Source organism: Scylla paramamosain, chromosome 4, assembly GCF_035594125.1.
Source record: "Scylla paramamosain isolate STU-SP2022 chromosome 4, ASM3559412v1, whole genome shotgun sequence".
Classification (NCBI taxonomy): domain Eukaryota; kingdom Metazoa; phylum Arthropoda; class Malacostraca; order Decapoda; family Portunidae; genus Scylla; species Scylla paramamosain.
In genome coordinates, this window is record NC_087154.1 from 13,633,551 (window position 1) to 13,705,639 (window position 72,089).

The following is a 72,089-nucleotide window of genomic DNA, read 5'->3' on the forward strand; positions in this document are numbered from 1 at the left end:
AAAAAAAAAAATAAATAAAAAATAAATAAATAAAAGAAAAATGAAATGTTCAGATCTCCCACTTACAATACCGTCATGCACCAAAACGCTGAAAAGCTTGGAAAACACTCTATATGTGGAAATAAAACAACTTTATAAAAATGTGTATTTTGAGTGTTTTTAAGCTTCTTACGGAGCAAAACAGTAAAACGAGTGAAAAGTATCTTTTACAGAGATACAGAACAACATTGTGGTTTGAGTGTTTTCGAGCTTCTTAGGCAGCAAAACGCCAAAATGCATGCAAAGCACCTGACATGGGAAAACGAAATGATATTAACATAAACGTGTATTATGAGCGTTTTTATTATTATTGCGATTTTACGCGCTCCGATATAAGTATAATCATATTTTTTTCCCTTTTTTCCGATATTTTTCTGTCGTATCCTTTTTCCTTTTGTCTCCTGTAAAAATCTACGTTTCTTTCTTTATATACAACGTGATAATCTGAAATTTTACTTATAACTAATATTTCTTAAATTTATGCATGATAAAGAAAAATATTATTTTTTCTTCATTAAATAATCAATGTTTCTGTATCAGATATCTTTTGTATTAATATTTCATTTATTTTAAACACTGGAACACTTATTCTTACTAGAAATGTGGCGAAATGTAATAAAATTCTTGTTCCTACCACCCTTCCCTCCCGAAGTTAATTTAAGCGTGAAATCATGAATCAATCTTGGCTTATGAACAAAACCAATCAGAATGAGTAAAAGAAACCCTGTCTGTCATTTTCATATATCCCGAAACGTATATGCTGTGAATTTCAAGTCCCCAGCTGCAATAGGTAAATTACATTAACTCATTCAACTTTTTCGCTTTATTTCTCAAAATGGCGGGTATTGCCAAATAAAAATAATCTCCGTTGCTATTCCTCTTACACAAATATGTGCTATTGCAGCTTATGAAAGCATTAGAGATGAACAATTCCTACCCTCGGAATTGTTGTTAGAAATTCATTTTGATTTTTAGGATTTTTTTTTTTCATTTTTTTTTAATCAAAATTAAAAATATATTAAAAAAAAGAAATTCTTACCATCATAAAATTAGTGGGTAGTATTTATTTTCTTATCCTTCCTGATTAAAACGATTTTTGAATGAAAGAAAAATTGTCAATAAATGAGGAAGGAGATACAAGTTGAATACAAGCATGGGACTCGAGACTTTCCAATCACCTCATAATATCCTAAAAAAAAATAAATAATAATAATGATAATAATAATAAATAACAAATAAATAAATAAATAAGTAAATAAATAAAAAATAACGCGTTTCTGGGAATATCGATTTCTTACCCCACAATTAGGTCCTTGCATGCATTTTTTTTTTTCTTTTTTCATACTTAACAAACTGAAAAACACTCATTCGTTATGTTGTTCTGTTTCTCCATAAAGAGTGTTCTACATGTTTTTTTTAGTGTTTTGGTATGTAAGAAGCTCAAAAAGAAAAGATAAGAAAAAGACATATTTTTGGTAATGGTGCTTGCTTTTCCTCTATAGGGTGCTTTGCATCCGTTTTGGCGTTTTGCTACCTAACAAGCTCAAAAATACTCATTATGCACTTTTTTTTTCGTAATGTTATTCTGTTTATTCATATAGAGTGCTTTATATGCATTTTATCATTTTGGTACCTAACATGGGGAAAAAAAAAAAACATATTACACGTTTTTAGTTTTTAGTTTTTTGTTCTGCTTCTCCATACAGAGTCTTATTCACATGAAATGGCGTTATTGTACAAAAGAAGCTGAAAAACACTCATAATACATGTTCCTCTTAATATCGTTTCGTTTCCCCATATCCGGTGATTTGCATGCATTTTGGCGTTTTGCTACCTAACAAGCTCAAAACATTCAAAATACACGTTTTCGACAATGTTCTTCTTTTACTCAATTAAGTGTGTTTTGAGTGCGGTTTTGCGTTTTAGTACATAAGAAGGTGAAAAAAACACTCAAAACACATGATTTTATAATTGCTGTTTGATTTTAACATATAGGGTGCTTCACATGCACTTTAGCGTTTTTTTTTTTTTTTTTTCTCTAACAAACTCAAAAACATTCATAATTCACAATTTTGATAATGTTTTTCCGTTTCTTCTTATAGGGTGCTTCATATGCATTTTGGAGGTTTGGTATCTAATATGGGGAAAAATGTTTTTGATAATGTTGGTGAGTTTCTCCATAAAGAGTGCTATTCACGTGTTTTAGCGTTTTGGTATAAAAGGACGTGAAAAATAGTTATAATAAGCTTTTCTCTTAATGTATTTTCGTTTATCAGTATCAGTTAATTTGCATATATTTTGACGTTTTGGTACCTAACAAGCTCGAAAACACTTAAGACACCATTTTTTGGTAATGTGCTTTTTTAATAAATTGTGTTTTGCATACGTTTTAAGGTTTAATGGAGCTCAAAAACACTCAAAGGACACTTTTTGATAATGTTTTGTTTTCCCATATAGAGTATTTTCCATGTTTGTTTGTTTTTTTTTTTGAGTTTTGGTGCCTAATTTTTTTTTTTTTTTTTTTTAAATGACACGTTTCTGATAATGTTCTGTTGTTACCCAACTGAGAGAGTTTTGGATGCATCTTGTAGTTTTGGTACCTAACAAGTTATAAAACACTTAAAATGCACGTTTTTTACAATGTGTTCTGTTTCTCCATAAATGGTGTTTTCCATGCGTTTTAGCGTTATGGTGCATAGGAAGCTGAAAAACAGTCAAAAGACACCTTTTTTATAATGTTGTTTGCCTTTTCCATATAGGGTTATTTGCCTGCACTTTAGCATTTTGGTGTCTAACAATCTCAAAAACAATCATAAAACAGTTTTTTGTTAATGTTGTTCAGTTTCTTCATATACGTTTTTTTTTTTTTGTATACATTTTGGCTTTTTGAAACTAACATGGGGAAAATCACTCATAATGTTCTTTTTTTGTACATATAAAGTGCTATTAACGTTTTTTAACGATTAGGTACATGAAAAGCTGAAAAACACTCATAATATACGTTTATGTTAATATCGTTTCCTTCCCCAGTACTGGATGATTTGCATGTTTTCATAATTTTGGTAACTATGAACCTCAAAAACACTCAAAACACCCATTTATAATAATGTTGTTCTGCTTCTCCATAAAAGGTGTTTTGCAGACGTTTTAGCGTTTTGGTACGTAAAAAGCTTAAAACATTCAAAAGACACGTTTTTGATAATGTTTTGTTTTCCCATATAGACTGTTTTTCATGGTTTCCTTTTTTTTTTTAGAATTTTTGGTGCATAATATGTTGAAAAAAACTGAAATGATACGTTTCTTGTCCTGTCGTTCCGTTACCCCATAAAGGGTGATTTTGCATACATTTTGGCGTTTTGGTGACTAATAATCTAAAAAAAATTCAAAATATACTTTTTGACAATGTTACTCAGTCTTTTGCACGCGTTTTAGCGTTTTGGTACATAAAAAAAATAAAAAAAAAACTCAGGCACGTTCTTCTTCCCTTATAGTGTTTTCCATGCTTTCTGACGTTTTGGTGAGTATTATGCTTAAATGAAACTCATAATAAGCGTTTTCATAATGTTGCTTTGTTTCTCTATATAGAGTGTTATTCGCGTATTTTAGTGTTTTGGTACCTATGAAATTTAAAATTTCATAGATACCAAAGGCTCATGAACGAGGGTAAGGAACAGTGTGGGAACAACAGAGGAGTTCTGTGTGAGTGGGTCTGCACCAGGGATCTTCTCTGAGCCCATATCTGTTCAACCTACTCATGGATGATAGTCTTCAAAATATAAAGGAGGCACCGTGGACCATGTTGTTCGCGGATGACATCGTCTCAGTGGATGAAAGTAGAGATGGGGTAGAGGGAGAGTTGGAGAGATGGCAAGGAGCACTAGAAGGGAGAGGTTTGAGAATTAGCAGGGAGAAGACGGAGTATCTGAATTTTAATGGTCGACAGGAAAATGAAGTATGGATGCAAGATATGAAGTTAAAGGGTGTCAAGGAATTCGGATACTTGGGCTCTCATATATCAGCGGACGGCAGTCTGGATGGAGAGATCATTCACCATATCCAATCGGGTTGGAAGAATTGGAAAAGAACAACTGGAGTGCTCTGTGACCGAAAAATTAGTGCCAGAGTAAAGGGGAAAGTGTTCAAATCGGTGGTTAGACCCGCATTGTTATATGATGCGGAGACGTGGCCAATAAAGAAAGCACAGGAGAATAAGTTGGAGTTGCTGAGATGAGAATGTTAAGGTGGATGCTTGGGGTGACAAGGAGGGATAAAGTGGGAAACAATTTTATAAGAGAAACAGCCAAAGTAACGGAGGTGACAAAGAAAGTACAAGAAAGGAGAATGCGATGGTTCGGTCGTATCAAAAGGCGAGAAGAAGGGTATATCGGCAGAAGGATATTGGATATGGAAGTGGAGGGAAGAAGACGACGTGGCAGACCAAAGAAAAGGTGGAAGGATCGCATTGGAGAGGACCTGAGGGAGAGAGGATTGAGTGGAGAGGGGGTTGGGGACAGAGACTTGTGGAGAAGACTAGTGAGGAACAGCGACCCCATATGAACATGGGAACAGCTGCAGAAGAAGAAGGTATCTATGAAATTTAAAGACACTCATAATACATGTTTCTGTTGATATCGTTTTGTTTCCACATATCAGGTTCTCTCCATGCATTTTAGCGTTTTGTTACCTAACAAGACCAAAAACACTCTAAACTCACGTTTGCTATATTAAAGTTTGTAAACATATCATATTGTAAACAATATGATATGTGATAACACAAAGCCTTCTTGTGATTGGCTGCCTTGCGTGTGACGTCGAGTCAATGACATATCAGCTCCGGCAGCCAATGAGCTTTTAGCGACACCCACCCTCCAACCCCCACAAGTCTTTGTGGATACCATTTCTCCAGTTAGTGACACCCACCCTTCCAGCCCTCACAAGTCTGTAGATATCGTTTCTCCAGTGTCGCTAAGGTGTTGCTATGAAAGCTGTCGGTTGCAGGGCGCTTTGCAACGAAAGTAGACAAAAGAAATCAGTGGCCAATTATTTCTTTTGTCTACTTTCATTGCATAGATTCAAAAAGTTTCAGGTCACTGTGGTAATCTGTGTTCTATACTGTGTATCCAAATTTCAACATGGCCTGATATGGGATGTGTAGAGTTACCATAAAGACAGGATCACAGCACAGGGTAGATTGGTATTTTTTTTTTCTATTATTATTATTATGTAGGTGGGACACCAACCAAGAGCAACAAAAATCCAATAAAAAAAGATTAAAAAAAAAAGCCAACTGAGATGCTGATCCCCAAATGGGGTCCGAAGCAGTAGTCAAAATCTAAAGGATAAGTGTCTTGAAACCTCCCTCTTGAAGGAATTCAAGTCATAGGAAGGTGGAAATACAGAAGCAGGCAAGAAGTTCTAGAGTTTACCATAGAAACTGGTTAACTCTTGCATTAAAGGTAGACAGAATATGGGTGAGAGAAAGAAGAAAGCCTTGTGCAGCAAGGCCGCAGGAGGAGAGGAGACATGCAGTTAGCAAAATCAGAAGAGCAGTTACCATGAAAATAGTGGTAGAAGATAGCTAGAGAAGAGTCATTGCGGTGATGAGAAAGAGGCTGGAGACAGTCAGTTAGAGGAGAGGAGTTGGTTGAGACCAAAGGCTTTTTATTCCACCTTGTCTAAAAGTGCAGTGTGAGTGGAACCTCCCCAGACATGTGAAGCATACTCGATACATGGCCAAATAAGGCCCTTGTACAAAGTTAGAAGCTGGTGAGGGATAAGAAAAACTGGTGATGTCTCAGAATGCCTAACTTCATAGAAGGTGTTTTAGCTAGAGATGAGATGTGAAGTTTCCAGTTTAGATTATAAGAAAAGGACAGACTGAGGATGTTCAGTGTAGAAAAGAGAGACAGTTGACTGTCACTGAAAAAGAGGGGATAGTTGTTTGGTAGGTTCTGTCAAGTTGATAGATGGAGGAAATGAGTTTTTGAGGCACTGAACAATACCAAGTTTACTCTGCCCCAATCGGAAATTTTAGAAAGATCAGAAGTCAGGCATTCTGTGGCTTCCCTGCATGAACTGTTTATTTCCTGAAGGGATGGACATCTATGAAAAGATGTGGAAAAGTGCAGGGTGGTATCATCAGCGTAGGGGTGGATATGACAAGAAGTCTGGTTTAAAAGATTATTAATGAATAATAGGAAGAGAATTGGTGACAGGACAGAGTCCTGAGGAACACCACTGTTAATAGATTTAGGAGAAGAACAGTGACCATCTACCACACCAGCAACAGAACAGTCAGAAAGGAAACTTTGAGATGAAGTTACAGAGAGAGGATAGAAGCCATAGCAGGGTACTTTGGAAATCAAAGCTTTGTACCACTCTACCAAAAGCTTTTAATATATCTAAGGCAACAGCAGAGGTTTCACCAAAATCTCTAAAAGAGGATGACCAAGACTCAGTAAGGAAAGCCAGATGATCACCAGTAGAGCGGCTTTGATAAAACCCATACAGGTGATCAGATAGAAGGTTGTGAAGTGATAAATGTTTAAGAATCTTCCTGGTGAGGATAGATTCAGAAACTTTAGATAGGCAGGAAATTAAAGCAATAGGATAGTAGTTTGAAGGATTAGAACGATCACCCTTTTTAGGAACAGGCTGAATGTAAGCAAATTTCCAGCAAGAAGGAAAGGTAGATGTTGATAGACAGAGATGAAAGAGTTTGACTAGGCAAGGTGCAAGTACTGAGGCACTGTTCTGGAGAACAATAGGAGGGACCCCATCAGGTCCATAAACTTTCTGAGGGTTTAGGCCAGCGAGGGCATGGAAAACATCATTGCAAAGAATTTTAATAGGTAGCATGAAGTAGTCAGAGGGTGGAGGAGAGGAAGGAACAAACGCTGAATCATCCAACGTAGAGTTTTTAGCAAAGGTTTGAGTGAAGAGTTCAGTTTTAGAAATACATGTGATAGCAGTGGTGCCATCTGGTTGAAACAGAGAAAGAAGAAGAAGCAAAGTTATTGGAGATGTTTTTTGGCTAGATGCCAGAAGTCACAAGGGGGGTTAGATTTTGAAAGATTTTGACACTCTTAATGAAAGAGTTTTTGGCTAGTTGGAGAACAGACTTGGTATGGTTCCAGGTAGATATATAAACTACATAAGATTCTGGTGATGGAAGCCTGAAATACTTTTTGTGGATCACCTCTCTATCATGTATAGCACGAGAACAGTCTGTGTTAAACCAAGGTTTGGAAGGTTTAGGTTGAGAAAAAGAGTGAGGAATGTACACCTCCATGCCAGACACTATCATCTTTCTTATGCGCTCGGCACAGAGAGACGGGTCTCTGACACGGAATCAGTAGTCATTCCAAGAAAAATCAGCAAAATATCTCCTCAGGTCCCCCAACTAGGAGAGGCAAAACATAAGAACATAAGAACATAAGAAATAAGGGAAGCTGCAAGAAGCGACCAGGCTTACACGTGGCAGTCCCTGTATGAAACACTCCTACCTATTTCCATCTGCTATCCCCATCCATAAACTTGTCTAATCTTCTCTTAAAGCTCTCTAGTGTCCTGGCACTAACTACATGATTACTGAGTCCGTTCCACTCATCTACCACTCTATTTGAGAACCAATTTTTTCCTATCTCCTTCCTAAACCTAAATTTTTCAAGCTTGAACCCGTTATTTCTTGTTCTACCCTGGTTGCTGATCCTAAGAATTTTGCTTACATCTCCCTTGTTATAACCCTTATACCACTTAAAGACTTCTATCAGGTCCCCTCTTAACCTACGTCTCTCTAGAGAATGTAAATTTAACCGCTTCAACCTCGCTTCGTAAGGAATACTCCTCATCCCCTGTATCCTTTTAGTCATTCTCCTCTGTACTGATTCTAATAGACCTATATCTTTCCTGTAATGTGGGGACCAGAACTGCACAGCGTAGTCTAGATGAGGTCTGACCAGCGCCAAGTATAACTTTAATATTACTTCCGGCCTTCTACTTTTAACACTCCTAAAAATGAATCCTAGTACCCTATTTGCCTTGTTTCTGGCTTCTATGCATTGTTTCCCTAGACGGAGTTCAGAGCTAACTATAACTCCTAAATCTTTCTCGTACCCTGTACCTACCAGAGTTTGGGTGTTTAATCTGTACCTATTGTGTGGGTTTCCTCTACCTACGCTAAGCACTTTGCATTTATTGATATTAAATTGCATTTGCCATCTATCCGTCCATTCATTCATTCTATCTAAGTCTGTCTGCAAGGCGATGGCATCCGCTTCTGACCTAATTAATCTACCTATCTTTGTGTCATCCGCAAATTTACTAACATCGCTACTAATTCCACTATCCAAGTCATTGATATATATTAGAAATAATAATGGCCCTAATACTGATCCCTGTGGCACCCCACTAATGACATGACCCCACTCGGATTTCGAGCCGTTTATTACCACTCTCTGTCGCCTGTTACCAAGCCATGACCCTATCCAACCTAACACTTTCCCATCTATCCCGTGCGCCCTAACCTTTCTCAGGAGCCTTTGATGGGGCACCTTGTCGAATGCTTTACTAAAGTCCAGATATAAGATATCATAACTATCACCATTATCTACTGCCTCGTACACCTTACTGTAAAAACTTAACAAGTTTGTCAGGCAAGACTTCCCCTTCGTGAAGCCATGCTGTGACTGATTTATCAAGTTATGTTTGTCTAAATGTTCCCTAATGTTCCTGGCTATTATTGACTCTAACATTTTACCTACAACTGAAGTTAAGCTGACAGGTCTATAATTAGACGCTAAAGTTTTATCTCCTTTCTTAAAGATGGGTACTACATTAGCCTGCCTCCACATTACTGGTACCTCACCCGACTCCAGTGATTTCCTAAAGACAGAAACTAACGGCTCACTAATAATCTTTTTACATTCGTTCAGTACTCTGGGATATATTTCATCAGGTCCTGGTGACTTGAACTTTTTTAGCCTATCTATCTCCTGCTCCACTATCTCCCTAGTTATGGAAATATCCGTCAGCTTCTCATACTCATCTGCTCTAAACACCTGTTCACTATCTGGCATATCCTGCATGTTTTCCTGAGTGAAGACAGTTAAAAAATAATCATTCAGAAGTTTACTAATCTCCTCCCCAGAACTAACCAGCTCCCCATCTGCTGCCTTTAATGGACCTACAGTATCCTTATTTTTCGTCCTGTATACCTGATAAAATCCCTTGGGGTCCGTCTTCGCCTGGCTGGCTACCTTTAATTCATAATTGTCCTTAGCTTTCCTCGTTAACTTCCTGACTGTTCTAACTAATTCATTATACTGTGTCCTTAAAACTTCCTCACCTGCCCTTAATCTCTTATATATACTTCTCTTACGCCCTATATAATGCTTTAACCTAGCAGTCATCCATTTAGGGTCATTTTTTTGTGATCTTATTGTTTTATACGGGATATTTGCTAATTGACCTGTATGAACTTTATCTACGAAATATTTATACAATTCATCTACATTTACTTCACCTAAACCCCTCATCTCGTTCCCTACCATCCTCTCCCCTCCCTCATCAACTCGCCTCGACCTTACCTCTCTCATTTCAGCATGACCTGACATTCCAACATACTCACACCTATCTCCCCCCTTCCTCTTTCCTCCTCCCTTCTGGAGCCTCACCTCACCTCCCTCATCCTGCCTTATCTCTCTGAACTCCGTCCCTGACCTGACCTCACCCTGCATCCTTTGCCAGTCCACTCCTTGGAGGTACCTTTTTAATTCTTCAAAATCTGCTCTCCTAAAGTCAGGTATTTTACTAGTGTTTTTATTTCTAACAGTTTCTTCCCATTCTAGATTGTACCTAATTTCCCTATGGTCACTGTTACCTAGCTGTCCTCCAACCTCTACCTGCGTGACTGCTTCCTCCCTGTTAGTAAGAATTAAATCTAGAATATTATTCCCCCTTGTGGGTTCTACGACTACCTGTTTTAAAAAATTATCCTGAATTACCTTAAGGAATTCCTCTGCTTCCTTGTTACCCACAATCAGACTCTAGTCGATATTCCTAAAATTAAAATCTCCTACCACACATACCTGACTGTACCTGCCTGCTCTATTTAATTCCTGCCACAGTGAGGTGTTAATTTCCTCTGTACTGGTCGGTGGTCTGTAAACTACCCCTAGTACTACTGACTGCGATCCTTCCTTAATATCTACCCATATCGACTCTGCTTTGTTATCTGTTTTAATTCTATTGTTCATACAGCACTGTAATGTGTCCCTAACGTATAACGCGACACCTCCTCCTCTCCTGTTTTCTCTATCTTTATAGAACATTGTATACCCATCTGTCTTAACCTCTGGATTAAATACTTTTCCTGATATATCTAACCAAGTTTCAGTTAAAGCAATGATATCAAATTTCTCTACACTCGCTATTCCTCTAAGCAAGTCTATTTTATTCAGAATACTTCTACAATTTGTGTAGTAAACACTTAAGCTATTTCTCACCATCCCTAAGCTAGCTTCCTTTCTAGATTTAACTAATTTGCCCCTTGCCTTCTCCAAAACGCCAGAGGCACTGCCACTTAGGGGAATCCTGAGGAGGGACTGGAATAATAGGACAAGATACAGATATGAGACTGTGATCGGAGGAGCCCAACAAAGAAGAGAGGGTAACAGCATAAAATGAAGGATTAGAGGTTAGGAAAAAGGTCAAGAATGTTGGGCGTATCTCCAAGATAGTCAGGAATACAAGTATGGTGTTGCACCAATTGCTCTAGGTCGTGGAGTATAACAAAGTTGAAAGCTAGTTCACCAGATGGTCACTGAAGGGAAAGAAAAACCGAAGCTGGTGGTGAACAGTGAGGTCTCCAAGAATGGAAATCTCCGCAAAGGGGAAGAGAGTCAGAATGTGCTCCACTTTGGAAGTAAAGTAGCCACAGAATTTTTATAGTCAGAGGAATTAGGTGAGAGGTACATGGCACAGATAAATTTAGTTTGAGAGTGACTCTGTAGTCGTAGCCAGATGGTGAAAAACTCGTAAGATTCAAGAGCGTGGGCACAAGAGCAGGTTAAGTCGTTGTGCACATCAATGAAACATCCCGCTTTGGATTGAAAATGAGGATAGAGAAAGTAGGAGGGAACAGAAAAGAGGCTACTGTCAGTTGCCTCAGACACCTGAGTTTCAGTGAGGAAAGGAAGATCAAAGATATGAAGGGTTAGCCTGTCGTAAAGTGCAAGTTCTGTGTTTTCCTGCTTTTCTTTGTTATTTAGTGGTGTAGGGACTCCCATGCTTATAAGGAAAATAAGGGAAATAAAGGTTATACACATTTTTATTTACATCTAAATCCTCCAGGACCCTCAGACAGATTGACCTGGTGTGGACATGCCACACCCCCATTCTGCATTCCATTCCCTCATGTGGTGCAATTTTCCTGTGAGCTCCATTCTGGATCCCCTTCTCTTTCTCATATACATCAACTGTCTACCTTCATACATATGGCAACTTCTTCGCCAGCCTTGGAGTCCCCATCTGGGGAGGGAACCAAAAAAATTTCCTCATGTCAGACTGCTCTTCTCCTCAAGACACTTGACACCCCCCTCAACTTTTTCTTCATTAAGAAGGAGGCAGTAGACACCTGCCGAAACGATAATTACTCCCAGTGAGGTCTAAAGCACTGTTCAGGGGGTGCTGTCAACTTATCATTAAACCCAGCTGTGACCTCACTGAACGTTTCCCTTTGTGTTTCATAACACAAGGAGGCAGTCACAGCCTGCCCTCTAAAGACAACTCTCTTCCTCCACACAAAACTACAAGCACCTAATCACACACACCCTTCACTCAAAAATTTCAAAATTATCATAGCCTCAGAGTCCCCATCTGGGGAGGGAACCATAAAATTTGAATGTCCCCAGGTCGGACTGCCTATCTGTCAACGACCCTAAGTGTCTTGACACCCCCCTCAACTTTTTCTTCATTAACTTCTGCAACATTCGTGGTCTAAGATCTAATTTTCAATCTGTAGAATACCACCTCTCCTCTTCTAAACCTCATCTTCTTTTCCTCACTGAAACTCAGGTGTCTGAGGCAACTGACAGTAGCCCCTTTTCTGTTCCCTCCTACTTTCTCTATCCTCATTTTCGATCCAAAGCTGGATGTTGCGTTTATGTGCACAGTGACTTAACACTAAATTTAACTGTGCTGTATACCTCTCACTTAACTCCTCTGACTATAAGAAATTCTTTGATTACTTAACTTCCAAAGTGAAGCACATTCTGACCCTCTTCCCTTTTGCAGAGATCTCCATTCTTGGAAACTTCAATGTTCACCACCAGCTTTGGCTTTCCTCTCCCTTCACTGACCATCCTGGTAAACTAGCCTTCAACTTTGCTATCCTCCACGACCTAGAGCAATCGGTGCAAAACCCTACTCGTATTCCTGACCGTCTTGGAGATACACCCAACATTCTTGACCTTTTCCTGACCTCTAATCCTTCTGCTTATGCTATCACCCTTTCTTCTCCATTGGGCTCCTCCGATCACAATCTCATATCTGTATCTTGTCCTATCGCTCCAATCCCTCCTCAGGATTCCCCTAAGCAAAGATGCCTCTGGCGTTTTGCCTCTGCTAGTTGGAGGGACCTGAGGAGGTATTTTGCTGATTTTCCTTAGAATGACTACTGCTTCCGTGTCAGAGACCCATCTTTGTGTGCTGAGCGCATAACACAGGTGATAGTGTCTGGCATGGAGGCGTAAATTCCTCACTCTTTTACTCGACCTAAACCTTCCAAACCTTGGTTTAACACAGCCTGTTCTCCTGCTATACATGATAGAGAGGTGGCCCACAAAAGGCACTTAAGCCTTCCATGACCAGAATCTCATGCACTTTATATTTCTGCCCGGAACCATGCCAAGTCTGTTCTCCAACTAGCCAAAAACTCCTTCATTAACAGAAGGTGTCAAAACCTTTCAAGATCTAACTCCCCTCGTGACTTGTTTAGAGCAGATGAGAATGAGAAGCTGGCAGATATTTCCATAACTAGGGAGATAGTGGAACAGGAGATAGATAGGCTAAAAAAGTTCAAGTCACCAGGACCTGATGAAATATATCCCAGAGTACTTAAGGAATGTAAAGAGATTATTAGTGAGCCGTTAGTTTCTGTCTTTAGGAAATCACTGGAGTCGGGTGAGGTACCAGTAATGTGGAGGCAGGCTAATGTAGTACCCATCTTTAAGAAAGGAGATAAAACTTTAGCGTCTAATTATAGACCTGTCAGCTTAACTTCAGTTGTAGGTAAAATGTTAGAGTCAATAATAGCCAGGAACATTAGGGAACATTTAGACAAACATAACTTGATAAATCAGTCACAGCATGGCTTCACGAAGGGGAAGTCTTGCCTGACAAACTTGTTAAGTTTTTACAGTAAGGTGTACGAGGCAGTAGATAATGGTGATAGTTATGATATCTTATATCTGGACTTTAGTAAAGCATTTGACAAGGTACCCCATCAAAGGCTCCCGAGAAAGGTTAGGGCACACGGGATAGATGGGAAGGTGTTAGGCTGGATAGGGTCATGGCTTGGTAACAGGCGACAGAGAGTGGTAATAAACGGCTTGAAATCCAAGTGGGGTCATGTCATTAGTGGGGTGCCACAGGGATCAGTATTAGGGCCATTGTTATTTCTAATATATATCAATGACTTGGATAGTGGAATTAGTAGTGATGTTAGTAAATTTGTGGATGACACAAAGATAGGTAGATTAATTAGGTCAGAATCGGATGCCATCGTCTTGCAGGCAGACTTAGATAGAATGAATGAATGGACGGATAGATGGCAAATGCAATTTAATATCAATAAATGCAAAGTGCTTAGCGTAGGTAGAGGAAACCCACACAATAGGTACACATTAGACAACCAAACTCTGGTAGGTACAGGGTACGAGAAAGATTTAGGAGTTATAGTTAGCTCTGAACTCCGTCTAGGGAAACAATGCATAGAAGCCAGAACCAAGGCAAATAGGGTACTAGGCTTCATTTTTAGGAGTGTTAAAAGTAGAAGGCCGGAAGTAATATTAAAGTTATACTTGGCGCTGGTCAGACCTCATCTAGACTACGCGGTGCAGTTCTGGTCCCCACATTACAGGAAAGATATAGGTCTATTAGAATCAGTACAGAGGAGAATGACTAAAAAGGATACAGGGGATGAGGAGTATTCCTTACGAGGCGAGGTTGAAGCTGTTAAATTTACATTCTTTAGAGAGACGTAGGTTAAGAGGGGACCTGATAGAAGTCTTTAAGTGGTATAAGGGTTATAACAAGGGAGATGTAAGCAAAATTCTTAGGATCAGCAACCAGGGTAGAACAAGAAATAACGGGTTCAAGCTTGAAAAATTTAGGTTTAGGAAGGAGATAGGAAAAAATTGGTTCTCAAATAGAGTGGTAGATGAGTGGAACGGACTTAGTAATCATGTAGTTAGTGCTAGGACACTAGAGAGCTTTAAGAGAAGATTAGACAAGTTTATGGATGGGGATAGCAGATGGAAATAGGTAGGTGTGTTTCATACAGGGAATGCCACGTGTAAGCCTGGTCGCTTCTTGCAGCTTCCCTTATTTCTTATGTTCTTCTTATGTTCTGGCATCTAGCCAAAAATATCTCCAATAACTTTGCTTTTTCTTCTTTCCCTCCTTTATTTCAACCAGATGGCACCACTGGTATCACATTTATTTCTAAAGCTCAACTCTTCGCTCAAACCTTTGCTAAAAACTCTACCTTGGACGATTCTGGGCTTGTTCCTCCCTCTCTACCCTCTGACTACTTCATGTTACCTATTAAAATTCTTCGCAATGATGTTTTCCATGCCCTTGCTGGCCTAAACCCTCGGAAGGCTTATAGACCTGATGGGGTCCCTCCTATTGTTCTCCGAAACTGTGCCTCCGTGCTTGCACTTTGCCTAGTCAAACTCTTTCAGCTCTGTCTGTCAACATCTACCTTTCCTTCTTGCTGGAAGTTTGCCTCCATTCAACCTGTTTCTAAAAAGGGTGACCGTTCTAATCCCTCAAACTACCGTCCTATTGCTTTAATTTCCTGCCTATCTAAAGTTTTTGAATATCCTCAGCAGGAAGATTCTTAAACATCTATCACTTCACAACCTTCTATCTGATCGCCAGTATGGGTTCCGTCATGGTGATCTTCTGGCTTTCCTTACTGAGTCTTGGTCATCCTCTTTTAGAGATTTGGGTGAAACTTTTGCTGTTGCCTTGGACATATCAAAAGCTTTTGATAGATTCTGGCACAAAGCTTTGATTTCCAAACTACCCTGCTATGGCTTCTATCCTTCTCTCTGTAACTTCATCTCAAGTTTCCTTTCTGACCGTTCTATTGCTGCTGTGGTAGACGGTCACTGTTCTTCTCCTAAATCTATTAACAGTGGTGTTCCTCAGGGTTCTGTCCTGTCACCCACTCTCTTCTTATTATTCATTATGATCTTCTAAACCAAACTTCTTGTCCTATCCACTCCTACACTAATGATACCACCCTGCACTTTTCCACGTCTTTTCATAGACGTCCAACCCTTCAGGAAGTAAACATTTCACGCAGGGAAGCTACAAAATGCCTGACTTCTGATCTCTCTAAAATTTCTGATTGGGGTCAGAGCAAACTTGGTATGGTTCAATGCCACAAAAACTCAATTCCTCCATCTATCAACTCGTCACAACCTTCTAGACAACTATTCCCTCTTCTTAAATGACTCAACTGTTCCCCTCTTCTACACTGAACATCCTAGGTCTGTCCTTTTATTATAATCTAAACTGGAAACTTCACATTTCATCTCTAGCTAAAACAGCTTCTATGAAGTTAGGCATTCTGAAACATCTCCGCCAGTTTTTCTTACCCCCACCCCCCCAGCTGCGAACTCTGTACAAGGGCCTTATCTGTCCATGTATGGAGTATGCTTCATATGTCTAGAGGGGGATTCCACTCATACTGCTCTTTTAGACAAGGTGGAATCAAAAGCTTTTCGTCTCACCAACTCCTCTCCTCTAACTGACTGTCTTCAGCCTCTGTCTCATTGCCACTGTGTTGCATCTCTAGTTACCTTCTACCACTATTTTCATGCTAACTGCTCTTCTGATCTTGCAAACTGCATGCCTCTCCTCTTCTCGCAGCCTCGCTGCACAAGACTTTCTTCTTTCTCTCACCCCTATTCTCTCCACCACTCTAATGCAAGAGTTAACTAGTATTCCCAATCATTCATCCCTTTCTCTGGTAAACTCTGGAACTCCCTGCCTGCTTCTGTATTTCCACCTTCCTGACTTGAATTCATTCAAGAGGTAGGTTTCAAGACACTTATCCTTCAATTTTTGACTACCGCTTCGGACCAGCATTCCAACAGACTTTTTTTTTTATTAGATTTTTGTTGCCCTTGACCAGTGTCCCTCCTACATAAAAAAAAAAAAAAAAAAGGTGTATAACACGCATATTAGGCTAGCTGGTGAGGGGAGGAGGATTGAGTGTGGAAGAGAGGTAATGTGTCTGCTAGTGTTTGAGTATTGTTGTGATAAGTGAGCTTGTATTTGTTTAGAGAATGTATCTATTGTGCTGCTGTCTAAAATGCATTGGGGAACCCTGTTCCAGTCTTTTATGATAGGTGGAAAACATGTGTGTTTGTACACGTCGGTGTTAGTATGATATGTTTGGTATGCTTGGATGTGTGTGTGTGTGAGTGTGTGTGTGTGTGTTATGAGTGTGTTCATTGTTTGTTCTGTGTAGGTATATATGTGAATCAATGTCAATATGATTGTTTATGATTTCGAACATAATCTGTGTGTGTGTCTGCATACATAAAGAGGATCCGTGTTTATTTGTTGTTTTAAGTGTGTTGTAATGCCAGGCATTCGGGTTCAACTGTTAATTATGAACTTAGCTGCCTTCGTGATAGTGTTCTATCTTAATAATAATAATAATAATAATCTTGTCAGTGTTTCTGTGTCTGTATAGGTCCCACACTGAGGAGCAGTATTCAAGTGTTTGTCTGACAAATGTGTTATATACTAAGTGTTTTATGTCTTGTGTACAGCCGTGTAAGTTCCTCCTCAAGAACCTCAGTGTCCCGTGGGGTTTAGAGCAGATGGAATCTATGTGGGTGTTGAATTTAAAATCAGTGGAGGGATGGATACCAAGGTATTTGTGTGTGTGTGATCTAATTCTAGTTGTATATTGTGGAGGGTGCATGTGTGGTGGATGGGACTCTGTGAATGTGTGAACTGTAACAGTTTGTATTTGTCTGGGCAGAAATGCATTTGCCAGGTGCGCTCCCACTGATGAAGGGCGTGCAAGTCCTGTTGAAGTCTGCGGTTGTTAATAAATAGTCTTTACTGCTCTATAAAGAAAACTATCATCAGCTAATAGTCTAGTAGAAGTATTAGATGTTGATAGTGGAAGGTCACTGATATATAGTAAGAAAAGAAGGGAGCCTAGCACAGTGCCTTGAGGGACACTAAAATAAACAGGAACAGTGTCAGATGAAGAAGCGTCAAATAGAACATATTGAGTCCTGTCCATCAAAAATGCAGTGATCCATTGAAGAAGTGATCCTGAAATACCGTAGTATTTTAGTTTACATGTCAGTCTTTTGTGAGGGACTTTGTCAGAGGCTTTGGCAAAATCAAGTACAATAGTATCAATTTGTTTAATATCACGTCGGTCAAGTTCTCCTGTAATGTCGTGAAATGTGGTAATGAGCTGCAACTCACATGAACATCTGGGCTGAAGACTGTGTTGTGTGTCATTAAGGATGTTGTTTGCATCAAGGTGATTTATTATGTGTTTGTGTATTATGTGTTCAAAAATTTTGCATGGAGTCGATGTTAGTGAGATGGGGCGATAGTTTGCAGGGTCAGACCTGTCACCTGTCTTGAGTAAAGGATTAATATTTGCCAAAAGCTAGTCAGATGGTAATGATATAGATGAGATTGTGTGTAGATGGTCTTGAAGAAGGGGCCAAGGATAGAGGCACAGGATTTGAGTATGAAAGCTAGAATGTTGTCAGTCCTTCCAGTAATTTCTGCATACCGTCACTTGTAATGTCAAGAGGAGGTATATTGGGGGAAGGGACTATTTGATATGCTAGGTATTTTATCGCCTTCTTGTGCGTGTACTGAGTGTGTGCTTTGTGTTCAGGAATGATGATTAAAGTGTTATTGTTGTCTTTAAGTGTTGTAATAGTGTCTTGTCTTGTAATAAATAGTCTTGTCTGCGAATCTTAAAGAATTTTAAAAAGTTTGTTGTTATTTCTTACATTGTCTGCGAGATAACCAGCAATATGTTTGCATTCCGTGATTTTTATGTTTTTGGCAAATGTTTTTTGGTGTACCATATACATGGACCAATTTTTCTGGTGTGTTGTTATGTCTGCATGTGTCTGTAAAGTCTCTATTTCTTGCGATGTTGTCTGCGTAATTCCCTGGAGAACCAGGGAAGTGTGTACCCACTAGAAAATATCTTTTGTGGTATATAATGGTTCATAGTAGTGTGTATAGCGTGTTTCAAGTTACTCCAGTTCACGGAGAGAGGTCTCGAATGAGGGTCTGTGGCAAAAATGTTTAAACTAAGCAGTCAAGTCTTGTTTGATCTTGTCTATGTCAGTTCTTGAATAAAGGAAAATTTGTGGGTCGATATTTTTGTCTGGTCAGTCTGAGGTCGGCATCAATGATTAGAATGTCATGGTCACTGAGTCCTGGAACAACCTGAGTGTTTGTTATGTTAAGTATGTTGTTTGTGAGGAAGAAATCCAGTGTGCGATGTGATAAGGTGTTGTACAGGCCCACTGTGGCCAACGGGGCATGTTAGTGTTTGTGTTCACACAGGCTGGAGTACTGTTGGTGAGAGTAAAAATAATATAATGTCAATGAATGTGGTGTGTAGTTGGTGTCTTTGTGTGGAGAATAATGAGGATGGGGGAATCATCATCAGGAGGATCAAATGGGAAAATAATAGTCAATGTCAGGAAAGTTGAAATCACCTGAAATCCAAATGTGTTTGTCTGTATATACGAAAGAGAATGTTGAAGGTTATGTACGCAATTAACATTAGTAGAAGACAGTCTGTAGAAAAGAGCAGGAAGAAGAGATTTACATTTCAAGATTTGTAGTTGGACCCAGGTAATTTCAGTCTGTGTCAAGGTCTGGCCTATGCTTGACACAAAGACCTGCCTTGAGGACAATGAGAACGCCGCCACCTTTGCCAAGGTCTGTCGCACGGTCTTTATGAAAAAACAGTCATGCTAAAGGGAGGCGGGAAGAGTTCATTATTGTCAATGTCAGGGGTCAACTATGTCTCACTCCCTAATAATATGGCAGGATTGTGAGTTTTTTATGAGGTGCTGTAATTGAACTGTATTATTTTTAATACTGCAAAAGTTAATTGTTAATAATCTAAGAAAAGAGAGATTATAATGTGGAACTGGTGATGTAGGGGATGTTGGTGATAGTAAGGAAAAAGAGGAAGAGGGAGGTGATGAAGGAAAAGAAGATGAAAAAGGGGATGAGGACACAAAAGATGAAGTAATACAATGTGAAGAAAATGAAGAAGCATGACTAGGAGACAGTGATGAGCTAAAACCTGTCAGTATTATTACTGGAAATGAAGGGTGAATGATTAGTCAAGTCAGGGGTGAAAAGGATGCACACCAGTCTCTGTATTGATGGGGGCTGGATGAAAATGATGGTGCTTGGTTATAGTTGCTGCGAGGTGTTGAGTCTTTGGGGCTCAAGAGGTGTTGTATACTAGGGTTGTCAGTGTTGTGGTGTCCTAGTGTGTTGAAGGAGTTGTATATCGGTATAGGGTCAGACAAGAAAAATTACCTGGAGAAATTAGGGAAGCCACAACTGACACAGATTCACGAGATGGTACTGCCAACCAAATCCAGTGTAAATCGGCGTGAACAATCCAGTGCAGCTGACATGAAACCAGCCAGCATGCTCGGACTGACCACAACATCAATCACACTGGATGCCCCTCTGCCCCAACCTCACTGCCTTACTGTAAAGCTGGCAAGGGTATTTGGAGCAGTAAGGACCACAGAATTGATCATAGTGTCCCTATCTCCATAGTGTGTCTTGTTATAGGTTCATTTGTGCTGTTGTTGGTATGCTGTTTGAACAAATGAACTACAGTGAATGACAATGATTGTTGTGTATAAGTGCTTGTTTGTGGATGTTGTGGTGGTCATGTTTGTGTTCTTACTTGTGTTTGTGAATGTAATGCTAGAAGTGTAATTAATGTTACAAGAAAGGCACTGTCTGCATTGTTTTGGGCGCACACTTTTCATTTCATACAGCTTTAACATGATAAAAGTAAAAGTTAAAAGCACACAAAATAAAAACACAATGTTAAATATAAAAGAAATATGATTAATATAAAATAAAATAAAATCTTGTGTCAATGTGGATTCACTTAGTTGTAAGATTGAGAGGGGAGGAAAGGAAGAGAAGGAGGGAAAACCATGTCCACACTCAGCAAAAGCCACTAGCCAACCCAATATAATTCAAAATTCAACTTAATATCACATGACAGAGAGAGAGAGAGAGAGAATTATTGTATAATATCACGAGAGAGAGAGAGAGAGAGAGAGAGAGAGAGAGAGAGAGAGTAAGAGAGAGAATAAAGTTTCATATACAGTCAATAAGCAATAAGCAAATACATAATTATTCTGTTTGAGAGCAACCTGAGTCAAGTGATACTATACCGAGAAAAATCAACCTTCAGGCCATCTTTCACCTGATTATATATATATATATATATATATATATATATATATATATATATATATATATATATATATATATATATATATATATATATATATATATATATATATATATATATTAGTTATTACAAGTTACAGTATATATTCATATCAGTTACAAATGAACATTATTGTATTATCATATGAGAGAGAGAGAGAGAGAGAGAGAGAGACTAAGGGATAGTATACCAAGAAAAATCAACCTACAGGCCATCCTTCACCTAATAAACAGGTTTTTTCTTCTCCTTCATCTATATGCACATGTATTTGTATGCACTCTACATGTATATGTATATGTGGACATGATCTTGTCCACCCATATGTCCACTCCAAAGTCAGCTTCTCACCTCTCACCCAAATCCACCCAAGTTAAAAAATGCAGTATTATCTCATTTGTGTGTATGATTTGCCATCTAAATCCTGTTGGCATGGCACAACACCACTATTGCAGTCTTTTTTAATCAGAGATATGGTGGGAGGCCTGGAAGCAACAGCAAAAAACAAGAAATAAGGAGCAGAACACGTGTTTCCCTCAGCTGGTAATGTTTTGGATGTTAAGGGTGTAGGAGTGACAGCAGACTAATACCTCCATGACTGGAATACTCAACAAAAAAGTTATGGACAACACCACATCTGCACACTCACACAGTTGAATTGGATTCATCTCTTCCACATACAACTCAAGATCAGTACTGGTGGCAGAGCCGGACACCAGCAGAGTCTGATTCACACATAAGCAGATGGGAGTGACATCATAGTAGAAATGTAAACTGAATGCATAATACACAAAAACATACTAGTGAGTTCACATCACTAAACATCAAACACATCAAAAACATACTATGGTTCACATCAGCCCATCGCCATCACTCCCATCCCCCATCCCCATCACAAATAGTGAACTAGACGGGAACTGGTGTTGTGCTAAATCACTCCCAGGTCCAAATTTCTCTCGGATAACACCACTGTGCATGCACACCATATCGAGGTGACAGCATCAAAACATCACCTAGATATTTTATATATTTTTACATATTATCAACTACTTTTTTAGGTTTCATTGACAAATTACTATTGCTTCATTGTATGTAGATATGTTAGGATAGGAATGCAGCAAGTAAACAAGAGTAGTGAGTGATAACAAAGCACCAAAATCTTCTCCCTTTGCATATGTGAAGTCCTACCACCATGTTTTATGTTTTAAAATATTCCACAGAAAAATGAAGCTTTAGTAATATGTCAGTAAAATTCCATAGTGATGTTGATAATATATAAAATACATAAATATAAAACATAGTGGAGTTGATGTATGCAAAGGGAAAAGATTTTGGTGCTCTGTTATCTCTCACTACTTTTGTTTACTTGCTACATTCCTATCTTAACAAATCCACATACAATCACCACCAAGGTGACAAAGAGTTCAAATGAAATAGCAGAGATATAAAAAAAGAGATGGTAGTATTGCATATATTGCAAATGCAAACATACAACAGAATTTTTTTTATATGAAAAGCTGGGCTGATTGAGCAAGACTTGACTGCTTTAGCAACACATTTGATACCTTTGTTAGGCTGTGACAGGCTAAGCAAAATAACATTTAAGCAAGTTTCTTGTGGCCTTTTTATGTATATTTATAGATAACTAGCTAAAATCAAGAGTTATTAATAATTGAAATTTACTTTATTATAATTAGCATTAACTGTAGTCTTAAGAAATAGCCATTATTTATTTAAATATTTAAGTGCAAGGCATAGCCATATTTTATGATCTGATTTTGCGATTTTATTCATAATGTGATTTACATGTACCATTATTTAGAATTGTTAAGGCATTATGATATACAACATAATGTGTGATGGCCTTCAAATATTTTGTTGACTTCACTGCAAGAATAACTAATGAACTACCTCTGCTTAGGTTTTAGTTAAGTCATTTAGTGTAGTACACAGACCTGAATAGTGACAAAATATAGTTATTACCACCATCATTATAAAGAGATAATGGTGATGAAAAAAAATAGTTGTTTAAAGATTATGTAGGATAGTGTGTTTTCTTATGTATATTTTTATATACTGAATAAACCAGAAGTGATGTGAACTACAAATTATTTGAAATATTACTATACAGTCACAGACTGATACCTCGAGTTTTTGATGAAGCATAAATCTCCATTACAAGTATCTTAGAATACTTTTTTTCTCCCCTCTCCCATTACCATTGCATTCTGTACCTCTGGCATGCATTCCATGCAGATATCTTACTTATCTAGGGCAAAATAGAGATTGCAGTTTTGTATGATACAAAGAATATATTTTTAGATATATTTTTCTTTGCTGGATAAAACAGAAGTGATGTGAACTACAAATGATTTGAAATATTACTATAGGATCTCACAGACTGTGATACCTCGAGTTTTGGATGAAGCATAAATCTCCATTACAAGTATCCTAGAATACCTTTCTCTCTCTCTCTCTCTCTCTCTCTCTCTCTCTCTCTCTCTCTCTCTCTCTCTCTCTCTCTCTCTCTCTCTCTCTCTCTCTCTCTCTCTCTCTCTCTCTCTCTCTCTCTCTCTCTCTCTCTCTCTCTCTCTCTCTCTCTCTCATTGTATTCTGTTCCTCTGGCATGCATTCCATGCATATGTCTTACTTATCTAGAGCAAACTAAAGATTGTAATTTTGTATAATACAAAGAATACATTTATTGTACAATAAATGTTGTCATTTGATCATACCTTATCATCTTCATCAGTAAATGTTAACTTCTTCAAAAGTAATACTGTGTTTGACTTAGTTTTTGGTTTTCCCCACTTCATAAAGTGTTAGAACAAATAACTTTTTTTTTCATCATAACAATCCTAACTGTTCATCAATACATTGTTATATTTTTATGTAACTAACTGATTAACTGTTATCCAATTTAAGTGTGTTTTCTATATGTAAATATTATGACATACTATGTTTTTCACAGTGAGACAGGTGATACTTGCAAGTAGTATAATAAATTATACTTTTATCTAAGGATTATGCAGTTTTATCATTATAGTACTCTCTTAAGCTTTCTGCCAAACCATACATTTCTAGAAGTATATTATCATCATATTCTTCATGCTCTAATTTTCTTCAGAGATAGCAGTTTCTTCAAATAAATGAGTTGTGTGTACTTCCAGGGTACCTTGCAACACAGTTCATGATTAGGTGTTCACTATCACACACAACCTGACAATGAAGGAAATTTACCATCTTGACATTAATTTACCATTAATGTCAAGATGCACATTTTGGCTTTGTGTTTTTATAGCAATATGTGTACCATTCACAATCATTTTATAAAAACTTGCTTTCCTCACAATTTTTCCCAGTACAGTTGTACATTGTTGTAGTCTACTGGGCATCTTAACCTCTGAGTATTTTCCTGTAGAGAGCTTCAGTGACACCAGCTATTGCTCTTGAAACACGATTGGTGCACACTCGTGGCATCAATAACACTTTGAAAACCACCACTTGCAAGGAATCTCATTGCAATTAACACTTGTGTTGCAACAGGCGGAGCATGGGCCAGGCCATTTGGTGGAGCAACATGTGGATCTAGTTCCTGGGACAACTGCACAATTTCTTCATACAGAGGTCTAGGTAAATTTGCAGTTTCAACTAGTACTCCCTCCCTTGACTTCCTGTAACCTACTGGACCAGCCCCAACAAGGTAAATGAACATAAAATTTTGTAACCTCCTAACCAGGGGAGGACTTTGCCCCCTCCTGCACACCCCCTTATAATAAAATAACCTAACCTAACATTTTGTAACTTAAATGATTAGGCTTTGCCCCCTCTGGACCCTCCTAATCAGGGGGGGCAAAGTCCCCCCCCCATCCCCCGGCCCTGCATAAGGTAAACTTATCATTAATTTCTAGCAAGGTAAAATGGGGCTACAAATGCTCCAAACAGTGAGATATTAGAATGCAAAGGGCTGTAGTCACATACAATGTATTGGTTGAAACTGCAATAAAACCAAAGTGTATAAATGTTCACTGCACTGACATGCAGAACATCCAATGGGTCTGTATACTTTCTCTACCACCTTAGACCATAGTCAAGTCCTTCCATCATGAGGAACTCCATCCTGCCAAAACAGCATGACCGCCAAGGAGCCACCAATTTCCAGCAGAGCCTCCTGTCTGCACTTATTTGGGAGATTCAACGCATTTTGTGTAGAGTTCTATATCTCAAAACAATTCTGCCACCTTCAAGTTACTTTTGGGAATAAATATCAGAAGAAATAATGTTAAACACATCAATCATGCTGATTCACAGGCTAAATAGAGTTCACAACTTTTAGCTTAAGGGTGGTACCAAAGCAACCTTTACTAAAGGGACCTTTGGCACTGATCATAAGGGACCTATACGCTTTGAGCATTGCCCTTGAGCAGTCTAAGGGACCTTTGGCACTTAAGGGGCCCTTAAGACTTTTGAGCATCCAGCCCTAGGGAGAGAGGAGAGGAAGCACTTGCACACACCTGCCTTCCCAAGCCATACAGAGGCCTGGGGAAAGGATTTTTACTGGGTCCCTGTAACCTGCTCATGAGAGAAACATCCTTTCCAACCTGGTGGAGGTGTCTCATGGTAGTCACCAACACACAGGAGCAGAAGGGAGTCTCACAAGACACATGGATTTTATTCAATTCACTGCATAACACGGTCACAGTACCTGACTATCTCTTGCACGCCATAGCAACATCACAAACTCACTGTCCTGGTACACAGTTTCCCAGCTGGGTGAGAAAGGCACACCCAACAACAAGGGGGCAAACAAAGGGAAGGCAAGAAGGGAAGTGACATGCATCTGTTGTTTCTCACTGTCCAACTCTGACTGTTTGCGGTGCATCAGGACACCACCTTGGGCCATGCCACCTTCCCACCAAGGGCCAAATCCACAAAACAGGTTGCTACATAACATTCTGCAATTGGCCAAATGGCAAGCTTCTGCTCCCACTCCCACTCTGTAATCTCCGAGAAACGGCATCCATGAAGAATTGCGGCAGTTGGCGGGTGGAGGATGCTAATCCGCCTAAGCATGCTCATTGGCTGCTGGAACTGTTATGTCACTGACTTGATATCACACACATGGCAGCCAATCACAGGGAGGCTTTGTGTTATCACTGAGGAAGTCATATGGCATTGTTTACAAACCCTGATATAGCATCACGCACTCACAGCCACCACCTACTACAGTCAACTGTCCTCACAATGCTGGTGGCTAGTGAATCCCCTAAGAAAACAAGGAGACAATGATTCACCAACACTGAGACCTTAACCTTGGTGGAGGAGGTGGAGAGTTGGGGTGCAAGGGACAGTAAAACGCCACAAAAGAAGAAAGCTTGGGAAGATGTGGTAGGTGAGTGAAGTTATGACTTATGGTTCCTGGCACACAGTAACATATTTGCTTATTGTTTCATCTTGACCAAATTCCATGGAATTTAGTCAATGTTTTGGACATTGCTTTGAGTAAATTAGAAATTGTTTCTTTTTGCTTACCCTTTACAACATACATTAGTGACTTACATGTAGGTTTGGTATGGACATTATTTTTATTTCTTGACCAAACTGCTGGAGCAGGTTTATGTCTTAAATGTGTGTTTTACATTGTGAAAGGCTTAGGTTAGATTAGGTTGAGTTAAGTTAGCCAGGTTGGGTTAAGTTAGGCTGGTGTTGGCAGTGCTTAAAACCCATCCAGTTATATAACAAAAGTTTGCTCTTATGTACATATGCTAAGTTGATAGTGGTGTTGTTGTAAAGTTTACCAATAATTAATGTAGTGAAGATGGTCAAATGACTGCATGCTACAGTTTATAAAGTTATGATCACAACACCAGGAATATATCAAAGATAAATCCTAGTGTCATAATGTGAGTGCATGATTAATTATTGGGGGTAAGGGAGGGTCCCCAGGCTAGTTAATAACCATACCAAGAATCTGCTAACCATTGCATTACAAATAGGAGTGTGCATAGTATCTGTGGCAGTCAGGTCTAAGACAGTGACCACTGCAGTGCTTAATAACTTTTCAAGATAAGCTCTAATACATTCAGGTATTACAGTAGGTAGATTTAGGTTAACATAGGAGTTTCTAACTGGCTGATGCTATATATATATATATATATATATATATATATATATATATATATATATATATATATATATATATATATGTATATTGCAATTTTAATATCCATGCAGGTTGGGGACTTCAGTTGCAGGGCAACAGATCCACCACTCAGCTTCTCAATTTAGATACACACACACTTGAATATCAAACCAGCAAAACTATGTAATAGACATGAATAAGTTGACTGCTCATTAAAAATAGATATCAATAAAAACAGTCATCACAAAATACTAAATTATTCCCTCCTTGTAATAATGTAAGAACTTTCTTTCAGGAGTGTCTAGCCCTCTGCTGAACAACAGCAGATCCTCACCTGCTGGTGTTGCTGGGTCTGCTGGGTGTTGCTATGGGAGAGTCACCCTCATTACTGACAGTGGATGAGGACCTGACTTTCCAAATCATCCATCATACAGATGATGTCCCCCAATAGTGAATAATTATGCCATTTGTTTCATGTTGACGTGCATTGAGTTTTGTTCTCCAGTATATACCTGTGAACACTGTACATACATTTATCATGTGTTGTATTTTTCAACAGTATGTTTTTATTACAAACCACTAATATGCTATTTAAATATGTTAATAAAAGTCATGTTTTCATCTTAAATTTATTGCAGGCAGAACTTGAGCAGATGCAACAATTTATAGTGAATCTGAAGGAGATGGGAGACTTCCTGCATAGACTAGTGAAGGCACAATGGGAACTGGTGGCAGGCACAGTGAGAAGTGGTGGCAGGCACAACAGGAGTTGGTGGCAGGTACATCGAGAGCTGGTGGCAGGCACAACAAGAGCTGATGGTAGGTAAAATGAGAGCTGATGGCAGGCAAATTGGGAGATGGTGGCAGGCACAACAGGTGTTGGAGTCTCAGCAGCAATCTGCCCAAATACAAAGAGAATTTTTAGATTTATTCAGGCAGTTTATGGCTCATGCCACACAGTGCTTAAAATCAACTCAAAACATTAACATGTTGCTAAAAATGTTTAAATATATATAGTGCTATTTATTTTTTTTACTTTACCTTGTTTATATTAATACATTATCCTACCAAAGCATTTCATCTTTCCTTTGTGCTGTGATTCATGTTAGTGTTAGTTAACTGATATCTACAGTGTCACAGTATTACTTAGAAGTACAAAGTAACTGCCATCTGTGTAGGTAAGCTTGAATTTTTTTGTGGTGACGTGGTGGGAATTTTTGTACATATGTCTATTTACCTAATTGAGCTTCAAAGTAACTGAGTTGTACTCACTTATGTGGATGTGTTTCTTCTTTCACGAGTTGTGCTACCAAAGGCTCTGATACTTGCTAATTATTTTATTTGATAAGTGAATATCTACTATTGCTGTTTTTCTATAATTTTTGTATTATTCATACCTTATACTAGCAAGCTATTTCATTTATAGATGACCTCTCTAATTTAGTATGCATTGACACATTGAAAACCATTAATTCACTCACTATATGATTACTGAGACATGTAAGTGATACCTGTATTTCTTCTTTTATTGCTGGTAGAAGTTTTGGATGATTTCTTGCAGAGCAATTCTGCCCAAAATGTGTTGAGCTATCTGCTGCACTGCAGGTTCAGGCTCCACATGTGGACGCTGAGGTGAAGAGGTGGTAGCTGAAAATAAATGTAAGTTTTATAGACTTTTGTGAGGGGCTGAGAGGTTAGGGTTGTGGGGTTGCTTACTGGGACCATGAGATAGGGATCAAGGGGGTACCCACAACTGCCTGCAATATTATGATCCCAATTTGGAATGTTTATGATTTAGTAATGAAGTTGGGCAGCTTATCATTCTTGAAATAGTATTATGCCAAAGTTTTCTTCTGATGAGAATGTGAAGCAAATTAATAATATGTAACATAACAACCAATATGAATGGTGTATGTAGTCTGTAATAGGTGGTCTGGTCTGGAGCACAGGGCTGAAAATCTGTCAGGCACCTAAGAAATAAGTAACTGAATATAAAAATAGCACTAGATTATATTTTTGATTTTCTAAAGCAAAACAGCCAGAATCTTGAGCTGACATTACTTAACCTAACCTAACTGTGGGAGGCCCTGGAAGGCAGGGGCACTTCTTCCTGACATTTTTTTTCTTTTTCTTGCAGAGACTTTGGTAATTGATAATCTTTTCTTTTTTTTAAATAAATCTGGAGCACTTTTTTGTATCTATTTGTGTTGTTCATATAAAAGTGTACGGTGACTAACCTAACCTTTGGTAACTTATGGGGGCCTTAGCCAATCCCCTGGACCCCCTGAAGGGCAGGGGCACTTCTTCCTCACCTTAAAGTTATGTTTTATGTGTATCTAAAGGTATATGTGAAGAATGTAAGAGAATAGACCAGTAATAAGGACAGGGATAGGGCTCCCTTGACAATTACCAAAACAGCCAGCTCCTGTGCTGAAGCATGCAACACCAATGAGTTTTCAGAACTAGCGGTTGTCACCAGGTGGCAGCACAGACAAAACCTTCTCAATTTTTTTTTTTTTTTTTTTTTAATGTAGGAAGGACACTGGCCAAGGGCAAAAAAAATCTAATAAAAAAATGCCCACTGAAATGCCAGTCCCATAAAAGGGTCAAAGCAGTGGTCACAAATTGATGAATGTGTCTTGAAACCTCCCTCTTGAAGGAATTCAAGTCATAGGAAGGTGGAAATACAGAAGCAGGCAGGGAGTTCCAGAGTTTACCAGAGAAAGGGATGAATGATTGAGAATACTGGTTAACTCTTGCGTTAGAGAGGTGGACAGAATAGGAGTGAGAGAAAGAAGAAAGTCTTGTGCAGCGAGGCCGCGGGAGGAGGGGAGGCATGCAGTTAGCAAGATCAGAAGGGCAGTTAGCATGAAAATAGCGGTAGAAGACAGCTAGATATGCAACATTGCGGCGTTGAGAGAGAGGCTGAAGACAGTCAGTTAGAGGAGAGGAGTTGATGAGACGAAAAGCTTTTGATTCCACCCTGTCTAGAAGAGCAGTATGAGTGGAATCCCCCCAGACATGTGAAGCATACTCCATACATGGACGGATAAGGCCCTTGTACAGAGCAGCTGGGGAGGTGAGAAAAACTGGCGGAGACGTCTCAGAACACCTAACTTCATAGAAGCTGTTTTAGCTAGAGATGAGATGTGAAGTTTCCAGTTCAGATTATAAAAGACAGACCGAGGATGTTCAGTGTAGAAGAGGGGGACAGTTGAGTGTCATTGAAGAAGAGGGGATAGTTGTCTGGAAGGTTGTGTCGAGTTGATAGATGGAGGAATTGAGTTTTTGAGGCATTGAACAATACCAAGTTTGCTCTGCCCCAATCAGAAATTTTAGAAAGATCAGAAGTCAAGCGTTCTGTGGCTTCCCTGCGTGATATGTTTACCTCCTGAAGGGTTGGACGTCTATGAAAAGACGTGAAGTGCAGGGTGGTATCATCAGCGTAGGAGTGGATAGGACAAGAAGTTTGGTTTAGAAGATCATTAATGAATAATAAGAAGAGAGTGGGTGACAGGACAGAACCCTGAGAAACACCACTGTTAATAGATTTAGGAGAAGAACAGTGACCGTCTACCACAGCAGCAATAGAACGGTCAGAAAGGAAACTTGAGATGAAGTTACAGAGAGAAGGATAGAAACCATAGGAGGGTAGTTTGGAAATCAAAGCTTTGTGACAGACGTAGGAGGGTAGTTTGGAAATCAAAGCTTTGTGCCAGACTCTATCAAAAGCTTTTGATATGTCCAAGGCAACAGCAAAAGTTTCACCAAAATCTCTAAAAGAGGATGACCAAGACTCAGTAAGGAAAGCCAGAAGATCACCAGTAGAGCGGCCTTGACGGAACCCATACTGGCTATCAGATAGAAGGTTGTGAAGTAATAGATGTTTAAGAATCTTCCTGTTGAGGATAGATTCAAAAACTTTAGATAGGTAGGAAATTAAAGCAATAGGACGGTAGTTTGAGGGATTAGAACGGTCACCCTTTTAAGGAACAGGTTGAATGTAGGCAAACTTCCAGCAAGAAGGAAAGGTAGATGTTGACAGACAGAGCTGAAAGAGTTTGACTAGGCAAGGTGCAAGCATGGAGGCAGTTTCGCATATATCAGATATACCTAGTGTTATTCTATTTACATGAAGATGCAATGGGCTTATATAATATATTTTTTCTACGTAATCCTTTCTAAGTAGTAACACAAGTAAAATCAAACTCTTTTCATGAATAAATGTATATAAGTTGATTTTCTAGTGAATCGGCATTTAGATTTATTTGGTCATCTTAAGATTTCCAAATGAATACACTCTTGATTGGAAACGTCTTAATCTAGATGACAGTAAACATAAAGGCAACATGTCTGTGACATTCAGGAGTCCAAATTACATAGATCTCCTAGTTTATGGAAAGGGCAATTTTAATAATAAAAAAAAAAAAATTGGCAACTCGAGTGTCCTGGCGATAGTAATGCTGTATCTCTAAAACCCCCATCACACCAGAGCACGTCCTTATTACGTCCTGCAAAAATCGCCAGGACGTGTTGAGGACGGGTATGAACGCGGCAAGGACCGGCTTGGACGCAATGAGGCCCGCGAGGACGGCATGGACGTGGAGGGGTTTTGATACTGCTCAAAATTTACGTAGTGAGAGCGTAGAAAATTGATTACGTGTAATAGACCGTCTGCTGACCTAGTGCGGACCGGGTTGACGTATTAGGGACGCAGCGAGGACTTGGTTGACGCATTACTGACGCAGCGAGGACTTGGTTGACTGAGTGGCGGGAATAGGGAGGAGCTACACCTGCTCATGATAGCATCATCCGATTCAGTGAGTGGAGCATCCGACTCCTGATTTTCCTGAAAACCTTGAGAAGCTTCATCTGGTTCCTGTCTCCACGTTGGATTCTGGTGAGGCTGGCTGGGAGGGCTGGCTAGGTGTGCCTCCCTTGCTACTTACTTTTCCCCGGCACGTAGTCTTGGACAGCATGACGTTGTGTTATGAGGATGACTGTACAGCAGCTGGAGAACCCCTGAGGAGAGAAGAGAGGCGAGACCTGAAGTGACAGGAAGCAGCACATCCTACTAGTGTCACGTGAGCGTACTGCGCACCGGTTGGGCGCATGGTAAAAACTCAGTGAGCATGGCGGAACCTAGTGAGCGTGGCGGGAGCCTGATCACGCGCGTTATGCGCGTAGTTAAACCTGATTGGACCCAGTGATATCGTAGTAAGGTCAAAGGAGGTACGTAGTAAAGGCTTGGTAGATACGTAGCAGTAGAGAGATTTCGCATTTCCACCACGTCTCCACTACGTCCTCAAAATTTTCCTGAACGTGTTGAGAACCTACTGCGCGTAGTAAGGACTGCCTCTGGTGTGATGGGGCCTTAACCAAAACAAACACATGACTCGGCCGCGCTGGGTGAAATTAATAAACACTTTGTTGGACAAGTTGAATGTTGCTGCGGTGCCCATCTCCACTACGCCCTAAGCAAGAGGAGGAGGCAGTAGACACCTGCCGAAACGATAATTACTCCCAGTGAGGTCTAAAGCACTGTTCAGGGGGTGCTGTGAACTTATCATTAAACCCAGCTGTGACCTCACTGAACATTTCCCTTTTGTGTCTCAAAACACAAGGGGGCAGTCACAGCCTGCCCTCTAAAGACAACTCTCTTCCTCCACACAAAACTACAAGCACCTAATAACACACACACCCTTCACTCAAAGATTTTAAAATCATCATGGCGACTCCTACACCAGCCTCGGAGTCCCCATCTGGGGAGGGGACCATAAATCTCCCCAGGTCGGACTGCCTTTCTGTCGACGACCCTAAACGTCTTGACACCGCCCTCAACTTTTTCTTCATTAATTTCTCCAACATTCGCGGTCTAAGATCTAGTTTTCAATCTGTAGAACACCACCTCTCCTCTTCTAAATCTCATCTTCTTTTCCTCACTGAAACTCAGGTGTCTGAGGCAACTGACAGTAGCCCCTTTTCTGTTCCCTCCTACTTTCTCTATCCTCATTTTCGATCCAAAGCTGGATGCTGCGTTTATGTGCGCAATGATTTAACCTGCTCTCGTGCCCACGCTCTTGAATCTTCCGAGTTTTCCACCATCTGGCTACGACTACAGAGTCACTCTCATACTAAATTTATCTGTGCTGTATACCTCTCACCTAACTCCTCTGATTATAAGAAATTCTTTGACTACTTAACTTCCATAGTGGAGCACATTCTGACCCTCTTCCCTTTTGCAGAAATCTCCATTCTTGGAGACTTCAATGTTCACCACCAGCTTTGGCTTTCCTCTCCCTTCACTGACCATCCTGGTGAACTAGCCTATAACTTTGCTATCCTCCATGACCTAGAGCAATTGCTGCAACACCCTACTCGTATTCCTGACCGTCTTGGAGATACGCCCAACATTCTTGACCTTTTCCTGACCTCTAATCCTTCTGCTTATGCTGTCACCCTTTCTTCTCCGTTGGGCTCCTCTGATCACAATCTCATATCTTTATCTTGTCCTATCACTCCAATCCCTCCTCAGGATCCCCCTAAGCGAAGGTGCCTCTGGCGTTTTGCCTCTGCTAGTTGGGGGGACCTGACGAGGTATTTTGCTGATTTTCCTTGGAATGACTACTGCTTCCGTGTCAGAGACCCGTCTTTGTGTGCTGAGCGCATAACAGAGGTGATAGTGTCTGGCATGGAGGCGTACATTCCTCACTCTTTTTCTCGTCCTAAACCTTCTAAAACTTGGTTTAACACAGCTTGTTCTCGTGCTATACATGACAGAGAGGTGGCCCACAAAAGGTACTTAAGCCTTCCATCACCAGAATCTCATGCACTTTATATTTCTGCCCGGAACCATGCCAAGTCTGTTCTCTAACTAGCCAAAAACTCCTTCATTAACAGAAAATATCAAAACCTTTCAAGATCTAACTCCCCTCGTGATTTCTGGCATCTAGCCAAAAATATCTCCAATAACTTTGCTTCTTCTTCTTTCCCTCCTCTATTTCAACCAGATGGCACCACTGCTATTACATCTATTTCTAAAGCTGAACTCTCTGCTCAAACCTTTGCTAAAAACTACCTTGGACAATTCTGGGCTTGTTCCTCCCTCTCCTCCACCCTCTGACTACTTCATGCCATGTATTAAAATTCTTCGCAATGATGTTTTCCATGCCCTCGCTGGCCTAAACCCTCGGAAGGCTTATGGACCTGATGGGGTCCCTCCTATTGTTCTCCGAAACTGTGCCTCCGTCCTTGCACCTTGCCTAGTCAAACTCTTTCAGCTCTGTCTGTCAACATCTACCTTTCCTTCTTGCTGGAAGTTTGTTTACATTCAACCTGTTCCTATAAAGGGTTACCGTTCTAATCCCTGAAACTACCGTCCTATTGCTTTAATTTCCTGCCTATCTAAAGTTTTTTTTTAATCTATCCTCAACAGGAAGATTCTTAAACATCTATCACCATCTATCGCCAGTATGGGTTCCGTCAAGGCCGCTCTACTGGTGATCTTCTGGCTTTCCTTACTGAGTCTTGGTCATTTTCTTTTAGAGATTTTGGTGAAACTTTTGCTGTTGCCTTGGACATATCAAAAGCTTTTGATAGAGTCTGGCACAAAGCTTTGATTTCCAAACTACCCTCTTACGGTTTCTATCCTTCTCTCTGTAACTTCATCTCAAGTTTCCTTTCTGACTGTTCTATTGCTGCTGTGGTAGACGGTCACTGTTCTTCTCCTAAATCTATTAACAGGGGTGTTCCTCAGGGTTCTGTCCTGTCACCCACTCTCTTCTTGTTATTCATTAATGATCTTCTAAACCAAACTTCTTGTCCTATCCACTCCTACGCTGATGATACTACCCTGCACTTCTCCACGTCTTTTCATAGACGTCCAACCCTTCAGGAGGTAAACATATCACGCAGGGAAGCCACAGAATGCTTGACTTCTGATCTTTATAAAATTTCTGATTGGGGCAGAGGAAACTTGGTATTGTTCAATGCCTCAAAAACTCAATGCCTCCATCTATCAACTCGACACAACCTTCCAGACAACTATCCCCTCTTCTTCAATGACACTCAACTGTCCCCCTCTTCTACACTGAACATCCTCGGTCTGTCCTTTACTTATAATCTGAACTGGAAACTTCACATCTCATCTCTAGCTAAATCAGCTTCTATGAAGTTAGGTGTTCTGAGACGTCTCCGCCAGTTTTTCTCACCCCCCCCAGCTGCTAACTCTGTACAAGGGCCTTATCCGTCCATGTATGGAGTATGCTTCACATGTCTGGGGGGGATCCACTCATACTGTTCTTCTAGACAGGGTGGAATCAAAAGCTTTTCGTCTCATCAACTCCTCTCCTCTAACTGACTGTCTTCAGTCTCTCTCTCACCGCCGCAATGTTGCATATCTAGCTGTCTTCTACCGCCATTTTCATGCTAACTGCTCTTCTGATCTTGCTAACATGCCTCCCCTCCTTCCGCGGTCTCGCTGCACAAGACTTTCTTCTTTCTCTCACCCCTATTCTGTCCACCTCTCTAACGCAAGAGTTAACCAGTATTCTCAATCATTCATCCCTTTCTCTGGTAAACTCTGGAACTCCCTGCCTGTTTCTGTATTTCCACCTTCCTATGACTTGAATTCCTTCAAGAGGGAGGTTTCAAGTCACTTTTCATCAATTTTTGACCACTGCTTTGACCCTTTTGTGGGACTAGCATTTCAGTGGGCATTTTTTTTTTTTTTTATTGGATTTTTGTTGCCCTTGGCCAGTGTCCTTCCTACATAAAAAAAATAATATGGATTACGGCAACTGGACACAACAGCAGCAGCAGGATCGCCTGAGAGATGTTTGTTTTGGTTCTCGATTACTTTGCCTTTTCGCTCGCTTCGTGAGAGGGATGCTAAAATTCCCACAAAAAAAAAAAAAAAAAAACTAGAGCCATATATCACGATGTTAGTGAGTAGGTTGTGTCACTATATAGTACAGTGTGATTTTTTTATTTTTCATTGTCCAAATCAATAGTTTTTATAGTTGTAATATGCTTTATTTAAGATAATGCTAGCAGTCTACTCGATAATCACACACACAAAAAAAATAATAATAATAATTTGACCACATTCTCTCAATATTATCCATGCCGGATATTGAAAAGTCGATACATCATTTCAATAGTATCATGATGATCATTGTTCTATGCATCTTTACACACCTGGGATTTACTACAATAATATTTTAGCTCTCTTTCCTACAATTAGATGAGCAGCAACGGCATCTAGCGGTTTAGTTCCGAAAACTCCTCAGATCATCTTACCTGCAGTGTCTCCAATGACATTTTGGAAGGACCCACTGGCAAACAATCTCAGGGACAGCAAAACCTGGGCGTGAGTTGGCAATGCCTGGCTATGCCTTGTCCTCTCCAGCTGAGGCTGTATCTCCTCAAACAAGAGGATTAGCTCCTGCGGAGGGAAGCGATATTTGAGTATGAGTTCATTATCATTCAATGCCAAGAGATCAAGGTGATCCCGAAAGCGCCTTTCTCGCCTCAAGAAACGAACGTGGAAGTATGCAAAGATAATTTCCACTATATGCAGAAGCAACAAAAATAATACTTAACAGAATACACACTTCTTGCTGTGAGGCAGAATGGGGAGCGCTCACGTGTGGCAAACTTGCCTCCTTTTCCTTCTTTATTTTCGGTGTTCCATGCAAGATTTCACTTTATGTACACAAAACCATGCTTTCTTAGTGGTAAATGTTGTAACCAATAAAAAAAAAAAAGTTTATTTTGTGCACAAATATTTATATTTTTCGCTGAGGTGATGTTAACTTAGACCATCTTGGGAGGTGGTGTAAGTTAACCTTGCTACCATGGCAACAACAACCTACTCATTCATGGATACCATTTGGCAGCTGGAGGCTACTAATGGGCGCTGATCGCAGTTTGTTAAGTAGCAACCATTTTGTTTGGTCTGGCCCCAACTCTGCTGTGCCCTCGCTCACCCACACCCAGGCACAATCATACAGACACACGCGCATACATATAGAGGCACATACGCAACATTGCCCTCCCCGTTACAAACTACAGCCGACCCGGGCTATCACACATGCTTAACACCCTGCAAAAGATAACATGCAAATTACAAATCACATTACATAAGAAAATACACAATGCATAAACATATGAAATAGAGTGGACCCCTGCTCAGCACTCGATGAATCATTGCGGCCCCATTATATATATATATATATATATATATATATATATATATATATATATATATATATATATATATATATATATATATATATATATATATATATATATATATATATATATATATATATATATATATATATATATATATATATATATATATATATATATATATATATATATATATATATATATATATATATATATATATATATATATATATGATTAGCGTTTTTTTTTTTTTTTCTTTTTGCTCCAAGCACCAATCACACTCCCTTCTGTGCTCCATCACTTCTGGCAACCCTGCACTATCATGTCAGACATCAGACTCACATACTGCACTAATGGCTCACTGCCTCATTCCAGCCACAGCCACTATCTTGTGTACAGGTAAAGTAAGAAGTAAAATAACCAGATAATAGGTGCTGTAAGCTGTGAAGCAACTTAAAAAGATTTTGCCTCAGCGGCTGGGAAGTCCCAATTTTTAGATGCGCCCCAGACCGGCTCATAAAAAACCTGCCATTCTTTTTGTTGTTGGTTAGAGAGGCTGGGTTATTACAAAAAAAGATTGCCTTAGTCCTCTTTAAAGCCTAATTTAGTTAGGGAGGCTGGGTTAAGTTACAGAAAAAAAGGATTGCCTTAGTTTTCTTTAAAGCCTAATTTGGTTGGAGAGGCTGGGTTGTTACAAAAAGGATTGCTTTAGTCCTCTTTAAAACCTAATTTAATTAAAGAGGCTGTCTTATATTGGTTATATTAGTAAATTAAAAAAATGAATAAAAACCTACAAAAAAATTGTACAGTGAAAATATATAACTTTTCAGAAAAGCAAAGGTGTTTCATCTAATGGAGGCTATTCTAATACACTTCTCAAAATGCATAAATTAATTAATAAATAAGATTGCTAATGAATTAATGAATGTGAAGTGATTTTTGGAGTGATATTGTATTCACACATGGTGACCCTAGTTGTAGTTTTGGGTGTTCACTAGGTAATTTGGTCAACAGTCCAGAATCCCTAAAGACGCATCAGCTTATTTTATCTTAGGCATTTTTATTAATGTTAATGCTTTTATATGTTATGCTTTTTTTATTAATCTTAACTTTTCTACAGAACTATGAGTCCTAAATTATGCTGCCTCCGAGGGAGCTGAGGGCTCTACACCAAAGCGTCAGAAGAAAATCCTGACCTCGGATAAGGTTAACCTGCTGGACTGTCTTCAGAAGGGCACAAACTTTATCACAGTTGGAAAGAAGTACAGATTAAATAAGAACATGGTGTGGTACATTAAGAAAAGGGAAGAAACCATCAGGGAGTCTTTTATAGCCTCTGCACCTGTCTAGGACAAGAATGTGTCAGAGACGAGACAAAGCTATGGTAAAAATGGAGAATGCTCTTTCATTGTGGTTCCAGAATCAACATCGAAAGGGTGTGGGAGACAAGAGAGGGCTTTCATAACAATATCAATGAGAGAGAGAGAGAGAGAGAGAGAGAGAGAGAGAGAGAGAGAGAGAGAGAGAGAGAGAGAATTTCATATAAAGTCAATAAGCAATATGCAAATATATAATTATTGTATTTGAGATCAATCTAGGTTAAGGGACAGTATAACAAGGAAAATCAACCCTCGGGTCATCTTTCATTTGATATACAGTTTATTTCTTCTCCATCTATACACATACACATGTACGTACATGTGGACATGATCTCATTCACCCAGATGTCCAACCCAAAGACAGTCTCCCACCTCTCATACAAGTCCACCCAAGTTGAAAAACACTGTATGATCTGATTTGTATGTATGATTTGCCATCTAAATCCTGGTGGCATGGCACAACACTGGTTTTGCAGTTTTTTGTGGTCACAAATATGTTGAGCGGCCTAGAAGCAACAACAGAAAACAGGAAATGAGGAGTGGTACAGTAGCATTTCTTTATATTTTCAATGTTCAGCTGGTAATGTCTATGGGGGACAGGGGCGACAGCGATCAATAGCACGTTGGCTTCACATTTGTGATGTCAAGCCAACTCCTCCCATTATACCTCCATGAGTCAAAAATGTTGGAACCATCTTGCTGTGCCCAAGCATGTTTTCTGATGTGCTGTAAGCAAAGTTATGCCATATATTAATCAAGTAGTGAAGAAAAAGTTACATTCCTTATATTAAAATTTAATGAATGATTTGTTTTCTTTGTTGTTGGTTCATTTGTATGTTCTAATTATGACTAAATTGATATTTGATCGAAATGTGTTGTTTTCTGGAAACAGGTGGTACATGGTGATGGTACAGGACCTCCAAGTGGTACTCAGTCAGAAAAAGTTTCGGAACCACTGTTGTTCGGGATTCAGTTGAATCCCGAACCTACCTTTCCTTCTTGCTGGAAGTTTGTTTACATTCAACCTGTTCCTAAAAAGGGTGACCATTCTAATCCCTGAAACTACCGTCCTATTGCTTTAATTTCCTGCCTATCTAAAGTTTTTTTTTAATCTATCCTCAACAGGAAGATTCTTAAACATCTATCACCATCTATCGCCAGTATGGGTTCCGTCAAGGCCGCTCTACTAGTGATCTTCTGGCTTTCCTTACTGAGTCTTGGTCATTTTCTTTTAGAGATTTTGGTGAAACTTTTGCTGTTGCCTTGGACATATCAAAAGCTTTTGATAGAGTCTGGCACAAAGCTTTGATTTCCAAACTACCCTCTTACGGTTTCTATCCTTCTCTCTGTAACTTCATCTCAAGTTTCATTTCTGACCGTTCTATTGCTGCTGTGGTAGACGGTCACTGTTCTTCTCCTAAATCTATTAACAGTGGTGTTCCTCAGGGTTCTGTCCTGTCACCCACTCTCTTCTTGTTATTCATTAATGATCTTCTAAACCAAACTTCTTGTCCTATCCACTCCTACGCTGATGATACTACCATGCACTTCTCCACGTCTTTTCATAGACGTCCAACCCTTCAGGAGGTAAACATATCACGCAGGGAAGCCACAGAATGCTTGACTTTTGATCTTTATAAAATTTCTGATTGGGGCAGAGGAAACTTGGTATTGTTCAATGCCTCAAAAACTCAATTCCTCCATCTATCAACTCGACACAACCTTCCAGACAACTATCCCCTCTTCTTCAATGACACTCAACTGTCCCCCTCTTCTACACTGAACATCCTCGGTCTGTCCTTTACTTATAATCTGAACTGGAAACTTCACATCTCATCTCTAGCTAAAACAGCTTCTATGAAGTTAGGTGTTCTGAGACGTCTCCGCTAGTTTTTCTCACCCCCCCCCCCCAGCTGCTAACTCTGTACAAGGGCCTTATCCGTCCATGTATGGAGTATGCTTCACATGTCTGAGGGTTCCACTCATGCTGCTCTTCTAGACAGGGTGGAATCAAAAGCTTTTCATCTCATCAACTCCTCTCCTCTAACTGACTGTCTTCAGCCTCTCTCTCACTGCCGCAATGTTGCATCTCTATCTGTCTTCTACTGCTATTTTCATGCTAACTGCATGCCTCCCCTCCTCCCACGGCTTCGCTGCACAAGACTTTCTTCTTTCTCTCACCCCTATTCTGTCCACCTCTCTAATGCAAGAGTTAACCAGTATTCTCAATCATTCATCCCTTTCTCTGGTAAACTCTGGAACTCCTTGCCTGCTTCTGTATTTCCACCTTCCTATGACTTGAATTCCTTCAAGAGGGAGGTTTCAAGACACATTCATCAATTTGTGACCACTGCTTTGACCCTTTTATGGGACTGGCATTTCAGTGGGCATTTTTTTATTAGATTTTTTTTGCCCTTGGCCAGTGTCCTTCCTACATTAAAAAAAAAAAAAAAAAAAATTGAGAAGGGTTTGTCTGTGCTGCCACCTGGTGACAACCACTAGTTCTGAAAACTCATTGGTGTTGCATGCTTCAGCACAGGAGCTGGCTGTTTTGGTAATTGTCAAGGGAGCCCTATCCCTGTCCTTATTACTGGTCTATTCTCTTACATTCTTCACATATACCTTTAGATACACTTAAAACATAACTTTAAGGTGAGGAAGAAGTGCCCCTGCCCTTCAGGGGGTCCAGGGGATTGGCTAAGGCCCCCATAAGTTACCAAAGGTTAGGTTAGTCACCGTACACTTATATATGAACAACACAAATAGATACAAAAAAGTGCTCCAGATTTATTTAAAAAAAGAAAAGATTATCAATTACCAAAGTCTCTGCAAGAAAAAGAAAAAAATAAGGTCAGGAAGAAGTGCCCCTGCCTTCCAGGGCCTCCCACAGTTAGGTTAGGTTAAGTAATGTCAGCACAAGATTCTGGCTGTTTTGCTTTAGAAAATCAAAAATAAAATTTAGTGCTATTTTTATATTCAGTTACTTATTTCTTAGGTGCCTGACAGATTTTCAGCCCTGTGCTCCAGACCAGACCACCTATTACAGACTACATACACCATTCATATTGGTTGTTATGTTACATATTATTAATTTGCTTCACATTCTCATCAGAAGAAAACTTTGGCATAATACTCATCCTGGTGAACTAGCCTACAACTTTTTTTTTTTTTTTATGTAGGAAAGACACTGGCCAAGGGCAACAAAAATCTAATAAGAAAAATGCCCACTGAAATGCCAGTCTCATAAAAGGGTCAAAGCAGTGGTCAAAAATTGATGGATAAGTGTCTTGAAACCTCCCTCTTGAAGGAATTTAAGTCATAGGAAGGTGGAAATACAGAAGCAGGCAGGGAGTTCCAGAGTTTACCAGAGAAAGGGATGAGTGATTGAGAATACTGGTTAACTCTTGCGTTAGAGAGGTGGACAGAACAGGGGTGAGAGAAAGAAGAAAGTCTTGTGCAGCGAGACCGCGGAAGGAGGGGAGGTATGCAGTTAGCAAGATCAGAAGAGCAGTTAGCATGAAAATAGCATCAGAAGACAGCTAGATATGCAACATTGCGGCGGTGAGAGAGAGGCTGAAGACAGTCAGTTAGAGGAGAGGAGTTGATGAGACGAAAAGCTTTTGATTCCACCCTGTCTAGAAGAGCAGTATGAGTGGAATCCCCCCAGACATGTGAAGCATACTCCATACATGGACGGATAAGGCCCTTGTACAGAGTTAGCAGCTGGGGGGGGGGGTGAGAAAAACTGGCGGAGACGTCTCAGAACACCTAACTTCATAGAAGCTGTTTTAGCTAGAGATGAGATGTGAAGTTTCCAGTTCAGATTATAAGTAAAGGACAGACCGAGGATGTTCAGTGTAAAAGAGGGGGACAGTTGAGTGTCATTGAAGAAGAGGGGATAGTTGTCTGGAAGGTTGTGTCGAATTAATAGATGGAGGAATTGAGTTTTTGAGGCATTGAACAATACCAAGTTTGCTCTGCCCCAATCAGAAATTTTAGAAAGATCAGAAGTCAGGTGTTCTGTGGCTTCCCTGCGTGATATGTTTACCTCCTGAAGGGTTGGACGTCTATGAAAAGACGTGGAAAAGTGCAGGGTGGTATCATCACCGTAGGAGTGGACAGGACAAGAAGTTTGATTTAGAAGATCATTAATGAATAATAAGAAGAGAGTGGGTGACAGGACAGAACCCTGAGGAACACCACTGTTAATAGATTTAGGAGAAGAACAGTGACCGTCTACCACAGCAGCAATAGAACGGTCAGAAAGGAAACTTGAGATGAAGTTACAGAGAGAAGGATAGAAGCCGTAGGAGGGTAGTTTGGAAATCAAAGCTTTGTGCCAGACTCTATCAAAAGCTTTTGATATGTCCAAGGCAACAGCAAAAGTTTCACCAAAATCTCTAAAAGAGGATGACCAAGACTCAGTAAGGAAAGCCAGAAGAGCGGCCTTGACGGAACCCATACTGGCGATCAGATAGAAGGTTGTGAAGTGATAGATGTTTAAGAATCTTCCTGGTGAGGATAGATTCAAAAACTTTAGATAGGCAGGAAATTAAAGCAATAGGACGGTAGTTTGAGGGATTAGAACGGTCACCCTTTTTAGGAACAGGTTGAATGTAGGCAAATTTCCAGCAAGAAGGAAAGGTAGATGTTGACAGACAGAGCTGAAAGAGTTTGACTAGGCAAGGTGCAAGCACGGAGGCACAGTTTCGGAGAACAATAGGAGGGACCCCATCAGGTCCATAAGCCTTCCGAGGGTTTAGGCCAGCGAGGGCATGGAAAATATCATTGCGAAGAATTTTAATAGGTGGCATGAAGTAGTCAGAGGGTGGAGGAGAGGGAGGAACAAGCCCAGAATCGTCCAAGGTAGAGTTTTTAGCAAAGGTTTGAGCAGAGAGTTCGGCTTTAGAAATAGATGTGATAGCAGTGGTGCCATCTGGTTGAAATAGAGGAGGGAAAGAAGAAGAAGCAAAGTTATTGGAGATATTTTTTTACTAGATGCCAGAAATCACGAGGGGAGTTACATCTTGAAAGGTTTTGACATTTTCTGTTAATGAAGAAGTTTTTGGCTAGTTGGAGAACAGACTTGGCATGGTTCCGGGCAGAAATATAAAGTGCATGAGATTCTGGTGATGGAAGGCTTAAGTACCTTTTGTGAGCCACCTCTCCATCATGTATAGCACGAGAACAAGCTGTGTTAAGCCAAGGTTTAGAAGGTTTAGGACGAGAAAAAGAGTGAGGAATGTATGCCTCCATGCCAGACACTATCACCCCTATTATGCGCTCAGCACACAAAGACGGGTCTCTGACACGGAAGCAGTAGTCATTCCAAGGAAAATCAGCAAAATACCTCCTCAGGTCCCCCCAACTAGCAGAGGCAAAACGCCAGAGGCACCTTCGCTTAGGGGGATCCTGAGGAGGGATTGGAGTGATAGGACAAGATAAAGATATGAGATTGTGATCAGAGGAGCCCAACGGAGAAGAAAGGGTGACAGCATGAGCAGAAGGATTAGAGGTCAGGAAAAGGTCAAGAATGTTGGCGTATCTCCAAGACGGTCAGGAATACGAGTAGGGTGTTGCACCAATTGCTCTAGGTCATGGAGGATAGCAAAGTTGTAGGCTAGTTCACCAGGATGGTCAGTAAAGGGAGAGGAAAGCCAAAGCTGGTGGTGAACATTGAAGTCTCCAAGAATGGAGATTTCTGCAAAAGGGAAGAGGGTCAGAATGTGCTCCACTTTGGAAGTTAAGTAGTCAAAGAATTTCTTATAGTCAGAGGAGTTAGGTGAGAGGTATACAGCACAGATAAATTTAGTATGAGAGTGACTCTGTAGTCGTAGCCAGATGGTGGAAAACTCAGAAGATTCAAGAGCGTGGGCACGAGAGCAGGTTAAGTCATTGTGCACATAAACGCAGCATCCAGCTTTGGATCGAAAATGAGGATAGAGAAAGTAGGAGGGAACAGAAAAGGGGCTACTGTCAGTTGCCTCAGACACCTGAGTTTCAGTGAGGAAAAGAAGATGAGGTTTAGAAGAGGAGAGGTGGTGTTCTACAGATTGAAAATTAGATCTTAGACCGCGAATGTTGCAGAAGTTAATGAAGAAAAAGTTGAGGGGGGTGTCAAGACACTTAGGGTCGTCGACAGAAAGGCAGTCCGACCTGGGGACATTTATGGTCCCCTCCCCAGATGGGGACTCTGAGGCTGGTGTAGGAGTCGCCATGATGATTTTAAAATTTTTGAGTGAAGGATGTGTGTGTTATTAGGTGCTTGTAGTTTTGTGTGGAGGAAGAGAGTTGTCTTTAGAGGGCAGGCTGTGACTGCCCCCTTGTGTTGTGAGACACAAAGGGAAACGTTGAGTGAGGTCACAGCTGGGTTTAATGATAAGTTCACAGCACCCCCTGAACAGTGCTTTAGACCTCACTGAGAGTAATTATCGTTTCGGCAGGTGTCTACTGCCTCCTCCACGACCTAGAGCAATGGGTGCAACATCGTACTCGTATTCCTGACCGTCTTGGAGATACACCCAACATTCTTGACCTTTTCTTGACCTTTAATCCTTCTGCTTATGCTGTCACCCTTTCTTCTCTGTTGGGCTCGTCCGATCACAATCTAACATCTGTATCTTATCCTATCACTCCAATCCCTCTTCAGGATCCCCCTAAGCAAAGGTGCCTCTGGCGTTTTGCCTCTGCTAGTTAGGGGGACCTGAGAAGGTATTTTACTAATTTTCCTTGGAATGACTACTGCTTCCGTGTCAGAGACCTTTCTTTGTTTGATGATCTCATAACAGAGGTGATACTGTCTGTCATGGAGGCGTACATTCCTCACTCTTTTTTTCGACCTAAACCTTCCAAACCTTGGTTTAACACAGCTTGTTCTCCTGCTATTCATGATAGAGAGGTGGGCCACAAAAGGTCCTTAAGCCTTCCATCACCAGAATCTCATGCACTTTATATTTCTGCCCGGAACCATGCCAAGTCTGTTCTCCAACTAGCAAAAAACTCCTTCATTAACAGAAAGTGTCAAAACCTTTCAAGATCTAACTCCCCTCGTGACTTCTGGCATCTAGCCAAAAATATCTCTAATAACTTTGCTTCTTCTTCCTTCCCTCCTTTATTTCAACCAGAACAACTATCACATGTATTTCTAAAACTGAACTCTTCGCTCAAACCTTTGCTAAAAACGCTACCTTGGACGATTCTGGGCTTGTTCCTCCCTCTCCTTCATCCTCTGACTACTTCATGCTACCTATTAAAATTCTTCGCAATGATGTTTTCCATACCTTTGCTGGCCTAAACCCTCGGAAGGCTTATGGACCTGATGGGGTCCCTCCTATTGTTCTCCGAAACTGTGCCTCCATCCTTGCACCTTGCCTAGTCAAATTTTTTTATCTCTGTCTGTCAACATCTACCTTTCCTTCTTGCTGGAAGTTTGTCTACATTCAGCTTGTTCCTAAAAAGGGTGACCGTCCTAATCCCTCAAACTACCGTCCTATTGCTTTAATTTCCTGCCTATCTAAAGTTTTTGAATCTATCCTCAACAGGAAGATTCTTAAACATCTATCACTTCACAACCTTCTATCTTATTGCCAGTATGGGTTCTGTCAAGGCCGCTCTACTGGTGATCTTCTGGCTTTCCTTACTGAGTCTTGGTCATTTTCTTTTAGAGATTTTGGTGAAACTTTTGCTGTTGCCTTTGACATATCAAAAACTTTTGATAGAGTCTGGCACAAAGCTTTGATTTCCAAACTACCCTCCTACGGCTTCTATCCTTCTCTGTGTAACTTCATTTCAAGTTTTCTTTCTGACCATTCTATTGCTGCTGTGGTAGACGGTCACTGTTCTTCTCCTAAATCTATTAACAGTGGTGTTCCTCAGGGTTCTGTCCTGTCACCCACTCTCTTCTTATTATTCATTAATGATCTTCAAAACCAAACTTCTTGTCCTATCCACTCCTACGCTGATGATACCACCCTGCACTTATCCACGTCTTTTCATAGACGTCCAACCCTTCAGGAGGTAAACATTTCAAGCAGGGAAGCCACAGAACGCCTGACTTCTGATCTTTCTAAAATTTCTGATTGGGGCAGAGCAAACTTGGTATTGTTCAATGCCTCAAAAACTCAATTCCTCCATCTATCAATTCGACACAACCTTCCAGACAACTATCCCCTCTTCTTCAATGACACTCAACTGCCCCCCTCTTTTACACTGAACATCCTCGGTCTGTCCTTTACTTATAATCTGAACTGGAAACTTCACATCTCATTTCTAGCTAAAACAACTTCTATGAAGTTAGGTGTTCTGAGACGTCTCCGCCAGTTTTTCTCACCCCCCCCCCAGGTGGTAACTCTGTACAAGGGCCTTATCCGTCCATGTATGGAGTATGCTTCACATGTCTGGGGGGGTTCCACTCATACTGCTCTTCTAGACAGGGTGGAATCAAAAGCTTTTCGTCTCATCAACTCCTCTCCTCTAACTGACTGTCTTCAGCCTCTCTCTCACCGCCGCAATGTTGCATATCTAGCTGTCTTCTACCGCTATTTTCATGCTAACTGCTCTTCTGATCTTGCTAATTGCATACCTCCCCTCCTTCCGCGGTCTCGCTGCACAAGACTTTCTTCTTTCTCTCACCCCTGTTCTGTCCACCTCTCTAACGCAAGAGTTAACCAGTATTCTCAATCACTCATCCCTTTCTCTGGTAAACTCTGGAACTCCCTGCCTGCTTCTGTATTTCCACCTTCCTATGACTTAAATTCCTTCAAGAGGGAGGTTTCAAGACACTTATCCATCAATTTTTGACCACTGCTTTGACCCTTTTATGGGACTGGCATTTCAGTGGGCATTTTTCTTATTAGATTTTTGTTGCCCTTGGCCAGTGTCTTTCCTACATAAAAAAAAAAAAAAAAGTTGTAGGCTAGTTCACCAGGATGGTCAGTGAAGGAAGAGGAAACCCAAAACTGGTGGTGAACATTGAAGTCTCCAAGAATGGAGATCTCTGCAAAAGGGAAGAGGGAGTTAAGTAGTTAAGTAGTCAAAGAATTTCTTATAGTCAGAGGAGTTAGGTGAGAGGTATACAGTACAGATAGATTTTAGTGTGAGAGTGACTCTGTAGTCATAGCCAGATGGTGGAAAACTTGAAAGATTCAAGAGCGTGGGCACGAGAGCAGGTTAAGACATTGCGCACATAAACGCAACATCCAGCTTTGGATCGAAAATGAGGATAGAGAAATTAGGAGGGTAAAGAAAAGGGTCTACTGTCAGTTGCCTCAGACACCTGAGTTTTAGTGAGGAAAAGAAGATGAGGCTTAGAAGAGGAGAGGTGGTGTTCTACAGATTGAAAATTAGATCTTAGACCACAAATGTTGCAGAAGTTAATGAAGAAAAAGTTGAGGGGGGTGTCAAGACACTTAGGGTTGTCGACAGAAAGGCAGTCTGACCTGGGGACATTTATGATCCCCTCCCAAGATGGGGACTCCGAGGCTGGTGTAGGAGTCGCAAATTGCTTGCCACTTTGAAATTGTTCCTCAATTATGGCTTCTCGAAGAATTCTGAGATTTCCATAATGAACACTGATATCTCTATTCTTGATGTGTTCCACAAACTGTAGCAGTGTCCATACAGCTATGCACTTCTGATAGTTTTGGCATTGTCACCAGCATTTCTTCCTCATCACTGCTCTTACTCTCCTGGATATTGACCACCTCCCACAACAATCTCTTTATCTGAATGTATCTCTGGTATCCCGGATCACTCTCATCCTTTACTCTCGCCAGCCAATCTTGGAACATCCTCCAATGTTATATCTTTCTCGCCTGCACACTGCATCCCACGGTGAAAGTCAGTGGCTTCAAAACTCTCGAAGTTGTAATTAGAATTAGCATCAGTTAGAAGTTTCTTCCAGCTGTTTGCTAAGATAGATATTTTCAGATTTTTTCATGAATTAGCAAAGTTAAATATGGCAGACTTATGATGTAATTATGTATGTTTTGAAGTGTGCGTAGTCCCATGGTGTTGTTTTCTGTATCCTGTTCATTCTCGATAACCACCATAACCTCAATCAGTAGCGTCATTGGTATCTTCTCTTAAGTGCCTGTCACACTTTGACGATTTAGAGAACATATGGCTAGCGTATGGAAAACGGTGGCGTACGTCCAGCATGAGCTGAATAAGTTGTGGGTATGCTGTTCCATCATTAGGAGCACACTGAAGTACGGTGCTGTACGTTGTCGTACAGGGAGAGCCAGAAATTTTTGAGCATGCACAAAATTCTCGACATGCGCCAGCGTATGGCCAGTACAATATGCATACGCTTGGGATAAGTTGGAGGCTTGTTAGGCGATCGTTATCATTCGTTCTCTGATCGTTCTTCACGCGTTGTATTCGTTAATTTGATGACCAATGTACCAAGAATGCATAGCTGTCATGTTTGAAATGGCCACTGGACGTGTAGCGAATGTATGGACACTACATGCAACGTACACTAACAGGTTGGACGTGATGGCAACGAATGTAAAATTTACATAACATGTTGCAAACGTACTCATTGCGTGAATACCGTGTTTGGAGTGTTTTAGAGGGATTGGTCTATAAAAAGGCCTCTTTTTCAGAGGAAACCTTCACTTTGCAGGTAGCATCCTGTGAAGAGATTGAGTGTCCGGAAGTGCTGAGAAGAAACTACCAGCTTGCTGTCCTGCAACATTAGAATGACCTCACAGATTTGATTTGCAAAGAACTAGAAGAAATGCAGGTGTTATTACAACATATATGTATTTTGTATGTATTGTTGGCAAATGAAGCTATGTACTGGAGAAAAGCCCTCTGAATGAATTATTATTACTATTTTTATTATTATGTCGACAGAGAAACTGGATGAGGTCTTGGATAGGGAGACACCAACAGTTTGGCTTGTATGACCAGCTGATGGTGGAACTGAGGGCTGAGGACCCAGCATCATTCACCAACTTCATGCAGATGGTTCCAGCAATGTTTGATGAGCTGCTAGGAGGACTTGCCCCAAGGATAACTAAGCAGCACACTTTCTATAGTGAACCACTTCCGCCTGGACTGAAGCTGGTCCTGACTTTGTGTCACCTTGCCTCAGGCAATATGTATGTCTCAATGAAGTTTGCATGGAGGGTCCCTCCATGTAGAGAAGTGTGTCAAGCCATCATTGATGAGTATGCCAATGAGGTGATGGTTTGTCCAAGTACTTCTGAAGGTTGGAGAGCCATAGCCGACAAGTTCTTGCAAAGATGGAACTTTCCCCATACATGTGGGTCACTTGATGGGAAGCATGTGGCCATCCGAAGGCCACCTAACAGTGGAACTATGTACTTTAATTACAAAGGATTTTACTTCATTATTCTAATGGCACTTGTAGATGCTGACAATAAATTTATCTGGGAAGATGTTTGTGGTGCTGGACCAGCATCAGATGCAGATATATAATACATCTGAACTGAAAGAATGTGTTGAGGATGGTACTCTGGGCTTCCCTGACCTTGTGCCTCTTTCCAATGACAACCAGGATGTGCCCTACTTCTTCATTGGTGATGATGCCTTCGCCCTAAGAGAGACCATGATGAAGCCATAAAATCTTCGGGGACTGATAAATGAAGAACACATCTTTAACTACAGGCTTTCTCGAGGTAGGAGGGTAGTGGAAAATGCCTTTGGCATCCTGGCTAACAGGATCCAGGTTTTGCTCACTACAATGCAACAGGACCCCTCCACTGTAAAGCTGTTTGGGAAAGAATGTTTGATTCTTCATAACATTATGAGGACCAGGTACCCAGGACTTCAGAACAAGCTGCTGCATAGGCTTGAGAATGAGAACCGTGACTTTGTTCCAGGAACATGGTGAAAGGGACATCACATGGAGGACACCCATACAACTAGTGGCCCCAACACTTCCTCCAAGAAGGGAAAGATACAAAGGAATCTCCTGAAGCACTGGATTAACTTGCCAGCTGGTGCAGTTCCTTGACAAGACAGAATGATATAGATTATGGACATTCACCTTTTGTAGACTATTCGGATAACCATTTTTATCACTGCAATCATGAAGTTTCTTGTTATATAATAAATGTAAAAAAATAAAGCACTTGTAAAGTTCAAACATTTTATTGTCTATTAAAGTTTCAAACTAACAAACTATATCTATTAAAGTCTGAACTGACAAACTGGCACAGTAAATTTATTAGTGAAAAGGCCACATAGTATTACATCAGACCACATGACAACTACAAATATACGAAATAAAAATTGCAACGTTTACAACTGATGACATGACAAATACGAGTACACTGTCTTTGGCACAAAACTGTCTCTAGTTCTCTGATGAGTGTTAAGGGATACTGATTTCGACACTGGGGCGCTCACTGGGGCTGCTTCTACCATCAAGGCCAGATAAGTTAAGCACCACAGACAGCCCTGAAATGTTACCAAAAACTCTGGCTACTAGTGGCCATTCCGCTGGGGCTTTGTTGGGTCTCCTGAGACAGCTGCTGCTGAAACTGAGAGGCTGCCGGAGATACTGATGGACATAATCACCCGTCTGTGACCCCAAGACCGATGTAGCAGGAGACTGACACGTCCACACGTGTGGAGGGGGCTAATAGACCTCTGATGGTGTTTTGTAACTTGTGGAAGTTGTGGATGGAGCTGAAGAATGCTGCACAGCACAAGGAGCAGCCACAGCAATCGTGGGGACTGTGCACACTTCCTTGTCACTGTCTTCATTCATTATTTGGGTCAAAAATGGTGTTGATCCGTGTGCGAGCTTTCTTGAACTTCCGCTTTGACATAGCCATGAGGTTGTCCCTGACAGAATTAGCAAATGCTACAGTTTCTGTTATGGGTTCCCTGGGGTTTGCAAGAACCTTCAGGACCTCCCCAACTAATTTACCCTCTTTTGAAGGGAGAGGAGAATGTCGTCCTCCTTCTGGCCACACCTGCCGTTCCGCGGGGAAGAGGATTAGGAAACTGGGGAGGGTGGTCCGTTTTCTGCAGCAAGGTTGGGGCAGGCATTCTCGGCTGCTTCCAGGTTGCTTCAATGGGCCAGAATTCCTGCCTTGACATACAAATATAACAATTGTTATTATAGAAAAACAGCAGATCCAATCACACTGAAATTGATGTGCAGTTTCTTTTGCACTTACACTCTTAACTGGCTCTAGTCAATGTCTGAGAATTGCCCTTAAGAACTCAAAACTTTGCAATTCTATTGCTTTCTCTCTGTGAAGTCTGGCGTTCCATCGCCACTCTTCTTCTTGTGAAGACGTGTGTGGGTATCCCTCAGGGAGCGAAACCACCCCTGGAGATGATCCACTGTTTTCCCCATAATCTTTGCCTGATCTTTCCTTAGCTTAGTTTTCTTGTCTACACATCTGTAGTCATTCTTCTTTACATCCCACAATATGTTATTTTCTCTCACAAAGTCGCACATTATCTGCTCTTCTTCAGGATCCAAACAAAACTGAGTCTTTTTGGCTCTCTTTTTCACCCCAAGTGATTGTCGAGCAGAGATCAATGCAGCAGAGGATGCGGTGGAGCCTGCAAGGGAGACATCTCTTGGCAGTGGCGGAGATGGGTCATGCCCATCTTCAGCACCTGAACCGTCCGAGACTGGAAGTGAAGGTGATGGTGTGGGTGACTTGCAGCTACGGCTGTGGCCCTGTGTTGGTTTCCTGGTCTCTAGCCCATGATTGGAATACTCGCAGATGTGACACGAAATGTCCTTGCAGCAACCTTTTTATACAGTTGACATGCGTCACGTGATCGATGGACGTATGTTACTCGATCATTACATGTATGTTACTCGATCGTTACCCATTCGCTCCTTACACGTTCCTCACGCGCTCAGTACGTTCCTCATTCGATGCCACACGTTACACAATCGTCTCATATCAGTTCACAATACGTTATGGACACGTTCAGTTTGCTACTCGTACGCTACCCATACGATAGTCATACGCTCTGCATACGTCGAAAACGGGCCGAAAAACGAAGTTCAGCATACAACAACGTTTCACATACGCTAGGCATTCGTTGTCTTAATCGCCAAGGTGTGACAAGCACTTTACAGGCACTGATGACGCCTTGGTCCATTGGCTGGATCGTGACATGATGTTTGCTGGCAAATACATGGCACATATTCTGCCATCAACACTTAAAAGTTTGTCAGCACTGGGAAGGGCAGGTGCATTATCTAAAAGGAGAAGACCTTTTACACCATCATGGTGAAACTTCAACATGTCCTCCTGGTACCTTCATACTTCTGTTACAAAATGCTTATAAAACCAGTCAAAAGAATGAAAGGATTAAACCAAGCTTTCTTGAAATGGTAATAATGAACTGGCAAGGTGCGCATGTAATCTTTCAGTGCATAGGGATACTGTTGGTGCATACCGTCATCATTAGCACAACGTAGTGCTGAAATCTTTTCCTTACACATTTTCTTCCCTCTTATTACTTCTTCATCCTTACATGCCTGAGTATTATTATAGGCATAGAGCGCCAAAATAAGCCAGTTTTATCTGCTTTGTATACCTGGGACACAAGAAGACTTTCTTAATCAGCTCATTGAGCTTAACCCGGTAAACCTCAACACCTGCCGTATCTGCACTGCCTGCCTCACCCCTCACCTGCGTATCACGCAGAAAACATACGTTACGGAAACGTCACAGCCAACCATCACTGAATACCTAAATGCTTACTGAGTTGCTCACATCCATTTCGTATAATTCCAGAGATTACTTTAGTACAACAAGCCTTTTACTGCACATACCACTTTATACACAGCTTTGTCTAACTCCTGATTACCAACCTTCATATTCTTGCGGGTCGCTACAGAACCAGACTTACTTGCATATCCATCAACAGAATATTTCACAGCATTTTCGATAAGTTTAGGTTTTGCCTTACGAATATCTGAAACTGTTTATTTTTTTACACTATATTCCTCACTTACCCACTTCACAGACGCACCACTTTCTATTTTTTTTTTTTTTTTTTTTTTATCAACTCAAGCTTGTGGTACTGTTAAATTCACACTTTTCCTCCAGATGGCATGGTTGTAGAAAATTATGATAATTCAAACAACACATAAAAAAGCCAAAAACCACGGAACAGTGAGCTACACGTGTTGTACTGATGTAAACATACTGACCAGCTGGTGTCCAATTTGCCACAATTCCATCAGTAGCGCGCGGTACTTTCAAATTGATTCGGCTGCTCCAGATTTTGTCCGCTGCTTCCGAAATCCGTTAAAGCAAGCTCCGTAGTACCGAGGCATGAGTGCATTGTCGGATAAATCTAACTTTTGGATAAACTGTCAGCCACTTCGCCCCATATAGTTTTGTTTATGGAGGTTTCATTGCACTAGTGTAATCAATTGCATCTGAGGCCATACTGTTGAAATGAAAAGTAACCGAACATAAACCAACAAACTACGCACACATACACATGTAACAAATTATTTCCAGCTTGGGGCAGAAATTGTGAAAAGATCTCATTATTCATTAGCTATAACCTAATCTCTGAAATAATGCTGACCAGGCTACAAAACACCGAGTTCTAATAAAAGCAATAAACACAATTCAGTTAAAAAAGAAAAAAAAAACTACTATGTTGTTGCATATTTTATAATATAAGTCAACACAGTGCAACATTAGTTTTTTTTTTTTTAATTACCTTGCAACAGCTGGGAGAATGAGTGACGGCTGGCTGGCTCATGCACACGTTGGTGTTGAGAGATACGACTCATGGAGGTTTAAATAATAAATAATTATACGTCCGTGGGTGGTATACATACATCATTTTTCGCCCTGGTTGTTGTTTTAAATTGAACTTCATATTTTTTCAAATCATTTTTTTATTTTATTTATTTATCTTTTTTTTTTTTTTACTTATTTAAATAAAGTATTTTTATTTGATTTTTTTTTTTACTAAAATTCACTTATTTCAATATTTGAACTTCAGATGCTTTAATATGCTTTAAATTTGAACTTAATTTTTTTTTTTTTACTTGACTTTTTTTTTTTTTTTTTTTTACTCTTAAAAGGTGTAATTTCCAAGCCACTTTTTACTGCCATCTTAACACATTTCTTCCCCAACTTGCCGTTCCTAACATTCCATAGAAACACCTTTCTCGCTAGTCTTACACCATTCATTTGCTCTAATTTAGCTTTGCACCTCAAGGTTGCCTTTACATGTCTTTCTCTCCAAAAGTACTCTATCCCATGTCTCCTCTCAAAGTCACTATCGTTGCATACCTTGGTACATTCAGAGCAATTCTTGCTACTCTATTCTGTCCTACTTCTAATTTCTCTAATTTATTATCATTCCACGTTATCCCACGCCATACCATACACAATGTTTGGAACAGCCACGCTCTTCCAGACTTCTCGCAGCACGTCATACTCGCTCTCTTCCTCGTTGCACTTCCTAGTCAACCTACTGGTTCACCACGCTTATCTTTTCATTCTTCGCCTTTACACAACCATTTGGATTCATTCACATCCCTAGGTACTTGTATTCATCTGTCTGTTGTAACTCATTCTCTCCTAATCTCCACATTGAATTTCTCTCATCCTTTGATCTATTCACTGTTATTGCGCCCACCCCTCACTCCGGGCGGGCGTGTTATCCACACGGGCACGGGTCGAGAAACTAGAGCAGCGGAGCCTCAAATAAGTCACACTCTGAACGCCGGGACAAGGCACACACACACACACACAAGGCCGGGACACAAGGGAAAACAAGGGCACTATTTCCTAGGTTTATTGACAAATCCTCCGCAAGTACACTGCTTTACAAGTTCACAAGGGCACCACAAGTCTCCCAGGGCATGACAGGCACTCAACAGGGTACTCATCAGGCAGGGAAACACTTCCAAAGCAGGCAGGCACACGCTCGCTTCCTCTCCGGCCACGCGTCTTTGCTCTCTTTCTCTCTCTCTCTCTCTTTCTCTCTCTCTCTGCCTTCCCGCCTCTCCCAGTGCTGCCACCTCCAACAGAGCTGCCACCCCCACCCATACCCCTAGTGTAACACTATCATCAGCTTACTTTTCTCACTACTAAATCTCACTCCAAAATCCCTTCCATACTCATCTACATCAAACAAAGTTTGGAGCTCATCTGCCGATTCACTCATAACCTCTACATCATCTATATAGAAAGCACACATATCTTATTATTCTGCACATTTACTTTCTCATTCATTCTTCTTATTCTGGCTACTAACTCCTTTGCATACAAGCTAAAAGGGTTGGTAATAAAAAGCATCCTAGCCTAACTCCTCTCTCACTCTTCACCCAGTCTGTTTCTATAATTATCTCCTAGTCTGTATTTAGCTCCTGTGTCTACATACATACTTCCCACTATATTAACTATCTTTTCACTCAATACAATCTTTTCTAAGATCCTACCTAGCATTTCTCTATTCATTTTATTCTATTCAGCTTTCTCTATAACTAGAAAACCTAAGTACAATTTACTTCTATCCCTCTTTCTCTCAATCATTTCATTCGCTACAGATATTTTATCTTCTGTTCTCCTGTTCACACGAAATCCATTCTGTTCTTCACCAAACACTACAGCTCTCTCAATCCGTTTACACAATCTCATTCAACATCGCACTGAAAATTTTACCTACTATGTTCACTAACGCAATAGGCCTGTAGTTTTCAATTTATTCTTTCTCTTGTATCCTCCTTTATGCAACAGAGGCACCCTGCACCCATTTCACATTCTTGTCACTCTCTCCTCTTCTCACACCTGGTTAAACAGCTCAACCATCCTATCAATCACAACTTTCCCTCCATTTTTATACATTTCATAGAGTATTTCATCTGACTTTGCTGCCTTCCCATTCTTCTGCTTCTTCACACATTATTTCATCCATCTCCTCCCTGATGATTCTTTCATTCAACTCATCCACATCCTTTCGCTCCAGTGTCACACATCTTTCTTTCATATCAAGTACCTGGCCTACACGACCAATCTTTTCCTAAAACTCTTTTATCGCCTTTCTTATACCTTCCTTAACTGTCACCACTGTCCCATTCACCTTCAAGCTCTCCACATTTTCACTGTTAGTGTTACTGTATGTAAAGCGTATGTACCTCATGTCATTATTCCTCGGCATTTATAAGTGAAATGTTCAATAGTTTTCTATTTGCATGAAAACGTGTAATATGTGTAAGTATCAGTATTCAATGCTATATTAAGCACCGAAGCCGATGCTCACTTGTTGGTAGTGTGGGGTTAACCTGCTAGTCACCTGCGGGCATCACTCACGGCCAAGTCGCGCTCAGACAAAGACGGGCAGGATGGTGACCGAGGTAAATACTTTAATTTTGTAGTAAAAACTGATTGTCATAGTGCCAAGTCAATTGCATGTATTGTTAATGAATATTGTAATATGTTGAAAGTGTTTAATATCCGTGTATAATGTTATTTTGTAAGAAATTGAGACCGAGAACTTGTTCGCAGTTCTTACGGTCATGCCTACCTCATCAATAAACGTCAGAGAGAGAACTGCCTTTCCTCGACCCTACGATGATGGGTGTGATCAGTAAAACAGATCACCTGAGAGCCAATTGATGCCCAGCCGGTGCGGCTACAGTTAGGCATCCCCTCAACCCTCAGGAATCTGTACTATTCTCGGCCACCTTCAACACCTTTCTCTCTTAGGGACTGAGTCACACTTCTCTCTCACCGAACTCTAGCATTCATTATCTTTCGCTTCGTCACTCACTGCTGGCTCACATACATTGTCCGTGGATTCTGGTAATCGCTTTCAGCCTCCTCACTCTCATGCTTTCTCTTTCTTAGTTGCCTGCATACTTTATTTAGTCTCTTTCCTTCCTAGCATCCCTAATCTCGTCACTCCACCATGGCTTACATGTACGCTTTCTGACACTCATTCTTACATACCCTATCCGGCTAGCTGGGTACTGCATTTCCCACATTCTCTACAAGTCTGTCATTCAGTTCATCCACACCATTCAAGCTTTCATCCTCCCAGCTTCTCTCGCTCAGGTCTACCTGGAAATTCTCCTATCCTACATCCCTCAATCTCCACTTTCTCCTCTTAGCCTTTGCATCCTTTCTCTCTTCCTTACATCTTACATTTTAGCACCAGCATATTATGGCCTGAGACAATGTCAGTCATTCAGTCCTCATTTGTCCCATTGTGATCCACAATCTCATGCATTCTCCCATTCACTAGCATAAAGTCAATTGTAGGTTCTTAGCACACCAAATCACTCATTTTTCTGCCAGGGTCTCATTTAGGTTCTGTAGGTCCAGATTATTCACAAACTCATCAAGCACCTTACCATTCCTATTCATTTGTTCACCTAAGATACCTACATGTGCCTTCATATCTCCTATAACAATCTCTCTCTCTCTCTCTCTCTCTCTCTCTCTCTCTCTCTCTCTCTCTCTCTCTCTCTCTCATAATCTTTCACAATCCTTTTCAGTATATTGCACTTTTTGTTATTCTCCCTAACTGCCTCTCACCTTCTTCTGTCATGTACGCTATCACTATGACCACCCTATTAGGTCTACCACACTCATTCATGTATTCCACTCTAACAGCCAGTACATTCTCACACGCATTACTGTCTTCTCTATCCATCTCCTCTACTTTAAAGTTTCTAATCTTTCGGTAGAGCAGGGCCATGCCTCCTCCCAAGTTTTCTTGTTTCCTGTGCCCCTTTTCAGTCATCTCATACTCATTCCCTTCCATCTGCAAGGCATCCCTCAAGTGGGTCTGTTATCTACAATGTCTAAATTCCACTCATTCATTTCCCCAGACATATCCTCAAGCTTATCAACGCCCCATCCTCGCACATTCACACATCCAAATCTCACACAAGTCCTTTCCTAGTCAGTGTCTTCTCTTCCTTCGCCCTGAACATACCATTGGAGTAATAGTTCCTCTTCTCTTGATATTCTGTCGACAATTCCCGTCTCCTGGAACCTTAAATACTCAACGCCGACGACTGTGGTACTCCTCACCTGCCGCACAGTTCTTAGTGGGACGGGCTCAAGCTGTTCTTGACTCAATCCAGCATTGGCCCTCTCTGTGGGGATTTACGTTTACAGTTCCTAAGTGTACCAGTGTTGTTTTCACTAGATGTAACTTACCTATTTTGTATTTAACACTTCAAGGTCAGCCAATATCATTTAGAATTTCAATAAGGTTCTTGGTGCTGCATTTTGACAGCAGACTCAATTGGAAGAGCTGATACAGCCAGACCAATACTTGCTTGATGCACACACCAAAGGAAGGATATTTATGAACATCAAGAACTTACAGAACTCTATAGGAACTAAAACACCTAAGCATTAGACATGATCTGAAACAAAGGGGAAGAAGAAGCCAAGCTATAGCAGTAGGCAAACCTCACACAGTCAGAACAGGGCAAGCACGGTGTAGTGGGATCATCATGGAGACGCAGAGTGATCAAACTCAGGTCCAACGGAGAAGTGACAACTCAGGGTGCATAAACAGTAAACTAAACAATGTGCAATACAACGTACATAGCGTTAAAAAGTAGAAAATCATGTATGTAAATCTTAAGTTCAGGGATGTGGTCGCCTCAAACCCTAAATGTCAAGGTGTGGGTGGAGATAAACAGTTAGACAACAGTAGTTCCTTTAATGAAGATCCACACCGAGAATGGAGAGGGGGAAGGGGGTGGCGGAGGCGTCCGATCGTCAGCAAAACAGGCAAGGTGCGTGAAGAATTGCAGGTGGCCTGTAGGGGCAGGATGGCTGGTGAGAGGCCAGGTGAAGCCATCCAGCTGTCAGTACAACAGGCAACGCAGTATGTCAGGGCAGGATCATGATGGCTGGTGAGAGGCCAGGGGGAGGCTTCTAGCCGTCAGCACAACAGGCAAGGCGACCTGTCGAGGCAGGATGGCTAGTGAGAGGCCGGTTGGAGTCGTTCAGCTGTCACCACAACAAGCAAGGCGTGTGGGGGATTGTAGGTGGCCTGGTGGGGCAGGATGGCTGGTGGGAGGTCAGGCAGGGTCCGGCCGAGTGGAAACAGGCTGAGATTTAACGAGCTTCACAGGGAGACGGGTGAGGAAAGTCAGGTGCGTAGAACTGACGTTGTCTCAGCCACTACCGAGGAGTGTCTGCCTTGGTGTGGTTGCTGGGACCCAAATGATTACTCAGTCGGGAGCCAGACTCTCCCAGAGTCGGAACTTGAGGCCCCAAGCCGAGAAGCCTGGACGCTCAGAGAGTCTCAGACATCAAAGCTCCAAAGCAAAGGGGGAGATGAAAGAAGCTGCGAAGCATGAACCATCGATGTTTAATAGGCTGCCTTGTCTTCACAATGTACAGTAATGTAGATGTTTACAGTAAGGATAAGATATTAGAATTAAGTTCCAAGATAAAAACCATAAACCCCCGCATATTATTGCGCTACAGGAGGTAAAACCAAAGAGACACAGATATGAAAGGATCTCACAAGAGTACATACTAAATTATTATGAAATTGTTGAACATAATCCAAGCAATCAAGAAGGTAGAGAGGTGCTTACATCAGGAAGCGTATCAAATATAAATCTATGGATTTGAACTCAAGATTCTGTGAATACCATTGCATAGAGATGTCTTGTAGAAGTACTGATAAGTTGTTGTTTACCTCAGTATACAGGAGTCCCACCAGTGGTGATGATAACAACAAAAATTTGTTTAAACGATTTCAAGAGCTCAATGAAAGATGCGAGAAGTACAAGATAATCTTAGGGGATTTTAACTTCCCACACATTAACTGGACCAATATGATCTCAAGTATGGGACCAAACATAAATACCAAATGCATTGAAAAGTCCGAGACTGCTATCTAAACTAACATGTTACAGACGTTACAAGAATAAGAGATGATATAGGTAACACCCTTGACCTGTTCACCAGCGATGAATCAACAATAGATTATATGCGGGTACAAAGTTCATTTGGAAAAAGTGATCATGCATGTATTTATTTTGCCTGTGATATCAAGAGTTGCAATATAGGAGTACAAAGATTGTATATATGTATGAAAAGACAGATTATTTTTTTAATGAAACAGAGATTAAATATTGACTGGACTAACTTCCTAGGTGCAGACACAAACATTGAAACTAAATGGCACAGATTCAAGGATGAACTTCAAGAGGTCATTAGCGAATGTGTACCTAGAAGAGAATTCAAACTAGTATGCACTAAAAGAAAGAGAACTAATGAGAAACTACCGATGAACAGAAAATTATGTCAAAGATAAAACGGAAACATGCAACGACTGGAAAAACATGAAAAGCATAAAGCAAAGATCATCCAACTCAGAAGGTAGATGTGCAACAGTGGAAGTGGAATATTGTTAGCTGGACAACAACCAAAATAAGAAGGAAAACAAGAAATGTTTTCAAACAAGAGGAAAAGATATTGTAAAAAACGTCAAATCCAATCCCAATGTATTCTGGAAATATGCTTGGTCCAAAACTCAAACAAAGGTTACAATTGCAGACCTATACATAAATGAGGAAAGAACACAAAAGACTCAAAGTGATAAGGAAAAAGCAGAGATGCTTTCGAATTTTTTGCGGAGACCTTCATCAATGAAGAACAAGGAGGGATACCCATCTTAAAAAGTAAGAATGTTCCCTCTCTCGCATCCCCAACTTTCACAAGAGAACATATAAGAGAGGTGATTACCAAACTGAAGAGGAACAAGTCACCAGGACCTGATGAACTACATCCAAGGATCATTAAAGAACTGATGGAAGAATTACTTGAACCCCTTAAATTAAGGTTTGTAAGCTCTTTCAGTGAAGGACAGATGCCTGAAGACTGGAAAATTGCTAATGTCACAGCTAAATATAATAACGGATGCAAAAGTGAACCAGGAAATTACAGGCTCGTAAGTCTTACCAGTATCATGTGCAAATTCATGAAAACAATCATACATGAAAGCATAATGGCACACATAAAACAGTTCAAATTGTTTAACGGGGTTCAATCTGGATTCATCACAGATCACTCAACAGTATTGCAATATGGACTGAGGCAATAGAGAGAAGACAGGCTGCTGATGTTGTGTATTGCGATTTCATGAAGGCCTTTGACAGGGTACCACACCATAGGTTACTTTACAAACTTGCAGCATATGGTATAGAAGAGCAATACGCAACATGGATCAGGAGTTTCTTAACAGAAAGGAAACAGAGAGTAGTTGTAAATGGGGAAATGTCAAGTTGGAGAAGAGTAACGAGTGGAGTGCCACAAGACTCAGTTCTTGGCCCACTGCTGTTTGTTATTTTCATCAAAGAACTTCCTGATTGCACGAAGAACAAAAGTGATGTACGCTGATGACATCAAGATTTTTAGAAGCATCAGTAAATCAGATGACTATAGTAAACTACAAGGAGATCTTAAGGAAATCAAGGAGTGGACCAAAGTGTGGCAACTAAAATTTCATCCTGACAAATGCAAATCCATTAGAGTGGGTAGATGCGACGCAGATGACCAAGGTTACAGAATGTTTGACGAACTTGAGGGGGGATTGTAAACTCGCGAATCCTATGTTAAATAGCTTGTATTCAACTTTTATCTTCTCCCTTATTTATGGACCAATTTCTTTCATTCAAAAAGAGCATTTTAATCAGGAAGGATAGGAAAATAAATCCTACCCTCTATTATATATATATATATATATATATATATATATATATATATATATATATATATATATATATATATATATATATATATATATATATATATATATGTGTATATATATATATATATATATATATATATATATATATATATATATATATATATATATATATATATATATATATATATATATATATATATATATATATATATATATATATATATATATATATATATATATATATAATGTATATATATATATATATATATATATATATATATATATATATATATATATATATATATATATATATATATATATATATATATATATATATATATATATATATATATATATATATATATATATATATATATATATATATATATATATATATATATATATATAAGAAATACTTTTTGCAGTTCGGTGAAAAAATGAAAAAAAAATAAATATTTGCCAAAAATCAAAATTAACTTCAATCAACATTTCAAAGGGTAGGGATTATTCCTCTCTCATATTTTAATGAGCTGCAATAGCCCATATTTGTGTAACAAGAATAGGAACGGAGGAGATCATTTTTATATGGCAAAATCCGCCATTTTAAGATATCAAGCGGTAAAGTTTAAGAATTTAGTATAATTTACCTAATGCAGCTAAGGACTTGAAATTCACAGGATATATATACTCCAGGGTATATGGAAAAAGCAGACAGAGTTTTTTTTAGTTACTCCGAATGGTTTTATACATAGGCTTAGAGTGATCCATGACGTCACGCTTAATTAGCGATCTGGGGGGAACAAGAATATTATTATATTTCGCTATACTTCTAAGTAAAAACCAGTGTTTCACTGTTTAAAATAAATAAAATATTAATGCAAAAGATATCTGATACAGATACTTTCATTATTTGTTGGATTTACGAAAAAATAACTAAATATTTTTTTTTATTTTTCGTAAATAAATTCGGAAAATATTAGTTATAGCTAAATATGTTTTTCATTCTCTTGTTGTACGTAGAGAGAGATCCATAAATTTTTACAGGAAACTAAAGAAAATAGGATACCTCAGAAAAAATATGGGATAAAAGGAAAAAAAAAATATCATACCTATATCGCTGCGCGTAAAACCGCAGATATTCATGACGGGACGCCTCATTGCATAACACACACACACAAATATATATATATATATATATATATATATATATATATATATATATATATATATATATATATATATATATATATATATATATATATATATATATATATATCACAATGTTACATATACCAGAAAAAAAGAGCAGGAAAAAATGTAGAAAATATAAGATGAAAAAAAATTTTCAGGCTGCCAACTTACAATCTCCCCTTGAGCAAGCAAGTAAGGAAAAGATATAGGGGTGATCATTAACAAAAAAATGAGCTTTGCAGAACATTTGGCTGAGAAAGTTAACAAAGCCAATAGAATAGTAGGCCTCATAACAAGAACGTTTGAACATCTTGACTTGGACATGTTTAAATCACTGTACACAGCCTTAGTGAAACAGCATTTAGAATACGCCAATCAGGGATCTCTCTTTGTGTGCTGAGCGCATAACAGAGGTGATAGTGTCTTTTTCTCGACCTAAACCTTCTAAACCTTGATTAACTTAGCTTGTTCTCGTGCTATACATGATAGAGAGGTGGGCCACAAAAGGTACTTAAGCCTTCCATGACCAGAATCTCATGCACTTTATATTTCTACCCGAAACCATGCCAAGTCTGTTCTCTAACTAGCCAAAAACTCCTTCATTAACAGAAAGTGTCAAAACCTTTCGAGATCTCACTCCCCTCGTGACTTCTGGCATCTAGCCAAAAATATCTCCAGTAACTTTGCTTCTTCTTCTTTCCCTCCTTTATTTCAACCAGATGGCACCACTGCTATCACATCTATTTCTAAAAGCTGAACTCTTTGCTCAAACCTCTGCTAAAAACGCTACCTTGGACGATTCTGGGCTTGTTCCTCCCTCTCCTCCACCCTCTGACTACTTCATGCTACCTATTAAAATTTTTCGCAATGAGGTTTTCCATGCCCTTCCTGGCCTAAACCCTCGGAAGGCTTATGGACCTGATGGGGTTCCTCCTATTGTTCTCCGAATCTGTGCCTCCGTGCTTGCACCTTGCCTAGTCAAACTCTTTCAGCTCTGTCTGTCAACATCTACCTTTCCTTTTTGCTGGAAGTTTGCCTACATTCAGCCTGTTCCTAAAAAGGGTGACCGTTCTAATCCCTCAAACTACCGTCCTAATGCTTTAATTTCCTGCCTATCTAAAGCTTTTGAATCTATCCTCAACAGGAAGATTCTTAAACATCTATCACTTCACAACCTTCTATCTGATCGCCAGTATGGCTTCCGTCAAGGCCGCTCTACTGGTGATCTTCTGGCTTTCCTTACTGAGTCTTGGTCATCCTCTTTTAGAGATTTAGGTGAAACTTTTGCTGTTGCCTTGGATATATCAAAAGCTTTTGATAGAGTCTGGCACAAAGCTTTGATTTCCAAACTACCCTCCTACGGCTTCTATCCTTCTCTCTGTAACTTCATCTCAAGTTTCCTTTCTGACCGTTCTATTGCTGCTGTGGTAGACGTCACTGTTCTTCTCCTAAATCTATTAACGGTGATGTTCCTCAGGGTTCTGTCCTGTCACCCACTCTCTTCTTATTATTCATTAATGATCTTCTAAACCAAACTTCTTGCCCTATCCACTCCTACGCTGATGATACCACCCTGCACTTTTCAACGTCTTTTCATAGACGTCCAACCCTTCAGGAGGTAAACATTTCACGCAGGGAAGCCACAGAACGCTTGACTTCTGATCTTTCTAAAATTTCTGATTGGGGCAGAGCAAACTTGGTATTGTTCAATGCCTCAAAAACTCAATTCCTCCATCTATCAACTCGACACAACCTTTCAGACAACTATCCCCTCTTCTTCAATGACACTCAACTGTCCCCCTCTTCTACAATGAACATCCTCGGTCTGTCCTTTACTTATAATCTGAACTGGAAACTTCACATCTCATCTCTAGCAAAATCAGCTTCTATGAAGTTAGGTGTTCTGAGACGTCTCCGCCAGTTTTTCTCACCCCCCCAGCTGCTAACTCTGTACAAGGGCCTTATCCGTCTATGTATGGAGTATGCTTCACATGTCTGGGGGGATCCACTCATACTGCTCTTCTAGACAGGTTGGAATCAAAAGCTTTTCATCTCATCAACTCCTTTCCACTAACTGACTGTCTTCAGCCTCTCTCTCACCGCCGCAATGTTGCATATCTAGCTGTCTTCTACCGCTATTTTCATGCTAACTGCTGTTCTGATCTTGCTAACTGCATGCCTCCCCTCCTGCCGCGCCCTCGCTGCACAAGACTTTCTTCTTTCTCTCACCCCTATTCTGTCCTCCTCTCTAACGCAAGAGTTAACCAGTATTCTCAATCATTCATCCCTTTCTCTGGTAAACTCTGGAACTCCCTGCCTGCTTCTGTATTTCCACCTTCCTATGACTTGAATTCCTTCAAGAGGGAGGTTTCAAGACACTTATTCATCAATTTTTGGCTACTGCTTTGACCCTTTTATGGGACTAGCATTTCAGTGGTTATTTTTTTTTTATTATTGGATTTTTGTTGCCCTTGGCCAGTATCTCTCCTACATGAAAAAAAAAAAAAAGGCCTGGTGCCCTCATCTACTCAGACATCGACGCCATTGAGAATGTACAAAGAAGAGCCACCAAATTAGTACCTGAACTGAAATAGCTTAGCTATTAAGAACGTCTAAAGAAACTGGACCTTCCACCCTTGTCATTTAGAATACCGAGTGGTGACATGATTTAAGAGTGTAACTAGGAAGTATGATAAAGACTGCACTGGGGGAATTTTTAAAATGAGGAACGGTGAAACTACAGACAACATGAAGATCTATAAAAAAACGTACAAGGTTGGATGTCAGGAGGTATAATTTCACTTACAGGGTTGTAAACAATTGGAACAGCCTTCCTGACTTGGTGGTCAATGTCAAAAAAAAAAAAAAAAAAAAAAAAAAAAAAAAAATATATATATATATATATATATATATATATATATATATATATATATATATATATATATATATATATATATATATATATATATATATATATATATATATATAGAACACGAATATTGTTCACCACCACATACAGCCACAATTTAGCGAGTAACGTGGACTTGGAACTGGAGCTACATGCGTAAACCTCTTCCAGGAGATCGTCTGTGAGTATCAGTGAGTATCTATAAAGACTCATATTAGAACTGAATGCTTAAATGCAAGAATTACTCTTTGTTAGCTACGTGAGCTTAACTGACCGAAACCACAACCATTGCTTTCAAGAGGAGAGAGGGAACGTTGTGGAAGCATCATACAAAGTAGTTTATTTAGTAGCACGAAAAAAAAAAAAACGATTGCTAAAGAATTTATCCTACCTCGTGGAAAAAAAAAAAAAAGTTAGATTAGTTCTTGGAACAGAACCAGCACAGTAATTTAATTATGTATAATACTATCCGGCGAAGAATCAATGACATGTCAGGCGGTTTGAAAGATTAAATTATTGAAGAGATAAAAGCATCCCCCATTTTTATTATACTGCACGATGAATCCATTGATGTAGCAATGTCATGCCAGTCATTAGTATACTGGCGATATCTTTTCAAAGGCATAATTAAAGAGGAATTTCTTTGCCAATGTGATGAATGCTGCATCATCACTTTTTGACAAGCATGGTTTGAGTTGGGATAATCTTCTCGACATCCCAACTGACGGAACTCCAGGCATGCTTGGGTTTCCGTACATAAGTACACCAAATGCAGTGTTGGTGTGCACTGCTTTGCTCATGTGGTGGCTCTCTTCTGAGCTTTTCACAACTTTCATTAGTATTGTCAAGGTCATGTATTATGTGAAAAATCCCGCCCTCAACACAAGACTTCCAGCACCTGTGTCATGACATGGAATCCGAACCGTTCATTGCTCTTTTATACATCCGTCAAGTGTTTGGTTGTATGCAGGGAGATTTTTGTCCTGCTTCTCTCTTTGTCAGGAAGTTGAAGTGTTTCTTGATGTAAAGAGAAAATGTGACCCATTGGGGAAATTTTAAAACAAAAACCTTTGAACTCCGTCTTGCTGAACTCAAGAAGTTTTAATAACATTATACCTCCATGGCTGAACTTAAAACTCCAAGGAAAGTATTCAAACTTGTTTATCCACTGTGTCTTGATATACGCTATAAGAAGAGAGTGTAGGAAAATTTATGATATATCCATCACTGAATGAAGTTCTGGCTAGCGGTCAGCTTTCAAGCACCTCGTCCAAGGAAATCGTGGATCATTTGTTTCATCCAGATGATAAATTTCGCTGTTATTCTCCTGACTTATGCCCTCAACATGGAGAATTAGCAAAAATTCCGTTCTTATTTCAGGCTGATCATTTGTAAGAAGACACACAGGAAGAGTTCACTGACCTTATCCATGATTCAACAGTCAATAGTATGTTTCAGTCTAGTTCATTGCATATGTAGCTTCTGATGCTTAATGATAGAATCATATCTAAAAGTAAATTATTTGTCATTGCGATATATATATATATATATATATATATATATATATATATATATATATATATATATATATATATATATATATATATATATATATATATATATATATATATATATATATATTTTGCCTTCTGCCTCAACCTACCTGTCCGAAAGTTTTTTTTTTTTTTTTCAGTTACTTGCAATAAAAACAAAACCAAGGAACAAGCTGTCTGTGGAAGATGACTTGCGGTATGCACAAATTGCCACTGACTGGTACTGAGCAAAGGATTCACGAACTACTTGTTAATAATAATAAAAAAAATCCCATTAAAAATAATAATAATAATAATAATAATAATAATAATAATAATAATAATAATAATAATAATGATAATAATAATAAACTGCTACCAGTGAAATTTTCATTCACATTTTTTTTCTCTTTTTCAGAGTGGGTGAAGGAAGTTGATGAGCACGCGAGGTTGTTAATGAGAAGGGAAAGACAAAGCTTAGTCAGCGAATTTCTTGTACGGCTGGTGTTGATGTGGTGTTCATGCAAGGAGATGAAGGATGCATGTTATGACGTGAGGCCGACACGAGGCTGATTTTATCACCGTCTTTAATGGATAACGATGAGCAGTGTAGGGACCCAGGAAGCAACCGAGGACGATAGGGACACATTACTGAGGACACTCGGAAGACGTGTGTTGTTGCAGGAAACACAAGTAGATAGAACTACCTAGAACACCTGTCAGAAAAGGCGTGCGCGTTACTTAACGATCATCCCAAGACCCATAACAAGTAAGTTTAACAACTATCTGTGAAAGAATACATTATTCTATAAGTAACGTGCAGAATCATACCTGTATTACACAACTTATTCATGCAGAATATTGTCTATGACCATTAAAGTATGTCTTCAGATTTTGACCGAATATAATAAACGATTCGCGTCATCTTATGGATCTGAAAAACCTTCTCCCCCTTTCGGCGGTAATGATCTTTTATTAATTTTCATTGGGTTAACCCATTTCTTTGTAGAGGTTCACAGTTGAAAGTGTACACACACACACACACACACACACACACACACACACACACACACTGACACACACACACACACACACACACACACATATATATATATATATATATATATATATATATATATATATATATATATATATATATATATATATATATATATATATATATATATATATATATATATATATACTCGTATATGGTGAAAAAGAAGGAACAGGACGAAAAAGGTTGGAAACTACAAGGTAAAGGATTAATGATAACACTTAAAACATTTGTGTGCAATTCAATTTCTGTAACTATTCTGTTTATCCCGGGGAAGACCGGTTGGCTCTGTCCTATTACTATGCTGTATTATTATTATTATTATTTTTTTTTTTTAACAATCAGTCAATGTGTGCATTATTTATTTATTAGTTTTCTCTGTATTTCTCCCCACGCCTCCGTGTTTCTGAGCTCCTCCATTAAGCCGTCTCTATTTCAACTTCTTATACATTTTCTGATATTTACAGTATATTTTAATCTATGCAATGTACAGTATTTATCATGTAAAGCCTTCAGGAGAATCAACACGTTTCACAACATGTTAAGAAATAGATGAATGAATAATTACATTATTAATAACACCTGGACTGTGTGAGTGTGAGAGCTGGTATTACCTATACACGAACTACCTTCATTGAGCCAACTAGCCTTTAACAGACGTCTTGTATACTAAGATTATGATATGTTATGTTCCTCCTGGCAGCGTCCACCCGGGGCATTGCTCTTGTATTCCTCCGCGATATTATCGAACATGTCCCGTCATAGACACTCATTATAAAATTTTTCTCTACTTTCAACACTTTGATAAAGGATATGTTGGAAACAACTCGTTGGTATGTTTATTATTATATTACAGAGGAGGATATATGTAATACTTGATATTTATATATGGAACTGCTTAGTTGCTCGGCGTTGAGGTAGACCGCAGTACAGCTTGAGGATAAGCAATAGACAAGAGATCTGTTAAGGTTTCGGTAGCAGAACCGATTCGTAAAAACAAAATCGCACCAAGAATATAAGTTTAAGAAATCTAACACTTTTTAAAAGGATTCGGGTACCTATACTTGAGAGTTCTAGTCTTGTTGCATCAATTCAAACAGCTTTTAGTTTACATATAGCGTGTCGGCGTGTTGTGAGTGAACATTAAACCTCCGACATGGGTTTTTTAGTGGAAGTTGAAATTATATTGTAAAATTATGGATCCTTTTACATTGATGAGGCTTCAGGGAGGCTGTGAAGGTGAGTGTGTGTATAACAGTTTGCTGTATGGAGTGATGGAGGGGTTTGTTTACATGGGAAGGAGAACACCTCGAGGCTGATGTGCAGTTAAACGTCAAGAATTTCCACCTATGAAGTTACAGATTACTGTTCGGAGGGAGGGAAGGTATTGAAGGAGAAGCATCTCATTTATGTGCTGCGGATATTCATGCTATAAAGTTTGATGCATTCAATGTAACGTTTTATCACGTGTCAATCGATGTCTTAGAACTTTTTAAGTGAAACGGTCGTTTGTCAGATTTGAGTACCAGGGAAACCTCACGCCAGAATCAGTAGCAATATGGTGGTTAAAGTGTCTTTTATAAGGTTATTTTCTGTATCCGAGATCACCTGTTTTGAATTGTAGGTGTGGATAGCAGTTATTGTGGGTAGAGCTTTGTTGGTTAGGTTCTTGACATTTGCTAAGAACTGTTTCGACGAGTGTTAACGTTGAACCCACTCCTTAGTGTCCCCTTTTCTAGCAATGCCAAGTTTGTTCAGAAAATTATGATGCACTTAAAAGTCATAGGTGTAGGTATGATTTTGGGGCACTAGTGTCGACGTGGGGTCCCCGGCTGGCACGGCCGCGTCTGGCAGGTTTGAGTTGCCATTTGTGCATTTTCCTTGCAGTGTTACCAGGTTAGGTGAGGCTCTCTCTCTCTCTCTCTCTCTCTCTCTCTCTCTCTCTCTCTCTCTCTCTCTCTCTCTCTCTCTCTCTCCAGATAAGATATATGATCACTATTACATTGCTAAATTTGCATGGTCTCTCTCTCTCTCTCTCTCTCTCTCTCTCTCTCTCTCTCTCTCTCTCTCTCTCTCTCTCTCTCTCTCTCTCTCTCTCTCTCTCTCTCTGACCACACATTGACACAACAGCTATAATGTGAGAGTGAGTATGCACATTTAACAGTGTGATAATGATATGTCTGGAGAGAGAGAGAGAGAGAGAGAGAGAGAGAGAGAGAGAGAGAGAGAGAGTAGTAGTAGCAATAGTAGTATTAGTATCCTCGCCTGACCTGGTAACACTGCAAGAAAAATACACAACTGGCAAATCAGACTTGCTGGATGTCGCCTAGCCAGAAGGGAACCCAGTGTCAACACTTGGGCCGATTTTGGTAAATTTTTACTCCTGCATCAGTCTCTCTATTCCAGATGAAACAGTTTTTTTCTTTCTGGTAGTTTTCTCCCTAGTTTATCTGCATGTTGTTTTTCCCACAAATCATTAGTTTATTTTTTACCCCCACCCTACCTCCCATCAGAAATTAATGTTTTGTGGTAAAAATGGAAAGCAGGTTAATACAAAGCTGACTGAAGTCTACCAGAAAAAAATAGTTTCATCCTCATGAATAACTAATCACAGCAGTGACACACCATTTTCTCCACGAGAGGACTGGCTGCCGCTTGGCCGTGGCCGCCAGCCTGCTCTCACCACCACCATCACCTAACCCAGCCCAACAAAACTAACCTAATCTTACCAAACTAATCAAATCTTGCCTACCTATCCTAATCAAACTAATCTAACCTAACTTAACTAACCTAACCTAACTAAACTAACCTAGCTAAACTAACCTAACCAAACCAAATTAGCATAATCTAACTAAACTAATCTAACCTAATCAGACTAGCCTAACGTAACTGGCATGTCTAAGGAATGAATATGAAGCTGTTATTTTATTTTTGTAAAATCTGCCAATGCACTGGAAATAACTGAGGTGACATTCACCACCGACAGTAAAATTTGGCGATGCACTGGAAATAACCGAGGTGACACTCACCGCTGACAGATGTCTTCCTCAGACTAATTCAAATATTTCAGATTGAGCTACTTCCCTCTCCTCAGGATGAAATAAAATGCTATGATTGGCTAAATTAATTGTGTATATTTTAATGGCCAATGGCTGCATTCCCAAGCAA

General features: G+C 39.9%; 2 protein-coding genes and 1 long non-coding RNA gene across 5 annotated transcripts in view; 2 read left to right on the top strand and 1 right to left on the bottom strand.

Moving 5' to 3' along the window:
• Nucleotides 1-25,176: 25,176 nt before the first annotated feature.
• Nucleotides 25,177-39,307, top strand: LOC135099763 (uncharacterized). The gene is made up of 5 exons (XR_010268349.1): nt 25,177-26,231; nt 27,277-27,431; nt 27,620-27,800; nt 28,543-28,640; nt 38,296-39,307. It is a non-coding gene; the product is annotated as an uncharacterized LOC135099763 (long non-coding RNA).
• LOC135099762 (uncharacterized) lies at nt 27,597-54,393 on the bottom strand. Of its 3 annotated transcripts, none has more exons than XR_010268348.1 (5): nt 36,596-37,082; nt 36,282-36,426; nt 31,931-32,003; nt 28,493-28,628; nt 27,597-27,879 (listed from the first exon to the last, which is right to left on the bottom strand). XR_010268348.1 is itself a non-coding variant. In XM_064002272.1 (5 exons), exons 1-4 carry the CDS (start codon nt 54,287-54,289, stop codon nt 28,589-28,591), a joined length of 300 nt encoding a protein of 99 aa, XP_063858342.1. In that variant the 5' UTR covers nt 54,290-54,393; the 3' UTR covers nt 27,597-27,879; nt 28,493-28,588. The 3 variants fall into 3 exon arrangements, 2 of the variants coding, with proteins under 2 accessions (XP_063858342.1, XP_063858341.1); XM_064002272.1 differs by lacking the exon at nt 36,596-37,082 and adding an exon at nt 54,248-54,393; XM_064002271.1 differs by lacking the exons at nt 31,931-32,003; nt 36,596-37,082 and adding an exon at nt 54,248-54,392.
• Nucleotides 54,394-70,001: 15,608 nt separating this feature from the next.
• The window catches only part of LOC135099765 (histone-lysine N-methyltransferase 2C-like), a 157,089-nt gene continuing 155,001 nt past the window's right edge, over nt 70,002-72,089 (top strand). The window contains exon 1 of the mRNA XM_064002278.1: nt 70,002-70,160. The gene's annotated coding sequence lies outside the window, so the exon portion shown is untranslated. The remainder of the gene's footprint in view (nt 70,161-72,089) is intronic.

Coding starts and splice junctions, on each gene's coding strand:
- LOC135099762 (XM_064002271.1), bottom strand. CDS start 54,289: ATGAGCCAGCCAGCCGTCACTCATTCTCCCAGCTGTTGCAAG. Junction 36,427..54,247: donor ATTCTCCCAGCTGTTGCAAG/GTAATTAAAAAA, acceptor TTCCCTCCGCAG/GAGCTAATCCTCTTGTTTGA. Junction 28,629..36,281: donor TGTCATTGGAGACACTGCAG/GTAAGATGATCT, acceptor ATTTATTTTCAG/CTACCACCTCTTCACCTCAG.